The 72,089-nt window shown below is 37.7% G+C and overlaps 1 protein-coding gene across 1 annotated transcript; it reads left to right on the forward strand.

The window, feature by feature from the left end:
* The first annotated feature begins 13,213 nt into the window (after positions 1-13,213).
* On the forward strand, positions 13,214-52,506 carry nampt2 (nicotinamide phosphoribosyltransferase 2). The gene is made up of 11 exons (XM_088636218.1): positions 13,214-13,501; positions 26,138-26,273; positions 27,751-27,854; positions 28,211-28,339; positions 29,521-29,679; positions 40,085-40,215; positions 45,107-45,332; positions 46,732-46,851; positions 46,990-47,130; positions 48,421-48,546; positions 49,159-52,506. The coding sequence occupies exons 1-11, from the start codon at positions 13,454-13,456 to the stop codon at positions 49,330-49,332; spliced, it is 1,494 nt and encodes a 497-aa protein (XP_088492344.1). The 5' UTR covers positions 13,214-13,453; the 3' UTR covers positions 49,333-52,506.
* The last annotated feature ends 19,583 nt before the right edge of the window (positions 52,507-72,089 follow it).

The raw sequence follows: 72,089 nt of genomic DNA on the forward strand, positions 1-72,089 counted from the left end.
AGCCTTTAGTAAACCACAAACTTTGATACTGATTTATGCCATTTGCCTTCTTTATAATACCCTTCAACTGCTTTCTTATTGCAAAATCCTAATTCCGTAATCTTCAATATTTTTTACATCTAATGTCAGCACCTTTTTCATCATTGTTTTTATAATATTTAAGAGGGTGATGTACTGTATCTTAACAAAAGCTAACGGTTGATAAACAACATTTGATAAAAATCTGCATTACAGTAGTTAACTTTTTGTCATTATGAGTAGAGTATGAACAAGGTACCTTTCACACAGAGTCAATCTGTTAAATTGTTTTGGGTTGCACTCTATTATTTGATCCATCTTTCATTTGAGGGAGCAGTGACTTATGTAACCAAAACCATTATTTATATACAGTATATATCCATTCATTTTCCAACCACTTCTTCCAGTTCAGCGCTGTGAGCCGACGCCTATCCTGGCAAACAACGGGGACCACCCTGGGCAGGACGCCAGTCCTTCATGGGGCAGACACACAGACACAAGCACAGACACCTTGGGCCAACTAACCTAACAGTATTTTGGACTGAAGGAGGGAACCAGAGCACTTGGAGGAAACCCATGTGAAAACTGAGAGAACATGCAAACTCCACTCAGATTGCACCCTGCAGTAGGTCCATAATTGAGCAAGGCAGTAATGCTAAGCACTGCACCACCATCTAGGCCCTAAATCATACAAAATCATGCATCAATGTAAATGTTTTTGGTTTATGTTCCTTTGAAAGGCAGTCTCATAACTACAACAAAACCCTTGCTATTTTAATTTAATTTAAATATTATTGGAACATGTTGTTCAGAGACATAACTAAAGCTGAGAGAATCTCATTTACCGTATTACATCCATTATTCACACTGAGGTTCCCACAGATACTTTGATGGCATCTCCTTTAACTAGACAACATTCAGCAAAACCATGTTAACCTAATATTTTGATTGAAACAAAAACGTTTTGGGATCTCCTTTATTATGAAAAAGAAAATCTACAGAGATTAGTTCCTCAGTTTACAAACAGTACATTTCCAGGGAGCACAACTCTTCTAAATGTGTCATTAGCAACACCAAACATTTTAATAATAAAACAGAATGCTTTTCACAACTACTGGATTATGTCTGACCTGCAGATTTACTGAGAATAAATAATCATTTGTGAATAAATCCAAACATTTGTGCACATACTGTATAAATCAAATACATACTTATATCTCATGTCAGGTAGCTCCACATCTACCAAACATCATTGATTATATATAATATTATAAAAAAAACAATTACTTAAATGATTCCCTCTAAAAATAACATCTTTCAGTACACACAGAAACCTTCTAGACTCTTGTGACGTACTTTAATCTGAAAATCATCAGAAAATCTATGTTGTTGGTTATTAAACTGACTTTACATAGATAAAATAGCAAGGAATTACACTGAAACAGAATATTATTTCATGCTTATATGCTTATGCATATTACAGGAACAACATAGGTTATCAATCATACAAATTATTGTAATACAGGGGTAATGCATTTTAATAAGTGCTTTAAGACACAAACTCTTCTACGTACTTCTGCAATTTAGCTATATAACATGGTTTATATGCATATTAATGCCAGCATACCAATGCTGAGGATTTTATTAATTTATAAAGGAAACATTTTTAAATGCTGTTCCGGCGCTTTCAACTTTTTTGTTTCCATAATTGAATTAATATAGATAACACATGAAAGGGTTGTTCTTAAAAAAAATGACGATTACAAATCTCTATTCTTTTTATTGGTTGGAAGAGTGTTACAGATGTTTAGAGAAAAATATTAACTGAATTGAATTGCTGTTCAACCTTTAACTTTGTTGGAGTCTTTATTTGAAATTGGATATTCATGCTCCTCTCATCCGGAATGTGGATCCAGGATATCCATTCATTCATCCTTCCATTTTCTATCCACTTTATCCCGTACAGGGTCACAAGAGAGCTGGGGCCTTCCCAGGTACTGTAAGCAAGAGATGCAAGGCAGGATACATCCTAAATGAGATGCCAGTCCATCTCAGTGCACACACAGACTCAAACACACACACTCACACCTGGGCCAATTTTCCTATTGGACTGTGGGAGGAAAACAGAGCACACAGAGGAAACTCATGTTAACATGGAGTGAATATACATAATGCATACAGACACCACCCCAGGAATTGAATTCAGGCCCCAGGGCTGTGATGCAGCAATTCTAACCAATGTGCTACCGTGATACCAATCCAGGATATAATTGAATTTAAAGAATTTTAGTAGTGGTGCAGCACGTTTCTTCAAATAGAAGTATTTCTCCATATGGAAAAGTAATTTGATAATTTAAGAACCTTTTGTATTTTGCTTCTGTATCAGAAATAAAAAATACACATAAAATCAGTGTTTTGTTTGTGTTGTAATTTTGAAATCCATGGTCTTCAAGCAGGTACTGTACAGTAAATACAAAGAACTATATGAAGCTGAAACATGTAACCACCTGTATAGAATAACACATGGCTTAAAACAATGTACTGTATATCAGTAAATGAAAAGTATGAAACCGTATATAATACAGAGTACATACAGTACAGTAAAACATTCAGTGGATTCTATACATGTACTGTATACAGGCAGTCAAATATAAATAAAAATACCTTACAATACCGTACAAAAACTATCAGATTCAATTGTATATATTCTGTCAATACAATGATCTGAGGGGTCTGATCTATTTTTAACAATTAGACAGGAATTATGTGTAGATTCTAAATCACCTACAGTGGTCTAAACTTTTCCTTATATTTATACTGAATTAATGCAAGTCAGTTGATTTTAATGACTTGAAAGAAATCTAAGAATTTTGTTCTCAATTGTATTTTAGAGTAATTACAATAACCTTAAACTGAAAAGCAAGAAAAGTAAACATAGTTTTCCATTGAATGGTCGCTAACATTTGATTAATAAAACACACATATAAAACTCCTTAACATATAATGCATACTTATATTTAACCTTTTCAGTTAAAATACATATTTAAATTAGACCTGTATTGCAGTCCTATGCAACACTGCAGATATTTTCCTACAGTATCACAGTCACAAAGGTATGATATGATTACTTTCAAATGATAAAGTAATACTTAAAGTACAGATATTCTCTTACAGCTTTACAAGTTATAAAAATGTGAGGTAAAATATGAGAGTTTTGTATAGCTTTAGGTATTTCCTTTTATATACCTCGTGCAATTTGAACATAAAACAGTAAAATAATTAAAATTACAGGACCAATTTTGGACAGCCATGGACTAAATTATATCTAATCAAATATTTCCACTCTGGCCCCACTGACTTTCTTGTTGTATAGATTAAAATGTAACAAATAAGCAATAACTTTGCACCATAACAATAAGCACAAGGAATGTAATGTTAAAATTGTTCAATGCACTAGTAGACCTCATAAACTCAATTGTAATACCTTGTGGACAATTTGAAACACCAAGATACTAAAACAGATCTTGCTGCTTGTGATTCAGTCTAGAGAAGAGCAGATACTGCACATTCCAGGGATCAGTGGTATGTCCTATACTGACAGGCTAAAATTATTGAAAATATTTGGTCTTTAAAACAGAAGACCTGATTCAAGTACTCAAAAAGTTCTTAAAATCAACCCAATAAACATCTTAAGAATCAACAGTAAAAAATTAAGCAGGGAGCATAGTAAACTATGTGAAGTGCAATTAAAATTATAAAGAGAAAGCATTTTATAAAAAGGGTCATGGGGAAATCTGGAATCAGCTACCCAACAGCTACCCAAGAGCTAATAGTGGACTTTCGGAGACACAGGCCATACACTCACAGCCCACTCAGTATTGATGGAACGGAAGTGGAAACAGTCACCAGCTTTAGGTTTTTGGGAATTCACATCTCTAAAGATCTAACCTGGACTGTGAACACTGACTCTATCATGAAGAAGGCTCAGCAGCGCCTTAATTTCTTGAGGTGCCTCAAGCGATGGGGGATGCCAATACATGTGTTGGTGAACTTCTACCGCTGCACCATCGAGAGTGTCCTCACCAACGGGATCACCGTGTGGTATGGCAACACCTCTTCGCGAGAAAGAAAGGCACTGCAGAGAATGGTCAATATGGCCCAGAAGATCATTGGCTGTGGTCTCACCGAGATTAAACAGCTCTATGAGGACCGCTGCCGTGGTAGAATTCTGGCCATCACAGAGGACGGTCACCATCCCGGGCATGAGCTCTTCACCCCACTGCCCTCAGGCAAGAGATATAAGAGCATACGGTCACTTACCACTAGATTCTTCAATAGCTTCTATCCACAAGCAGAGAGACTGGCGAACATATTTAGCCATCCCCCTCGGACCACACCTACACCATCACCATCTACCTCTTTATGATTTCTTATCTATTACACATCTCCAGTCATTGTTTACACGTCTGTGTTGTTTACATTCAAACTGTCTACAGTACATGCTTACTTGCACATTGTCTATTGTTTGTTTGTACATTGTCTTGATGCACTGTTTGCACTTTGTCTTGTTTTTTACACTTGTTTTACAATCGAGAGACTTTCTGTAAGTAAGAATTCCATTGTACCAGTACCGGTTACATATGGCAATAAAGTTCAAGTTCAAGTTCAACAATGTTGATCATTGTGATTAATTAGCTATAGAAACACCAGATACGGGTCACATGTGACCATGCTTATGTGTCAAAGAGAACTGATACAAACACTTGCATTTAGAGGCTTACTGTGGTGTGTCACGGAGGATGTGACAGAGATGCTGATGGTGCAAGCTGTGTGCAGAGAATTCCGCTATGTTTAGATCACTTTGAATACGGCAAGACTCTTTACTTCCTACTTCCAGCCAGCAGCCATATCACTCTGCAACTCACAACTGGCAACCCACTGAAGCTAAGCAGGTGTGAGCCTGGTCAGTCCCAGTGATGGGGACACTATACTGTAAACAGGCGCCGTCATTCGGATGAAATGTAAAACCGAGGTCCTGACTCTCTGTGGTCATTAAAAATCCCAGGGTGTTTCTCGAAAAGAGTAGGGGTGTAACCCCGGCGTCCTGGCCAAATTTCCCATTGGCCCTTACCAATCATGGCCTCCTAATAATCCCCCTCTATGAATTGGCTTCGTTACTCTGCTCTCCTCCCCACTGATAGCTGTGTGGTGAGCGTTCTGGTGCACTATGGCTGCCGTCGCATCATCCATGTGGATGCTGCACATTGGTGGTGGTGGAGGGGAGTCCCCATTACCTGTAAAGCACTTTGAGTGGAGTGTCCAGAAAAGCGCTATTTAAGTGTAAGCAATTATTATTAATTATTATTACTTTAATAAAAATCCCAGTTATTGGGGAACTGAGACAAAATGTGTCCCATTGCATGCCTTGCAATGGTTTCAGGTTACACTCTGTAACTGAGAAAATAGAACAAAGTGTCCTGTGACACATTTCATTTTCTATGTTAGGTGGTGAAGCAATAAGGCAACCAGAACATTGGGAAATGTAATTAAAAGGGCAAAATTTAAATACAGGAATTCTTCCATTTTTTTCCTTTTTAATTCCAATACAGGATTGCAGGGATACCAGTCCCTATCCTACCAAGCTATGGGCACGAGTCAGGATACACCATGGACAATATTCCAGTCCATCACAGGGCACACACAGACACAAACACCCACACACACTCATACCAGGGCCATTTTTTCTAGAAGACAATTCACAGTATATCTTTGAACTGTGGGTGAACACAGTTAAAAACTCCACATTGATAGCACCCCAGGAATTGAACCCAGCAATGCTAACCACTGTGCCACCCTAAATCCAGAAATATTAAGATGAAATTAAACAATCCAGAAGTGGGCACTGATTTAGAAAATTGTGCATACTCTGCTCCCCAAATTAAATGTTTTTCTGCTCATTTCAAATCATTCATTTCAAAGAAGAATAACTACAGTAGATAGCCTTCTTCTGATATTAAAGTAAAGCTATTCTCTGACAGACTGAAATAATGTAATCTTTTTAGCCTTGAATAGAGAAAATTATGAAGGAACTGATTTAACAATTCAAAATCCTCAAACATGGGCAAAGTCAACCCATTGGACATAGGCGATAAATTCTGGAGAGCTGGAGAACAGTTCATTACTTCATTACTTTGAGTGGAGTGTCCAGAAAAGTGCTATATAAGTGTAAGCAATTATTATTATTATTCATATTGTTGTTGTGGGAGTTTTACAGGTAGTTGTTAGAATCACCTGCATGAGATACTCAGATCACTTGGCTACAAAAAAGCTAGATGGATCAAATGATTTCCTCTTATTTGTTACCTCTCTTAAATCCAATGTGGATATTTGAATTCTACTGCATCAACATACAGTCTTATACAGAGCATTGTCTCTTCAAGTTCAGTTGAGGAATACTATAGAGCGAAATCCATTAATGATCTTTAAAATGACTTTGGGTTAAAATGACTATGGTTAAAAAAAAATTGAAGCAAAAAAAACTACTTTCTTAAAAGATACATATAGATTTATAGAATACCTTAAAAGGTTGTAGGTTAACATAACATCTGAGAGTTCTTTTTAAATTACTAGTGGGAACAATGTATATGTCAGTGTATCACAGACTTCGAGACTTGACATCTCATTCCTATTTTATGACTAGTTTCAAGCTTACTCTTTTTAAAGCATGTTTTATTCTGTCTGTTGTAATTTGTTTTATAAATGTAAATGATGTTGATTTCAACTTTCATCTCAAATGCTAGGGAAAAACCAAAAGGAAAGACGGCTAGATACTGACATATGACACATCTAATGTCCACTTCCTTACTCATTATGTCATAGCACCTACAAGACAGAATGCCTATACTGATATAAACATTTTTTAATGAACATGCCTGTATAGTGAGGAAGTCAGAGGTGAGAAAACCATTAGAAAAGTGTGATCAACATAGGATGTACATATGAGGCCCATACATCTTTTAGAGCCACACCAGGACATCAGGCCACAGCTCATCCTGGTTTCTGTACTAGATGGACTAGAGAATACATACTGTAACTCCCCCGGGATGGGAAACCTCCATCGCAAGGAAAACCACCCAGCAATGCTCCCTCCCCTCCTGTATAGAGCCCAGTGGATTGAGAAACTGGAGTCAAGCGCCTTGCTCAAGATACAACACCAGTATCAGCAGTGGCGACTCAAACACTTGTTAGTTATGAGTCCAAGCCTTACCCACTAGATTCAAAATTTCTTTATTTGCCATATACAACAAGTGTATTGGAATGCTTACTCATTCAGCTGTACCCAGTAACATTAGAGAAAAAAAAGGGGCACAAATGCCAAACAGACATGGACAATAAATTTAGACAATAGACGTTATAATACAGCCAAGACAGGACATACTGTAGTACAAACAGTGCAGTACCATAAAGTGCAGGTGCTTATATGTGCAGTTGCTAATGTGAGCTGTTTAAGATGCGGAATGCTTGGGGGAAGAAATTGTTTTTGAATCTATTTGTCAGTGTTCTGATACTGCGATACCTCCTACCAGAATCCAGTGGTGAAAACAGATCGTGGCCAGGGTGAATTGGGTCCGAAGTATAGTTCGAGCCCGGTTGTAGCAGCAGTCAAGATATAGCTGGTCGATGGAGGGTAGCTTGGTCCTAATGATTTTCTTCATGGACCTCACAACCCTCTGTATGGCTTTTCTCTCCTGTACTGTGGCTCCACCATACCACATGTGGCTCCTAGTACCACCGGTCAGGACACTCTCAATCTTATTAAGGTAAAAATTAGTAAGTGTCGTCTTACTACACACTGTTATCCTTATTGTACATGTACTGCCATATTTATAATTGTGTGCAATTTATGAACCTAAATCATTTGATTCTGTAATTGTATGTCAACTGCCATCCGTCTCATCTATGTCTCATCTATGAGACTGTCTCGTCTATGTCAATCCATGCTTTGAAGTGTACAGTATTTTGAAATAATACAAGTAGAACCTTAAATTAAAGTTGTCAGTATCAGAACCTATTAAGAAATTAGACAAAACCTAATGGAAGTAGAAGGGGTTGGGATAGAGGTACAATCAGTAGAGAATGAAAGGAACCAGTTAATGAGATCCTGCGATAAACACACAATGGAAATATCCCAAGCTAAAGTAAATTATATAGAAAGCAGTGGCCCAAAAGGTTTAATAAATCAATTAGGAAAAATCTAAGGATAAAGGAAGTACTTTAAAATGATTATTTGAGAACAGGATATAATTAAAGAAAAGTAGTTCCATGAATTGCAAGCACAGGCAAAAAGTATAATGAAAAGACCTAGTGAGAGAAAGATTACGACAGCAACAGAATTGTGGAGGATGTAGTAAAATCTCTCCAGAATAATAATGGGAAACATCTACAGTTGATCAGTAGTTCTCAAAGTTCTATGGTCCACGGACCACTTACACCAAGTCACAGATCCGGTGAACCACCTACTGTATGCCTACACTACGTCCACTTTTTACCCGATAAAAGTCATCACCTATTAATGTACTAAAAATAACTAATATTTAACTACATTTTATGAAAAGTACTCATATTTTTACAAATAAAGCTGCATATTTTGCAAATGTTTGTATTACTTCAAAAGTTAATGTGAAGAATGGAGCTACATTTGTTGGGCAATCAGAGAAGTGATATCTGGATCCAAGCTGGACAACTTTAGTCTCATGTCCCAAAGTAGGCGAAGACATCACATCGAGCACACCTTCTACTTCCTTCCACATCACATTTATCATGCTGTTGGAATTAGAATTACAGCACTGTTGGTATGGTTCACAAATGACCTCACTCACATTTTCACTTCTATTCGGCATCTTACTCGCACTTGTTCTGTCACTATCCTCACTATATTTGCATTTCAGAGTCCCAGATCCATAAGAACTTTCAAACTCAAAGATATTATGATAAAAATTAATAATATGGCCAGCAGCCATATCACCCTGCAACTCACAACTGGCAACCCACTGAAGCTAAGCAGCTGTGAGCCTGGTCAGTACCTGGATAGGAGACCTCCTGGGAAAAAGTTGCTGCTAGAAGAGGTATTAGTGGGGCCAGCAGGGGGTGCTCACCCTGCAGTCCATGTGGGTCCTAATGCCCCAGTATAGTGATGGGGACACTATACTGTAAACAAGCGCCGTCCTTCGGATGAGATGTAAAACCGAGGTCCTGACTCTGTGGTCATTAAAAATCCCAGGGCGTTTCTTGAAAAGAGTAAGGGTGTAACCCTGGCGTCCTGGCCAAATCTCCCATTGGCCCTTATCAATCATGGCCTCCTAATAATCCCCCTCTATGAACTGGCTTCTCTGTTCTCCTCCCCACTAATAGCTGCTGTGGGATGAGTGTTCTGGTGCATTATGGCTGCTATCACATCATCCAGGTGGATGCTGCATATCGGTGGTGGTGGAGGGGAGTCCCCATTACCTGTAAAGCGCTATATAAGTGTAAGCAATTATTCTTATAAAAATTAATTACATTAATTACACTTATATGGCGCTTTTCCAGACACTCCACTCAAAGTGCTTTACAGGTAATGGGGGCTCCCTGCCACCAGCACCCAAGAGAAACTCAAGCCTTTTTAGAGATGAAAGTGCTCTTTATTGCCAGCATAGCAGCAAAGACACCACCAAACAAATACAGCCTCAGAAGGTTATAACACACTCACGTCACTTGGGGTACAGGTACATAGGTATAGGGTGGTTAAGTGGGTACAGGTATAAAAGGGTATAAACCGGGGGTAACTATTTACATGGCCCAACAGCCCACAACAATGTACAACGGCACTAGATGGTCAACCCGCGCTGACCAGTAGCTCTCAGTCCCCCGTATGGCTCCTCCTGCAATCCTGCCCTTCGGCACGCATCTCAGCTCTTTAGCCGCAACGTCAGGCGAGGGCGCCACAATATTCAAAAGTAAGAACAAAACGGAATGAACAATTATAAGTGCAACAGTCGAACCATACTCGCATATCAAAATGCCTGGTGCTCTCGCTATTCCTGGCTCAGGATTGGAAGATGGACACCCGGAAGCGCGCGTACCAGTGGGTCCAGGAGAGAACTGATGGATTAGGCTTCAGGACGGCGTCCTGACCGTTTGAGTCCGGGGCTCGGAGCACCTGGCCTCGTTATCCTGCTTTTAACTCCCTGTTCTGGACACAGTTCCGGATTTTAACTGTCTTGGATAGTTCTCCCGGCACCTGGACCCTGGACTGCACCCCGGATTTCCCCCTTGGACTGTTTGGACTTGTTTCCTTGTGCCATGCCCCCCGAGCACCGGATCACTGTCCTCATGCCCTCTTGTCTGTCATCCCGTCCTGATCCTCATCGTGTTTTCCCTGTTGTCCTTCTCCAGTTACTTCCGCATTTTACTATCTGCATAGGGTCCTAGCTATGCACATACTTGATGAGCACCTGAGTGAAATACTCATTTAAGAAATCAGCAGCATGCCTCAGGCTGAGTAAAATTTCATATTCAACAGAATTAGTACAAAAGATGCAGAACTGTTACACACAGAACAGTTCAGCATAGATACATATTTAAGGCCAGGTGGTATTCTACCAATTCTACCAATCCAGGAACAGGATACTATTTTAACTCTTCCAACAATCATTCAAGACAGGGTTAATTAGCAGTGACTGGAAAATTTGTAATTTTGAGTAATAAAATCAACAGACCTGGACCTAATAATTATAGACCAATGTCTTACTTCTATTACACGTACGTTTATAGAAACAATAATTACAACTGAACTGGACAGTCGTTAATGTGAAAGTATGCTGCAAGGGGATAGTCACTATAGATTTTGAAACGGAAGGACTTGCTTAATTAACGTCTCAGAGTTCAGAGTAATGTTTAACTGAAAAGGTGTTGTGGCATTTGAATTGAAAAGCAAAATAAACTAAACGTATTAAATTAATGTTCCGTCTTTAACACTGGAAATCTCCGTCATGACATCAGTCAAGACACCAGTTATACTTTAACGTCACTAAATTGTCATTTGTTTTTCTGCCACAAAGGTGAAAAAAAACAGGTTCTTCTTAAGAGATCAACACCAAAGAAAGTTATTAAAACGGACAGCTTGCTATTAAAATGTTCATATGAATGTTCAAACTGATTGAAAAACGCGAAACAAGGTGAATTTAGTACAGCCGCACTACTAGCAGTCATTTGACAGACAACAAATACTGTACATTACCTGTATAAACTATCCAGGCACTTAAGGGAAAGATAAATATGGATAAATAAGATAAAAGATGATATGGCCAGCAGCCATATCACCCTGCAACTCACAACTGGCAACCCACTGAAGCTAAGTGGGTGTGAGCCTGGTCAGTACCTGGATGGGAGACCTCCTGGGAAAAAGTTGCTGCTAGAAGAGGTATTAGTGGGGCCAGCAGGGGGTGCTCACCCTGCAGTCCATGTGGGTCTTAATGCCCCAGTATAGTGATGGGGACACTATACTGTAAACAAGCGCCGTCCTTCGGATGAGACGTAAAACCGAGGTCCTGAATCTCTGTGGTCATTAAAAATCCCAGGGCGTTTCTTGAAAAGAGTAGGGGTGTAACCCTGGTGTCCTGGACAAATTTCCCATTGGCCCTTACCAATCATGGGCTCCTAATACTCCCCCTCTATGAATTGGCTTCATTACTCTGCTCTCCTCCCCACTGATAGCTGATGTGTGGTGAGCGTTCTGGTGCACTATGGCTGCCGTCGCATCATCCAGGTGGATGCTGCACATTGGTGGTGGAGGGGAGTCCCCATTACCTGTAAAGTGCTTTGAGTGGAGTGTCCAGACAAGCGCTATATACGTGTAAGCAATTATTATTATAAATGCCCAATGTTTATTGTATTGTAAACGTAAGAATATATTGACAATACTCAAATACACATCCATACCAAACCCGACACTGTGGCTGTCTCTATTCTAATTGCATCTCTGACATAAAAATTTGGATGACTCAAAACTTCCTTCATCTTAACTATGACAAGACTGAAGTCGTGCTTATTGGTACCCCCCATCAACTTCGTAAAGCCACTCCTGTAACCCTGTCTGTAGATGGCTCTGTACTTGAGCTTCAATCAAAATTGAAAAACCTTGGGGTTATATTCGATTCTGGCTTAACATTCGACCCACATGTACAGCATACTGTCAAAACATCTTTTTTTCACCTTAGAAATATCGCAAGACTATGCTATCGTTAACTGTGGCTGAAAAGCTGATCAACATATTTGTATTCTCTCGAATTGACTACTGCAATGCTCTACTCCCTGGGGTATCTAAATCTACTCTGAACAAGCTGCAGTATGTCCAAAATTCAGCAGCCAGAATCCTGACCAGGTCTAGTGCAAGTGTTCACATTACTCCTATCCTGGAGTCCTTGCACTGGCTTCCGGTCACATTCCGCATAGACTTTAAAATCCTCATGCTCACCTATAAGGCTTTACATGGCTTGGCACCTCAATACCTGTCTGAACTTTTATCGCCCTACTCCCCACCTCGCAACCTCCGCTCTTCAAATTCTGCCCTCCTTACTGTCCCCCAAGCCCGTCTACATTGTATGGGCGACAGGGCCTTCTCCTGCTATGCCCCCAAGCTCTGGAACTCTTTGCCCAAGGATATTAGAGAGTCACCTTCTCTAAACTCCTTCAAATCCAGACTCAAAACCTTCTTCTTCAGAAAAGCCTTTACTTAACTGGTTCCATTCTTCACCCCTCTGCTCTTCTTAATACTACCTTCCACGGTCTCCTCTATTGTTATTGTTGTATTGTTGTAATTATAATTGTGCCCTGTCTTGTGAAATCTTCTTATTTATTGTTGTAGTCTTCTTATTTATTGTTATTGTCATCCTGTAAAGCGCTTTGAGACACCACCTTTAAAGGCGCTATATAAAATAAAGTTTATTATTATTATTATTATTAATAATATATGTAAATATAATTGTTCCCTGGATATATTGCTATTCTGGCAGACAATATGACAGAAACAGAAACTTAGTCTGATCTTAGTGCCAGGAAACTGAACCTCGTCACTCATCTGATTAGGAGAAATCGAAACTTTGTTTCAGGATCTCCTCCTCTCAAGCCGTGACGTCACTCCAGTAGGTAGTGTCTACGAGAAATCGGTCTCACGCAGCACGCAGTCAGGCTGGCTGAGGCTCCAGGCCCTCCCCTTCTGTACCCCGGACGCTGTAGTAACAGCATTGCATTGCCGCACTCAAACCTTGACATTCGGGAAGCAGCAGTAGGTAGGAGTTGTAAGCAGTATTTCTCCGTCTTAAAAGTCACGCTTTTACACGAAAGAAAGTAAGAGCCAGAAAGGCGGACATTCCTGCCTGACTTCAGTTCCCAAGAAATGGCTGCACAGGATTTTAACATCTTGCTGGCGACAGACTCGTACAAGGTACGTTACAGTATAATTTATTATATAATATACTCTATAAGTTTGTATTCAAGCTGTTCATATGTGTTTAAAATCCAGCAAAAATCCAAACGGTAGAAATTCTGCCCCTTTCACTGTGTTTTACAAATGTAAGAACAAAGTTTTATGTAAGAACAAAGTATAATTGTAGTCGGTGTTCAGAGGTCGCCACAGAATCAAGTGCTGGTGTGCAGCTGCCTCACAAGTCAGAGTTCTGAGTGGGAGGGACTTTGATAAATGTGATACTGAATGGATCGATTCTGTTACAGTTGCGAGCGGTGAACGGGTAGCCATGAATACTATACTGTAGTTCTAAACGTGCGTAACTGTTTTCGACACGATATTTATCGCTTAGCCTATCCATCGATTCACACAGCAAAAGTCACTTTTTTCTTTTAAAACCCGAATCAGCTAGACACGAGAGATAAAATGTTTGTAATTGCTGTCATCCTTTCAATGGTACTTTAACTTTATTTAAACGCACGTTGACACATCCTGTAAACATCGCATTTTCTTCAGTGTTACTCAGACCAAACGCGACAGAGCTGCGTGGATGTGATCCTATACTATGAACCGGTTAGTGTTGCGCGCAACATATTGCATAAAGTTCCTTAATTACAATCATCAGACGATTTTCAACCTAAAAATCATAATGTCACCCGTGACTTGGAAAAGAATCATCCGCAGGAGCAGGTGTGTGTAAAACATACTTGAATTTTATTTACTTTTCCTAAAAGTTTTAACTTACATTTTAAGTGGAAGCTTGTTACAGTATGTGAACTGCTTGTATACCAGTTCGTTTTGATTTTGCTTGTAATGAATAATTGTACGACGGACGTAGAATCAGTAGCAAACTGTCAGTTATCCTTGTTTTTTTTTTTGGTTTTGATTATTTTAAGTCATCCTACTGCATGTAACTGCTTGTGATCTGAATGGGATGAAGGGATCAAAACTAAAAATCGTTTTCTGTCTTCCAGAAAGGTCTCTCTAGGTCCGTTTTAACATTTTTTTTTAAATCTTGGTTATTGGAAGGTCCCCAGCAAAGAATAGGGATTTATTTTTAATTTAATGTTAAGTAAATTATAATCCTTTTATTTCAGGCAATTTGTTGTAATTTTTTAAAGATAAAACCCAGGGGTTATACTTCAGTAGAGAACACCACAGCTGTATTGCAAATGAAAATCATAGATTAATGAGGATTTGCCTTAGCAGGAAGGATCAGCAATGGTATTTCAGTATAACAGCTAAGAAAAGATGGGTCTGGTCAGTACTGGGGTTTGGAGGCCTCTAGGAAACTCTTATAGCAGCAACGTGTTTGTAGACTGGTAGGGGGCACTCTTACCTCTGAACCAGAATTTCCAAACCTTTGTCCCAGTACAGGGACGAAGGGACAATGTGCTGTAATAGATATTCAATTAAGGTCTTAATTACCTGGTCATCTAAGAGCACATCCTAGTTGTTCAAAAGTGTAGAGATATTAATCCAGGTGTACTGGCTGCAGAATTTCACTTTGGATTAGCACAAACTAGTCTCCCTGAATCTCTCCCTGAATTCGAATGGTGAGACAATCTGTCTTGTCTCCATCTGTTTTGCTGGGTCTTCTGATCCAGAATAGCTGCAATATTTTACCTGGGTGGTTGTTGCTTTTCAGTGGTACTGTAGATGACGTAGATTCCCTCCTATGTGTAAAGTGTGTTGGGATCCTTTGGAGTTAAAAGCATTTTAAATGTAAAAATTCGCATTTTTAAGTACTTTTTATAGATACAAATCTACAAACAGAATATTTATTGTTGTAGAAAATATCAGTGTGCATCTGTGTGCCTGACATTAATTTAGAAGATTTTATTACCCCAAAGTGCTTTCTGCAGTAAATTCAGTTAATGAACACAGTAGAGTAGATTACTTTCAAGCTGTAAATTTAGTAGCTACATTCAGCTATATTCTCCACAGAGTGATCTGGGTATGCATAATACAAAAGGTCAGTGTGGAAGAGCAGACTCATGGTTTTATAACATTTGTGCCAATGAGCAAATGGCCATCAATTTAGTTTATGAAGTTTATAATTTGTGATGTTTTAATCAAACTTTTCTTTATTGTAAAGTATATAAAAGTAACCCCTTCTCTTTTTGTAATAATGATACAATTGACTCTCAGTCTGGAAGTTTAGATCTAGAATAGAATGTAGGCTCCTTCGGAACACTGCACAGAGGTGACACCCAGTTTTAAGGCTTGGACACTGCTCTAAATTAGAGTGCACACCTTCATCTATCTTTCCGCCATTCTTCTCCTTGTTTCGCAAGGGTGACCCTCCACACCTTGACCACCTGGATTGAGGAGCCACAGGGCTTCTTGGAGGAGTCTCCACTGAAGTTTCACACCTCCATCTTCTTATTCTGACTTCCAGAGCTGTCACTTCTCATTCAGGTCTCTTCCTGATTGTATCTGTGGCAGTTCTGCTCAGCCAGCAGCTCCTCTGCATTTCTGCTTTCAGACCTGATTTACTTGGCTTCCAGATTTCCTGAGCATGGCCGCACAGAAGATGTTCTCTGAATCTCTATCAATGGACACTACACTTCCTTTTCATTAACGTCCGTCCTTTGGTTGGATCTTTTAAAGTGGCCTTGCCATTTCTTGGGATTTAGATTGGTTCTTCCGTTCCTCAACTCCTTCAGTATCTTCATTTTACATTGTATTAAGAATGTTTTCTTAAAGATTAACTAGCATTGTATTGATGGCTGTGTTAACAGTAAATTTGAATGGTTTTATTTTATGTTACTGCCACCCACATACAGTATCTAATGAATGTCTTGGCATGGTCCTGTGATCAGACGCATTATCTGCATACAGTAATTAATGTCTTTCAGGAGTCAGGTCCCATCTTTTTCCCTGCACTTCTGTGGTTCTACTTATCATTCATTACATCATCTTGTAAAGCAGGAAGCATGACAAGATGCGTCTCTTTTATCCTCATTTTAACTGCCAGTGAATATATTGCACCCTGCCATTTGCCAAAATTTCTTCTTCATGATTTCATCCATCCATCCATCCATTTTCTAACTGCATAATCCAATTCAGAGTCACAGGGGAGCTGGAGTCTATCCCGGCCAGCAGTCGGTGCAAGGTGGAGTATACTCTGCACGGTACACCAGTCCATTACCGGGCACACACAGACACAAATACATCATTTCGATAATATTAAAATAATCCAGTGTAGAAAGGATTCATGTAAAATCTTTCATAAAGTATCTGGCCATAAACTGTTTCTCAAAATGCATAAAATGTTGCATATTTAGTATATATTGTATATTTAGATGCATAACTCATTTAAAGCACCACTTCTTAATCCAACCTGCTTAAATTAGACAAGGGAAAACTGTATCAACAGCAATAGGGGATCACATTACTTCAACTCGTGTCTTCTTTCTGGATTTATGATGTGGTCTGTTTTCTATTTCTCTTTTTGATCTTCTACAGTATGTCATATTACTGCTATTATGTTGCTCATAAAGGAATCTTAAAGAGGATTGTTGATTATTTAAGCATCTCCAGAGGCCTTTGTTTCTCAAGGCATCATTTTCTTCTTTGACTTTGCTAGAACTTTTTTTTCAGTCTTCAGGATGTGTGGAATTGTTGAAGATGTGGGCTGGTTCAGAAGGTGATGGGATGAGATTTTGTATCGCACAAGTTTATTTATTTCTATTTGTTTAACTGCATGTTTTCTGGTCATCTTAATTTTTTATTGCTTATCTTGTCACCTTGCAGTCTCTTACCCTGTACAACATAACTCATTTTGTTCTTATTGGCTCATTTCCTTTTCTATAGAGATGTATTGTTTAGTAGCTGTTTTTTGATCTGCAAAATATACTTCCTTATTTGTCTCTTTGAGACCTTCTGAATCCTACAAATGAGTTTTACCTGTTCTGTGGCCTTGTTATTATCACATGCAAACTTGTCATATTGAAAAATTGTTAATGCGTTCCAGGTGGAAAAAATATGTACTTTTTGTGAGATATGCTGTGCTACAGCAATGAGTTCCTTAAAAAGTTGCTTCTTGTTTAATTTAAATGTATTGGTTTCTATTGGTGTTTTTAAGAAAGTGATGTTAAGTTTTCCTAATCCTTAAATAATGCAACAGAAAGATCCTTAAAGGTGTCTCTAAAGTGTCATTTTGAGTTTTTCTTATAATTATAAGAATAATTATAAATATAATTATAATCATTTTATAATGATTTATCATGCAGTGTAAACAGCACAATCTGGGCTCTTATTCTGGGGAATATTTATGATCCACTATTTAGAATAACATTACATTTAAAGCACATGATGAAGTTGAGGTGTAATGCACAGAAACTGTGAGTTACAGTGTAGAAATCAGAAATATGAATGTCCGTTTGTTCCTTGTTGAAAGTTATAGTTGCCCAATTCTGGAACTCTATGATTCCTTAGATGAATATTATATTGTGCAACTAATAAATAGCCTACTTCATCAGAGTCCTACAGAGCTTCTCCTTGATGTTCCCTTATTGATGTTTAAAAGTTGTAGGGTAATTTCTTTAGTTGTATCTAGCTCATAACAACCTTTAGTGTTTTGACAACATGAGAATACTTCTACTACCACAAATTAATGGGCTAGACTTTTGCATCATGCATTATTTTTTTATCTTATATTCTTTTACTATAAGTGTTATATTATATAATTTATATAATATTATATAAATATATTTAGTATGAAGAAATGCACATATTTTAATGGGATATAAATATAGTATGCAGTATTTTTTACTTTTTCAAATTTTCTTTACAAATGTTTTGCAAAAAATCCTATTGTAATATTTTCATTATTTTTTCCAAATTTAATTTGAACACATTCATGTTTCAAAGGTGCTGATTTTATTTTTTTCATATTATCTCTTTTACTGTACTTTTACGGTTTACGTTCAGGATTACTAGTGTACCTGCTTTTTTGTGTGATACATATGAATAATTTATTAACCTTAATTGAGATTTTCATATGCTATTGCTAAAATCTAGACTGCTGTAACAGTTCTATATTATTATACCCCGTAAATGCTGTGTCATAAGAGCTAATGGTGTTAACCCCTTTGTCCTAATAATCTCCACTGTGCGCTTGTATACAGACTCCCTAAAGTCCCATCTTAATTGAATTTGTGAGTTTGTCACTTCTCTGCCTGATCACCAATGCAGTGGGATTGTTGCTGCAAAATGGCTGAGTGTGTCACCCAGGTGGGGATGCACTTTTAGATAAAGTGAGCCTAAAGTGAGCCTAAAGTGAGCTTTGAGATACTTTAAGTGGGAAAAAAAAACCTCTCTCTGTACCTGCAATTAATTACGTTAAAGTGGGGAGCTGTGTCACAACTTGAAAAAGGCTGTATGGTTGAGACGTTGTTTCTCCTTTCTATCTTTCAATGTGAAATTAACCTTTACTTGTTCCTTTGTAATTATGCTTTTTTCGTATTGTTTGCAGTCCTGCTTTTGATCTCTTGGTCCCTGCATATATATCATGTACTGTAGCTTGTAAAGACACTTGGGTTTTGGTACTCAAGCCAAAAGCACATCACTGTATCTTCATGTCAGGATTAAAAAAAATGCACATAGTCACAGACATGGTTCTTGCTAAGGACATGCTTCTTGCATCAAGCTGTGAAATAGCTTGATTTCTTTGTGTTCGTATTGTATGTTAAGCTACATTCTCACATCTATTGCCCTCTTTAATCTTTAAATTAATCAATGTTTGTTTATGTCAGGGTGTGTGTTGATGTGAAATTCATTTTTACAGGCTTTGCCATGCAACGTAGGGATGTTAAACCCTGTTTCTGTATAATATTAACTTAAATAGTACTGTTTCTGGATAGTCTCCACTCTGGACTTATTATATGGCCTCTCAAGTTTCCTCTTTATTTATTTGATCAAACCATTTCTCACTTCTCCACCTGTTCTGTTGTGTTTTCGAACTGTTGTGTGTCAGATGTGGGCTGCAATGAAATGGTGGGTTATAATATTCTTTATATACTAACAGTATGCAGTATATATATTATACAGTATGTGTTATGACCTTATTAGTGTTGTGTACGTTACTATAAAGCAGTAGGGTTAGTAAGTTGCAGAGGTGGAACAGATGGCACTGAGATAACCTGACAAAATTAAAGAGTTTTGATAGCGATGCCTTCTGGTATGCTTGCAAATTGCAGAGTGTTTTGCAATTTGTACAGTACATGTAAAATTTGTGGGCAACACTGCATAGTGGATGAGCCTTTGGACTCATACAGTATGATGTAAGTGACAGGATGTGGGTTTGAGTCCCTGCTGCAGACCCAATGGCCCACTCAGGATCTGGTGTGGACTTTTTACCTTTTTTACTTTCAAAATACATCTAACCTTTTTGGAGAGAATACAGTTATTGACAGTAATGAAACAACAAGCTCAGTAATATGATTAAGGTATTTGGAACTCAATGTAAAAGAGACCTTTAAGTATGTTTTTAATGGTATTTTGTGTTAAATTATCTGTTTGTGCTGCAATGTCTTTACATTTTCAGTTAAATGTTACTGTGAAAATTATTTTTCTGAACTTTGTCGTTAGAGAATGTGTTTTTTTTGTCATAAAGTCTCTTTTATAATAATAATAATAATAATTGCTTACACTTATATAGCGCTTTTCTGGACACTCCACTCAAAGCGCTTTACAGGTAATGGGGTCTCCCCTCCACCACCACCAATGTGCAGCATCCACCTGGATGATGCGACGGCAGCCATAGTGCGCCAGAACGCTCACCACACATCAGCTATTAGTGGGGAGGAGAGCAGAGAGTAATGAAGCCAATTCATAGATGGGGATTATTAGGAGGCCATGATTGGTTAAGGCCAATGGGAAATTTGGCCAGGACGCCGGGGTTACACCCCTACTCTTTTCGAGAAACGCCCTGGGATTTTTAATGACCACAGAGAGTCAGGACCTCGGTTTTACGTCTCATCCGAAGGACGGCACCTGTTTACAGTATAGTGTCCCCATCACTATACTGGGGCATTAGGACCCACGTGGACCACAGGGTGAGCGCCCCCTGCTGGCCCCACTAACACCTCTTCCAGCAGCAACCTTAGTTTTTCCCAGGAGGTCTCCCATCCAGGTACTGACCAGGCTCACACCTGCTTAGCTTCAGTGGGTTGCCAGTTGTGAGTTGCAGGGTGATATGGCTGCTGGCTTTTCACAGTTTAATTATGCAAACTGTGTAATACAGGCTTTTCAAGTAACTGTGTATCCCAAATAGAAACTCAAAAGCTTATTTTATTAAGACTCTGCAATACAACTGCCTTTTTTTGGGGTCTTGACAAAATTGTTTATACTGTAAGTCTTTAGAAATAGCATTTGAAAAACAGTTGTTTTAATATGTCATGTTCACTGGAACTGCTATTACCGTATTCCCACAAATTGTGATAAGTAGCTGTGCCTGGGATAATTATAGCAGAAGTTCTAAATTTAAAGTGGTACCATTAAGCAACATAAGGCTTATTTTATGCATTAAATTACTTCACATTTTATCAGAGCCACAGTATAGAACTTTTTTTTTTTGTTATTCTGGCGTTATGTTAATAATATCAAACAGGTTTTACATCGTGTAACTTCATCACATCTCTGATTCTTGCAAACTGTTGTGGCTTTTGGTTTCATCAATGATCTTATAGAGGAAACATGCAGTCCAACTTGAAGCATACGTTTTATTCTTGTGTAAACGAAAGTAAAACCAGATCTGCCCATCTGGATTTTATAACGCAAAGAAGAAACAGATTTAGTTTCCATTTCCTTGACATTACATTATAATCTCGTGAGAGATTAAGATGATTTAAATTGTGTGGCACTTAGCCTGTTACTTCAGGTGTTTGTACAGTATATAGCTTTGAGTCCTACTATCTGGCACCTACATCTCTGCACACTACTTAACACAAATTCAAAGCTGCTCTTAAAACTGTATTAGTGTGTTATTTTGTAAGGTTAAGTTTGCTAAATTCAGTATTGTTTGTTGATTGCTTCTTTCACTCTGTGCAACAGTCATTTAATTTGGATTGTAATTGTTTGATTTATAAATATTTCATCAGGTACCCATGTTTCAGTGTTGCAGTGTGTTACTAACTGTGTAAAATCTCATTTGCCCTGCCTCACTCAGATCAAACAGTAATGCTGACCAAGATGTTCACTTAAGATGAATCAGTGGCATGAATAGTGTGATCAGTATTTACTGCACATAAAGAGAATCAGTTTAACAAAGGATGTATTACTTCATTTACATATCATTTTCTTTCTGTTTAAGCGTTACACCAAATAGCCTCTACGCAATCTTAAATTGCCCATGTGATTGTTGGGCCAGATAATCTCATTGTGCATGTGCTGCCTGTCGTGGAGTGTACATGGAATTTTTGATACAGAACAGGGAGAACATAACAAGCAGATAAGGTGGACTAGGCAAGGACTTATTTGTGGCCTATTTTTACAAGTTATGCTTTGATTTAGTAAAGCCTTCTGCAAAGAAACGTAATAGGGGGCATTTTGACGTGAACTGCATTAAGCTCTTAAGGCAGATTTTCATTTTATTACAGCTTTTTCCAGTGTTAAACTACTGAAGGGAACAGGTCAAGTCAGGGTCATGGTGCTGAGGGAATGCGTACTTTAGATTTCTCGAATCCGTTAATCAGATGTGAACTGATGTCAAACTGTGAAGCCATAAAATTCCTGTTCCATATGAGCTAATATATATCTGATTAATTTCTTATCTTGTACCTGTCAAATATATAATATAATAAAACCTATTCACCTGTCCCTTGATTAACTTACACCTGGTTCCCAGATTTTTGCTGTAACAAAATTGACATTTGCATTAGAGTGAAGGTACAGTATGTCTTTTGTAGCTAAGCAGAAGGCACCATTTTCATAGTGTCACCTCCCACATCATAGGTCCTAATTGCGTCTGTATTCTTAGAATATTTACTTTTTTATTTATCTTTTTTCCTTCTGGATTAGTCTATATAGGATAGTAAATTATTATATACAATAGTGTTTTTATGTTGATGATTCAATGCATTTGTAGGGTAAAAATGGTGATTCTAATTATTTTCTAAACTTCAGGAAAGAATCAGAATGTTTAACATGTAAAGTAATAGGAATATGGTTTTCAGTTTACAAATTGTTACCTTACCAGCAGTTTTGGAGGAAAGAATTATGTTTTTGTAAATTGAAAGATGGGTGTGTAATATTTCTTTTCCAATGGTTTGTCTTATGTGACATAATTGCCTATTTCTTTCTTTAAGTACCCTTCCACTAGGACTTACTGTAAGTCTTCAACTATTAGTTAGAACTGTCAGGTAAAGGACATTATGGCTTTTAATGCCGTCTTGGGCCCATTTGGATAGCAGCGGCTACGGTCCAGATTTCACCCACACTCCTGTTAGCTCAGTGCTCTGAATAGCATGCAGGGAGTTGTGCTTTCTTTTTTAACCCAAAACGACACCAACTGCTTGCCCTAAATAAAATAACAGTGTAGGATCTGTTTTTTCTGCTTTCCAGCCCTGGAGATAGTAATTTATGATGGGGCTTACCCTTCTGTAACACTGCATTGATCAGTCTTTGCAACCATATTACAGTAGGCCATAACATCAGAGTCCAGAGGATACAGGTGTAAACTACTGTACATGAAAGACTGTAATACAAATGTCTGCAAAGGATCCTACTAGCGACTCAAGAATCCAAATGGGCAGCTTTCCCTTCCAATATTAAATTTTAACAGGAAATGGAAGCAAATAATTATGAAATTCAAATTAAAGGTTGAGATTTGCATTTGCAGATTTGAAAAATATACAGGTTTCATCATTTGTGCTTGCTCTTCCAGGAAGCATGATTCCAGTGAAACATCTCTCTCCCAGAGTGGGGTTAAATCTAGGCTGACCAGATGACTTGCTGCTAATCAGGACTGTTGGAGACAGGACAGGGGTTTGAGGTTGATTTCTAAGTTCAGCATGACTTCTTTTTGCGGCGATTAATATAAACGAATGCTTCTGTGCAGTAAAGGTGTAATACTGATCAGCAGTTCACTATTCTTGCCAACACTCGAATCTTGTGAACAGCTGAACAATCTTACTGATGTGTTCAAAAGCATCATTTCAAATCTGGCTTTATGGGGAACAGATGATCAGTATTATGTGTTTCCAGCGCACAGGTGTTAAAACGCTGATTTTCAAAACAGCAGAGGCGTAGTGCTGAATTTACAAATTATCATCCTCCAATTTAAGGGCAATCTTAATCTTTAAGGGCCCAGACATAGCATCTCCAGGTGAACCTGGAGTAATATGCTTACCTTGCAAATCGCAGACATGTCTTACAGTAGGTGTAAGTGTGCTCAATAATTTCATTTTGTTCAGTGCATGACTGTCAATATGGGAGTATAGAACAAGATACCCAGCCATGTTGTTCAAGTTGATACCCTGGTGTCTTTCAAGAAATGTCTGGATGAGATCCAATGATTATTAACTCTTAGCTAGAAAACAAGCCAGATGAGCTACATTTTTTCTCATTTGAGTAGTTTTGGTTTTCATTACAGTCAATATAATGTTAAAGAAACTAACACCTGAAGCACAATTTGTCTCCATCAGGTTGTTGTATGACAGTGAAGAAAGGAATTATGTTGTGTCTTTTTAGACATACCCTGTACCTTCTGTTCTTCCTTTTTGTTGGCACATCAGCAGAAGAAACCTGGATATACATCGCAGAATATCCAAAACCTTGAGGGGACAGACTGTTTCCTCTCGTCGTGCATCTGTTTATGTAATTACAGCCTCGTGTTGTAACTGTGAGGTAGCGGGTGATGTGTTTTTGTCTAAGACAACATCACACTTTGTCCTATTTTTCTAGGACTAGGGTAGGGGATTAATATTTTTTTTCATGTTAGTTTAATTAGTTGACACCTTCATTCAAGCAGTCCTGCAGTGCAAAACTAACAGTGAACTGTGAAAATAAACCATGACAAAAGTGTAATTTTCTGTCATAATGTATTAAGGGCTGGCAAGGTGTCACAGTGGTTAGCATTTCTTCCTCTCAGTGCTGGGGCCCTGGGTTCAATTCCTGGGGTGCTATTTGTATGTTCCCCCTGTGTTCGTATGGGTTTCCTCCCACAGACCAAAGACATCCTGATAGGTTAATCGGCCTCTAGCAAAACTGACCCAGGTCTTAGTGTGTGATTGTTTGTGTCTGCATGTGTCCTGCAATGGACTGGCATCCCATCCACGATGTATCCTGCTCTGTGCCCGTTGCTTGCTGAGATAGACTCCAGCTTGTCGGCGACCCTGAATTGGATGAAGTGGCATGAAATAGGATGGATGCATTAAGCAAAACACCACTGCAGTTGCAGCAGATAGATAGATAGTTATGAGTTGTGGGGGTGCAGAAGTCCTGATGCCTCCAGGTATCTGGGGAGTGAGCAGAACAAGTGGCAGGAGAGTGACAACTGCTAAGTAACCAGCAGACATGAGCAAAGAGGACAAGAAGGAGATGAGGTATAAAAGCAGCAGCAAAACAAGATATATTCTAGGTGGCCTGGTGTTACAAGAGTATCCAGAATTGGAGGCAAGACCATCTTAATCTCTAATTTGGCAGGAAAGACAGAGAAGGCTCTAGTCATAGCCCTGATATAAACTGCCCAAAAAATCTTGTATGAACTATGAATTAGGTGCCTACAAAAGACAACTATTTATTGATGCAGTATGTGCTGATTCAGTGCTGAACCCAGGATGTGGAGGGAGGAGCGATGCTCTACAGAAACCGATTTGTGTACAGTTCGTTTCATGCAAAACCTATTAGTGTCTGTTTTTAAGAAAAAAGGTCCATACTGTATTAAATTTACTATAATTGTATCTTTGGGACAATAAAGAAACTTTTATGTTACTGCCTTCTGCAACTGGCATTTTATGATGTTCCCAGTGGAACATATTTGGAGGTTTATTGAATTTAGCATGAGAACTCACACAAGAGCTGTGTAGTGTGGTGATTTGGACTATTTTCCCTCACATTTAGTAGTGCTGTTACTTTTTTCTGCCTGAATCATTATATGAACAACACCAAAGTTATTGAACATTTTCACAACAAGAAAAAATAATTGTGGGCTACTTTACTGGGACCCGAACAAATAAATACAGTAATTAAATACAGTGTAATATTTAATATATATTTAAATAAATATAAACACATTATTATATAAATTTATATACAGTATAAAGTAATTTAATTAAATAAATACAGTGTTCAATGTGTAAATCAATAAATCCATTTGCAACTGATCAAATGTAAATCAGGGCAGGAACATAAATATACAGTTATTTCAGCTACTAGCAACTAGGGTGATTTCAAAGGTGTTTGAGAGACCGTTAACAATCAAAATCACCTTATTGAAATAAAAAAAAACTACTCAGCAGTGTTCTGTGAAGATGAAGAAACTGCCCAGAGTAGTACAGGTAAAAAGGTCAAATGTTGCCTTATGAGTAATTTGTCTGTCAAAGTGTACAACACTACTGATTTTCGCTACGACAACTCAGATTGTCACCACTGCTTGTGTGCTTTCAGATTACCCATTACAAGCAGTACCCTCCAGACGTCGACAAGGTGTATTCCTACTTTGAGTGCCGTCGAAAAAAAGGAGACCGCTTTAACGAGGTTGTGTTCTTTGGCCTGCAGTATCTGTTGAAGAAGTATCTTTCAGGTATTTGATTGCTGTTTACACTGTCCTTATGAAATAAATCTGTTACAGTGCCTTTATGAGTATGTCAGTATGCCACTTTGTGGGATGGTAGTTCACTATCCATTTCCTAAACTGCTTTATCCAATACAGAGTTACAAGGGACACCAGAGCCTAACTCGGCACACACCGGGCGCAAGGCAAGATACACCCTGGATATCCATTACAGGACACAAACACTCGCACCAGGGCCAGTTAACCCACCAATATGTCCACATAACTGCGGAAGAAAACTGGAGCAAGTTCACTGTTTATGCATTCCAAAAAGTGGGGTTTTTGACTTGTAATTTAAAAAAAAATGCATGGCACTAGAGGGAGTCAAATGGGATGTTTATCCATATAGGAAAAACTTTTTTCCTTTTTATGATTTCCACTAGCACAATGGTACTATAGATTGTGGAACAATGGCAACTGCAGAAAAGGCAGTTTTTCGAAGCCTCAATGCCTGCACCCTTCCACCACATTTGAAATTGTTCCTCCCTCAGGAAGCAGTTGACCTTTGCCCTTGTTGTAGGGATGTGGGGCTGCTGTTGGGTCTCCATTCCTTCTGAAGCTCATAATTGTCTCCATCTATTTTGGCATCTGCATTTTAGATGAACGGAAATTACTATAACATAGCACTGTTTACTCTAGGATCTGGAACATTTTCCTCACCTGACTACTTAACAAATTTCAAATTTGTTTTCTACCTGCTTAAACCTAATATTGAAAAACATTCTCAAGGGATAAAGACTCCAGCAGATATTTGTAGTTTTAATAATCAAGAATATCCATTTGAATTATACAATTGACCACATCAGAAAAACTGTAAAAGTGCTTCTCTTTCTAAATTTGACAAAGTAAAAGCTGGTTTATGTTAATTCCAGTGCTGCATTTTATATGTCCTTTTTTATATGCACGTTTTATAGAAATATAATTATTAGGTTATCATGTCACAGATGAGGTCCTTGCACAAGCTTCAAACACTTTAGACAGCCTGACTATGCACTAATCAAATGTCACGGTCAGGTTAAACAAAAAGATTAACACTTTTTGAAAAGCTTAGTGTTTTATAATAATGGATTTTCCAGTCCATAAAAGACATCAGGTCAAAACTGAGCAAGCCTGCGTAAAGTATAAACCACAAGGTTAATCTGTGTTATATAAAAGAAGAAAGAGGTTTTTTATAAATGCATTTTCCTGCTTTTGTGTATTGTGTTGCAGTTTAGAGAAGATGCCTATATGCCTATATATTTCCGCCTGCATTGCCCTTCTTCTGTTCAGATTACCTTTGCCTCTGACGGGGGCTTATTCTTGTGTCTATTCCCAGATGTCCTTTCCCTTGTACCTGTGCATAGTTACTCATCGTTGCACTGCAGCCCAGAATCATTGCTCCCCCCGAATAACCAGTGATTTTTATTATTTCTGTCATCCCCCCCCCCCCCAACCCCTCCATTTTCAGGTCCTGTGGTAACTGAAGAAAAAATTCAGCAGGCAAAACAGATGTACCAGCAGCATTTTAAACAATCTGTGTTTGATGAGGAAGGCTGGAGAAAGATGTTAGAGGTAATTTGGTTGCTTTTTTTAAACTCGTACACCTTGCAAGAGAAAACAGACTTTGAGTATTTCATGACTAAAAATGAAAAATCTGTTCTGTAAATGGTAGTTTTCCTGAATTGAATTATGCATTTCCATTGTTAATACTCCACAGAGGGTTATTAATGGCTTTGTGAACGGCCATTACTTAACCTTTTAATGTTGTATATTGTAAATAAATTAAAAAAAATACTTTAAGAACAGAAACCAACATTCTTGTGTCCTTAGTCTGTCTAATAAAGTGAGCATGGGTATTACAAGAAGGTTATTTTAATATGTTTGAAGTATTCTGGAACTGCATAACTGAACCATTTCTTGTGCGTCAGAAATACGATGGTCGCCTTCCCATCCGTATCAAAGCTGTCCCTGAAGGAAAGATTATACCTCGTGGCAATGTGCTCTTTACAGTGGAGAACACGGACTCGGACTTCTACTGGCTCACCAACTACATTGAGGTTCCTCATTTTGTATTGATATGCCCTGAACCACATTTATATAATGGACTTGACTTTCAACCTTACAAATTATTAAGTTTTAACTTGAAATATGCCCTTTGCTCAACATGGCTTAATCCACATGCAAAAAAGTTACTACTTAAGGTATTTTTAAGGGAAATAATTTAAGTATAAAATTGATGTTTCTACTAAGAAGTTTTGTGTGATCACTTTATGTAATTTGAAAGTGGCATGCATAGAATAAAAGTGTTTTGTGTGATGTAAAAAAACTTGTCTCATGTATGTTATAGATAGAATGATTATCATAATTATTAGTAAAATGTCTGCTTTATTTATATTGTAAAGATCATGACAGTTTTTTTCTACTAAAGTTGCATCAATTTGCAGGCCATGGTGCAGTAACAGATGAGATTATAATAATTATTATAATAATTGCTTACACTTATATAGCGCTTTTCTGGACACTCCACTCAAAGCACTTTACAGGTAATGAGGACTCTCCACCACCACCAATGTGCAGCATCCACCTGGATGATGCGACAGCAGCCATAGTGCGCCAGAACGCTCACCACACATCAGCTTTCAGTGGGGAGGAGAGCAGAGTAATGAACCAATTCATAGATGGGAATTATCAAGAGGCCATGATTGGTAAAGGCCAATGGGAAATTTGGCCAGGATGCCGGGGTTACACCCCTACTCTTTTCAAGAAACGCCCTGGGATTTTTAATGACCACAGAAAATCAGGACCTCGGTTTTACGTCTCATCCGAAGGACGGCGCCTGTTTATAGCATAGTGTCCCTGTCACTATACTGGGGCATTAGGCCCCACACAGACCGCAGGGTGAGTGTCCCCTTCTGACCCCAGTAACACCTCTTCCAGCAGCAACCTTAGTTTTTCCCAGGTGGTCTCCCACCCTAGTACTGACAAGGCTCACACCTGGTTAGCATCAGTGGGTTGCCAGTTGTGAGTTGCAGAGTGATATGGCTGCATAGATGGAAAATTGCTTAAATTAGAAAGAGTATCTATCATAGCAAAGCTACAAAGTGTCATAGATTTTCAGTATTTTAGGCGTTCAATTCATTTTTAAATATTAAGGGCAAAAGTTAGTTTTCTAAGTGCTGGAATGTATCAGTGTTAACACCAGTAGTTTAGGATGTCTCATTTTTCTCTTCTTCCATAGACCATGCTGGTTCAGATGTGGTACCCTATCACTGTGGCCACAATGTCCCGTGAGTTTAAGAAGATCTTGGCAAAGTATCTCAAAGCCACATCTGGAAGTCTTGAAGGGCTGGAATTTAAACTGCATGATTTTGGTTACAGAGGAGTGTCTTCCCAAGAGGTATGAATGGTCTTTGATTCTCTTTAGCTTCAAAAAGTACCTTTTTAAGAACATAAGAGTCTACAAACAAAACATAGCTCTAAGAATCTAATCCAGTAAAGAAGCCAGGGTATGAGGTTCAAGATCATGGCCAGGTAGCTTATTCCACACTCCCACAACACTTTGTGTAAAGAAGTGCCTCCTGTTCTCAGTTCTCTTCCTTTCTAATTGAGGAAGTTATATTTCATGCATTTACAGTAATAAAGTGACTTTGGGATGTTTAGGACTTTTGATATATGTTAAACAGCAGTGGGTATTTAAGAAGATCTTAAAGTAATCAATTAAAGTATATTTCTTTATAATGTAGAAAACTATTTTTGACATTTAGTAAACCATGCTTGTGTAAAACAAATAATTCATTTTTTGCATGACTGGATTTAATAAGATGAAGTATTGATTACTTTCTAATAATAGACAAAGCTAAAGGTTAATCAATATTTTAGTTTTTGTGCAAATTGGCCATAAATGAAATGGATAGTGGTTTAAGGTTCTTAGTTAACTTTGTGTGTGCTCGATGGTCCTAGTCCCTGGCTTTTTTCTTTTTCAAATGTTTTAAATTTAATATGCATTTGTTAAGACTACTGTACTTGCGATAGTTGAGTAGACATCAATATACTGTATGTGATTGTGTAGCAGCCTTCTCCAGATATGTATTTTTGAAATTGTAATTTGATCTTCCTTCCATAAGGAACAGCCTTGCAATTAACACCTTCCTCTAGTACAGCTGGTTATTTTTAATAAGTATTAACATTTTCATTATAGGAAGAATTATTTTAAAACCAAAGACCAACTGCAGCAGTATTTTAAACCAGAATCACTTACATTAGCAGTGTTTTAAATATGTTTTAATAGTCTGTGATGGAAAACTCTTGTTTGTTTGTGACTTTAACAGGCTCTCTACAGTCATTGAAATTAAAGTGTTTTCAGTTTTCAAACATCATATGAAGCACCCTGGGAGAAATAAGGCCACATTATCAAGCCATGCTGTGCTTACTGCTTACTCTGGAAGTCAGCCAAGTGTGTCTTAGAGTGCAGTTTTGTCATTCTCCAGTGTAGTACCTTAGTTTGCAACTGTAACTAAACATATGGCTTCATTAGCACTGAAGTATCCTTGCTTTTGACCTCTAGAGTCATGTGCTGTGCTTTAAATTCTGTTGATGGTTTTGATTGTAACCTTGTTCCTGATTTAGAAAGTGTTTTTGAAGGAGTATTTAAGAGGGGTTTTTAAATCTACTTTTTTCTACAATGGCTGGTGAATTAAGGACTGGTGGGGGAGGGATAGCCCTGAATTAGTATGAGATCTCAGCTGTTCTTTTGCTGCCCCACTTTATGGATTGACAACCTATTAATATGAGGCAATATTAGTACCTTTTTTAAAAGCATATAAATATCCTTGCATTTCATCAGTACCGTAATTCTGGTCATTTTAATTAGCTGCAGGTTGATGTGAGCAAATTCTGTACATACCATGTTTCAGATGAGCTGAAGAAGTCACCCGGTTTCATCTCTCAGTCATAGCTGCTGCTCTATTAGGGCTTTAATCTGCTAGTTTTCACACGTTTTGTGTTACACGAAATACCTCGTCAAACCTCATGAGTGAATTTGTTCTTTCAGACTGATGTTGTTGTTATTTTCTCATGTAAATATATGGCTTGAGAAAGTTTTTTACTTTAAAATGGGTGTAAATTTGAATTCCAGACAAGACTGGGTGTCATGTGGGCATTTATATTGCTGCTGCTCCACAGGTCTTGGGTCCTGGGTTTGATTCCAGACATGTGCATGTTCTCCCTGTTTTCATAGGTTTGTTTGGGTTCTGTAGTTTCCACTCGCTTTTAACTGGCTGGGTCATTTAGTGTCTCTAATTTCCTTGTGTTTTTGTGTACGCTGCTGTGGTGTGGTGTCCTGTCTGGTCTTTTGTTCTGCCCTGCTCCCTGTACTTTCTGACAATGGATAGCTGAATGGTTAGACAAAACTGCGAAACAGAACTTTAAAATGGAACTGTAAGCACCATTTAAGAACATCAGAATGTAAGAGAGGGGAATATAGCAAGGCCTGATCTCCCTGGGTGAGATTGCTGGGGGATCATGCTCTCCTGTCCAACAGCTGCAGCTTCCTCTTTCAGGTGGGTGTCTTTTTCAGCCTTGTCCCCACTGTACTTGAACATACCATCCGCCCTATCATCTGATTCTGGATAACACAACGCATACAATCTCCCAGTCTGGAGTATACTCACCACTGCCAGGTTTCTTCTCTTTCCCTGTAGTGGAGCCAGGCCAGGCACCACTCACTGCCAGAGTGCCAGCAGCCAGACAGGCACGCTCTGGCACATTTATGGGTAAAATAGTAAAATGAAAACAGTAACCTGTAAAGCCTCCAATTTACATCACGTAGTAGAATACATGTCTAGTTATGTGCAGAGCTATATTCTGTGATTCAGAACAAGACAACCAAATGACTGGTGATGGAAGTGGCCCGATTTTACATTGTAAACAAACGGGCTCGTCATTACATCTCTTTTAACCCAGTAGAAATATTGCATTTGACTTGGAGATGGTTTTGCCGACAAATACAAATTCCTTGGTAACTCTGCATGGAGATCACGTTGGAACATTTCTGTGGTGAAATGTCTGCTGCACAGCCCGTACTTATTAGCTCATAGATTACATTAGTCATTACAGTGACTAGTGAACAGGAAGGGCTGCTTCACGTCGCAGTTCGTGGGAACTCTCACTTTCACATGTGGCAAGATCAGGGGTCTGTGGGGTTTGTATAGCTTGGCACATATACAGTACTTTCACAAACTTTGTTTTTGTGCTGAATTTGGAATGTGTAAAATTTTGTGATATATTTCAATTAATTTATATTGTAACTGAGATTTAATAACCAGTCTGAGAAACTGGGGCTCCCTTTTAAAGGTATCAGCTTCAACAGCATGGCTTGTTAGTACCTCTAGCTATGATAGAAGTACCTCCTATTCTCAGTTCTAAATACACTTCCACTTAGAGTCCTCTTGTGGCTCATGTTTCATTGTTGATTCTGAAGAAGTCTAGTGGTTTGACATTGTCAGTGTCCTTGAGGATTTTAAATACTTTTTCCCCACAAATACAGGCTGCCTTTTCAGTCCAAGACTTAAGAACATTTGTTTCTTTCACATAGAACCTCTTTTGTTCATTTCATTGATAGATATATCTGAAAGTTTAGGTAGCATCATAAATCCTAATTTTCTTAAAACCTTAAGTTTCACTGAAATTTTGGAGATCGATTGTGAAACTGCAGTTCATGCAGCATATTGATAAACAGTGTAGCTGTTATGGACAGATTTCCTCATTTGATTTGACCATCACCTCAAAAGAAAAGACTTAAGAGAATTTTTGTAGCCATTTTAGTCACGTCAAGCATGTAGTGAAACAATATCAGGTTGTGCTTGTTGCCTCAGTATTATGAATAGAGCAATGTGCTACTACAGTTGACTCTTCAGAAAACAGTTTTCCTTTGTAACGTTTTACCTGTAGATCTGAAATGTCTTGCACTTTCAAAAGAAGAAATGTAATTTTATTTTTTGTCATGTTTTATACTTTACTGTACCAGTATTGTCTTAGAGAAAAACAGTCTTTACTCATTATCAGGGTTCATGGCACAATCAGTTATCAAATTGTATTCCCATTCCCCTACTGCACCCCCACCCCCATCAAGAGAGACAGAGAAATTTGATCATGATTTATTAAACATTGTGTCTGATATAATGTAAGTCAGTTGTGTAATGAAAGCTGTCAAGAGTTTCAAAGGCTTTGTCAGGATTTAAAGAACCTACTTTAGGGTTTTGACTGCCAGCGACACCAGATTGTACTTGTGGCAGCATCCTTGTTATTTATTCAGTAATGTCAGCATAGCCATGTACGTACATGTCTTCAAAGGTCAGTTTTTTTTTTCTGTTGTGGTCATGGCACTGCTGAGCTAACAGTATTTTAAAGCCTTTTTTAGCTTTGACTAGAACGGCAAATGGCTGCACTGACAATCTCTAACTGTGCAAACGCAATTCATAACAACCAGCTTGCAGACCATGACAAGCTGTGACACTCCTGTCCTGAGCAGGTTTTACATTAAATCCACAGATTTAATGTAATGTCATACTGCTAGCTCAAAATTTACTGACTTGGCTGTTAAGTGCTTTTTAGAAGGCAGTCTAATTTCTGTTTTATTGCAGTTTCTTTGGTGTTCATTTGTTAATTGTGTAATCCAACATGTAACTGATTTTTTTATATATGTTATACCTAATAGTGCACCTTCTACTGTATGTGTTCTCTCGAAGACATCCATGCTAGATTTGATTGGGTATTCTAAAGTGTCCAATAGTCAGTGGTCCTGTAATTAACTGGTGCCCTACTCCGCATGAAAGAAGTCATGATCTCGGACTGTAATTGACTGGTGTCTTACCCCAGGTGAGAGCAGTTACCTTCCAGGACAGGTCACAACCCTTTCTTGCACAAGCGTCTTTCTTGCAATGGTTGGATGATCTAAATGCCTGATAACTATAGTTATTTCATAATGAATGAAGTGTACCTCCTAAACTTTAAATTTAACTAATTAAAAAACTGTCTCTGTCAAAAAGTGTTAATGTATCTTTCTGATGTTTTTCTGAACAATGTAAATGTTTGTGAACAGGACACCCATTTAAGAATACTTGCTTATTATTGAAAATGTAATAAATAATGAGAAAAATGTCTAAGATTTGACAGCATCAACTGAGTGTCACAAGAGTGCAGCCTTGTGATGCAGTAATAATTAGTGGTTTTCCCCAAAGGCTGTGTGTACATCTGCAGTAATTAAGGGAGAGTGGCAGCCCATATTAAATAGAAACCAAGACTGGATGTGATCAGCCTGTGCATCAAGCATCATGATCAAGAACATATGTAAAACGCTTTGCTGTGTTGGTCTGAGTAGTACTGGAAATGGTAAGCATTCTGTGAGCTGTAAATTATATCATGAACTGTAAGTGATGTGAAAAAGATCTGAAAAAGAAGCATTTTGCATGTCAGTTGACCTATTTAGTAACTGGATCTTAGTAGGAGATGCTTTAGCATGGGTAGAACAGAAGAAATTTTGCCACTCATTTAGTGATTTATAGGTAGAAGAGAAATCAATGAAAAGCAACAATTAGGGATAAAATCAAATGGATGAAGGACATTGATATGTATTTTTAGCAGACTACTGTTATTAAACATGATGTGTATTAAATATATTTAATTTTAGAGTTGTTAAAAATATTAATGTACCAAAATTGTAAAGTTTAGCTACTTTTCGAGTAATAGTATTGTGTATTTAATATTTTTTTAACAGCAATGTAGTAAATTTACCCTGTTACACACTAAAGCCATTTTGAGCCTTAATTTTGTATTATGAGAAAGATACACCATATATGGTGTTGGGTTGCAGTTTATAGCATCTGATTGTGTTTGAACACAGTTCATCCACTTTTGATACTTTCTGTTCCTCACTTTAGTTTTTTTCAATGTGCGTAGAAGAATTCTGGAAAAACATTGATTTATCAACAAGGAATGCTTTAAATGCCCAGATGAAAAACAATCCTATTTCTACCACTGCACATGAGGAGGCTGCAAAAGACTGTACACACCTGCTTGAGCCTTTTGTAGTCTAAGTAATTGATTTCTGCAGAGTCCTTGGTGACGCGGGGGGAGTTTCTGTCTGCCGCAGTCATTGGTTGCTGTTTATGTGACGTCTGATGTCCTTCCTTTGATCAATGGGTTTAGATACAACATGCAGCAGACTGGGGCACAGATGACCTTTCTTTCCATCAATGACTCGCTGAAAAGCTCAGCTATAGTACCTTTGTGTCGCACAATGCAGAGCTCAGTCTGAAGTTTGTGAAGGAGAGGCAACAGTAGTGCTGATCCAGGGATTTGGTTCATTTGGCATCTTTTAATTATTTTTTCAGTTTTGATACTTGCAATCTGTGGATATTTTTTTTTTCTTTCGTGTAAGATTACTTTGCAATTTGTTTTTATATGTAATTGTAATTTCCTGTTTGTAATTATCTAAGGTTATTACAAAATAAACCAAATTATTTTGCTATTAAATAGAAATAATTTAAAATATTAAATAGCTGGTCTGAGTGAAATAAAGTTTAAACCAGTCTTTTGAATTTTATACTGTAAGTCACTAATATCTAAAGTCTTTTATCTGATGTGCAGTTAGTCAGGCAACTCATTATATTAATTTCAAGATCATTTGGTATATATATCTGCCTTGAGCCTTCAATTACAAACTTTCTCTTAAGTAAACAATTTTATTAATTAATTGATAATTTAATTCACCAATAATGTAGAGGTGTTCCCAGGCTTTTGCAACAGATGACCTATAATAAGAGACTGAATGGACTGGTGCTCACTGGGACTGAGGCATCATCAATTTACTACAAATTGAGGTCATTCTGCATTTTTAAAAGGCATCCATTTGTATTCAGTAGGTTAAAGTTACCACTAGGATTAGTATGAACACTGTTGTCCATCTATACCTACTTTGTTTTAAATCGCAAATATCCAGGACTAGTAAGCATTAATGTTTTCCTAGAAAGACCACAGAGAATCTCTGTTTGCAGATCTGCAGTGTGATTTACCTGTGATTTGTTAAATGGTCCTGGGTACCATTTAACTAGTCACAGGTGGTTACAAATATCCTATGGAGCTTGTTAGATCCCCTGTACTTGAATGGCTGTATATTCAGCATGCCATCATAATTTAAAATGCATTTGAGAAAGATCTATTTTCTTTCTGATCCCACTTCAATTAACTACATTATAAATGTCATTGCCTCTTTAAAAAATGAAGGAGATTAATGTAGAAAGAGTATACTGAGGTAAAAATGTAAAAGGAAAAAACAAGCAGGAATGTAGCTGAACACCAAGGATTCTGCATATCCTGGGTCTTTTGAATTAATCCAATCTGTAAATAAGATGTGGAGTTTTGTAGTCTAAGGCAATATGGCTTTTCAAAGGAAAGCTGGAAGCTGGCATTTTTGAAGAACATATGACTGAAACCTAATAGTAATCTAATTGGTCCCTGTACTGGCTGGGATTAATCAAAATATCTTGCTGTCAGCTGCAGTACTGTGGGCACTTTGAGAAACTGAACACCATGCCAAGTTCTATCATAAAGATGATGACATTGAAGCTGACAGCGAGTCAGAGCTGCCCAGTCCACCAGATGTTCCTCTTCCTCTTTGCCCAGCAAATTCTCAGCAGGTAGTACTGCTTTCTGGAGCTCTATAGGCAATATTCCTCCAAGTGTATGTTTAACCCTCTTGGCACTGGATCATTTTGAAGTACTTCTGCTAGTGGGAAAAGAGGTTGTCTTTGATTAATAATTTACCTATACTTCCTATGGTGCACATATAATATGATCAGCTTAGTTCTATAGCCCAGCAAGGAAACAGCAGAGCAAAACTGGACCCAATGTAAAAAAAAAATTATCTGCAACCATGATCGTTTTGTATTGCCTGTGTATGAACTGTAAACATGGTTTCATAATCCTGAAGTAGAACTACAGTATACAGGGAATTTCAGTTAATAAATGTATCAATTGGAAAATTTGAGTATGAAAGACATAAAAGCCTTTGAACTGAAACTGGTGTGAAAGGATAAAAATACATATAATTTCTTAAGTAGAAATTGCCTTTATCACACAATAGATGATGGTTAAAAATGATGTTTTATAGGAAAAACTGTCTTCAGTAGAATAGAATCTGTAGTTCCTATGTGATTTTACTCATTAACACACAGCCCAACCAGGATATTTTATATCTGCCGTAAGGAGCATACCTGTCGTCTGATTAAACAATGTCTGCTAACTTCTGTAGATCCCATGACACTCATCAGTGTCTGTGTCTGGTTACATTTAGAGATGATTGGAACAGAAGATTATATTAACGAGGGGTATACGGTAATATGCAAAAAGGTTTTTTTGTAATAATTCTTGTGCATGGAATGGAGATTGTATTGTATGTTGAGAGGTGGAAACTTAAGGGGGCTTTATACATTTACATGTGCTTTATACACTTCACGTTGATTGCGAAAGTGTTTTCCTTTAAAGACGCAGGTAACTAACACTGAATGGGCAATGTTATTTATAAAACCAAATCCATGTCTTTTTTTAATTGAAAGATATCCTAGAATCCTAAATCATATCACTGGAAGTTCAAACTTTCTGTTCTTCAATGCAAATTAACATCTTCAGTCCAGAGTTGGTTCAAGGTGTCTGTTGCATCAGTAATGGAATGTTAGAAAAAAAAAATTAAATTACTAAACTAATCTTGAGAAGAAAGATCATTTAAGAGTATTTGTGGCACTTTATGAATGTCAGAAGCATTCCAAAATTAATATACTTCAATTGTAATTTTATTTTAGTTTTTTAATTAAAATGTACACCTTTCTCAAAGCAACTTGAAAGTTTTCTGCATGGCAGTTTGAGCCTGTAAAGTGTTGAGTACAGCACTGTACAGTCAGCGGGTGAGGTAATAACTCTTGTTCAGCTTCCAGAAAATAAGGGTAATTAGCCACTTCAGTATTCTTCTGAAACTGAGTTCCATTTACAGTCAGGTGCTGTTATGTGATGTTTTATATTTTATGCTGTACTAAAATACATCACTTGAAGCTTGCTGGCTAAATGGTTTTAACAAGATGGTTAGTGTGAACGTGATATTTTATGTCTTAGTCATAGATTTCTAAGGCTTCTTTATGTTGTGAAAGAATGAACTATGTTTCTAGTCAAGGCCATTTCCTTTTACTTTTTTCTTGACTCAAAATGTCAAAGCTATGTAAAGCAAGGGGTCTGTCTTTTATTCAAGGAGAAGGGTGCAATGGATCCGTTTCGGTACACGTTTTATACTCACTATTAAGAAGAAATAGATTTGAACTTGAAATAGATTTCAAGTTCATACGGTTGAGAGATTTGTCCTTTGCTGACTGAAACAGATTTTCAGTTTATAAAACTGGTAATGCATTTTTCTCATAGTTTTGCAAAATTATGGCTAGCAGGTTTCTAGGGATTTGTGTCTTTAATTTAACTTCATGTTCATGTCCATCATAACTGCATACCTTTTGCTTACTGAGACTGTAAGTGACTTCTAATTTTTAAAGATATCTTACACACAAAATCTCATTTTGATTTAAAGCCATTCCCAAGTAGGTTAAAGGCTTGGAAAGGTATAGCACAAATCATCTCTGTTTTCCAGCTGAAAAGACTGCACAGTCTTGTGGTTTTCTGTAACATAAAATAACTTCTTAAAAAATAGTCTAAGCAGTACTGAACAATACGCAGTGAGTATGCAAATACTGTAGATCAGCTGCTTTTTCATTGTATGGCAAAAGTTGAGACCTTCTAGAACTAGAACCTTCTCTATATGTCTAATTATGTATGAAACTGAAAAACCTATATTCTGTTTCAAATGTATTATTAAGATGATGAAACTGAGTCAAGCTTTAATTTAACTCAGCAGGCACTCTTGTATATTGACTGTAACAATAGAACATACTGTACATTGATAATGCAAAAAAAATGTGAATGCACATTCCAGCACTTTGCATTTCGCCATGGGGAAAGTCCATTTGTCTGATATGGCTACATGTTGTTTTCTGTTTTTATAAAGTTAATGTGTGTCTAGCATTCACGTTTTCAGGATTCAAAGTGGCAGGTAGCCAATAAAGGAGACATGTTTACACACCTCAAAGACTTTGAGCTTTGAGAGCTGCTTGACAGTCACTGGTAAACACTCAGAGATGGGTCTTGTGTAGACCCACCACTTCACCTTGCCCATTTTGCCGTTTATGTAATACTAATGTACATACAGTAATTAATATATTAATGTAGATATGTGTGGTAATGTAGCATTGCTTTTACCAGATATAACCAAGAGTTGTTAGAAAGCATTTTTTAAAAGTCTGGACTGATAGAACCTTGTTTTTATTTAAGCAAAAGTGAACACTACACAAATGGCTGAGAATACCATTTTGTAATGTCTATTCTTTGCAATTCTTGTTGAGTTGAGTCTTAATCCTTGGTGCTCTAAACCTTGCAGCAGTTTATGTGGGATGCAATTAGATGCTTCTTTATGAACTATGTGACATGTCTAGTGCATAGAAGCTGTTCTCCTATTTTGGGAATTTTCCAAAGATGGAAGGCCTTGCTGATCTTGATTTTTGGAGTGTTTCTGACTGCAGCACCTCTTTTCAATCATTCATTTTAATATTGAAGCTCTCGGGAAAGAGTTGCTCTGCAAGTACTCGTTGTCAAGTCACCCCCCCCCCCCTCCGCCGTGTGCTCTAGGCTAAGGCAGGTCTCTCTCTCTCTTCCAGTCAGCTGCCCTGGGGGGTGCCGCCCACCTCGTCAATTTCTGCAGCACCGACACAGTCCCTGGGATTCTCCTGACTCAGGAGTACTACAGCTGCCCCATGGCAGGGTTCTCCATCCCAGCTGCAGAGCACAGGTGAGGTCCTGACCTTCGCTGCTGTCTCTTTTAAATCCTGTTCTACTCAAGAGAATACATGCTGGGAAATGGATCAAGTGTCCTTTGATAGTAGCATAAGTACACTTTATCTTATTATATGGGCATATCTTTTTAAGAATGTGGTAGCCAGTGGGATTAGATGAATTGAATCAATTGGTTTAAGATTTTTAGAAAAAATTACTAAATATGTGCTTTTAAAAATATTTATATTCATATTTATAAAATGTCAAAACACAAATTTTTAGAGTCAGTTTTCTCATTTCAGCTGGTCTTTAGCCTTAGTCCTTCCTGCCTGTGCCTGTAGGACAGTATTTACCATATTGTCCATTGTTCTCCACAGTCTTCATGTCTTTCCACTCTATTTGAAACATTCCTAATCAGTAATTTTTTTACTTGCCTCCTTTATTGTCCCAGATAGTAAATTTGCTTTGGCAGGCAGGTAAAACACTTTAAACAATATATTTAACACAACATGAACCCAATAAAAATAACAAACCTGCATGCATAAGATGAGAAAAGGCTAGCACTTTCAGAATGTAGAAAAAAAAACATAAAAAGGGTAATCGGATTGTGAGATAGATACATAAGACATATGCATTATGAAAAAATAAAATAAAATTGTATTGAAAGGTTAATAGCCGTGGGGGGGAGGGCAAATTAGTTTTCTTGCACTTAAACCTGGGTAGCCTTAATCAAGGGGTGGTTGTGATATCAGTGATTATACCGGCCTTCTGCACTATTTGTTTAGCATACTGTAGATGTCTGCTGGCCGCTGCTATTGTACATCGATAATGTTGCTGGTTACCTTCATCATCCCGTTTAGTTTGTTTTTATTGCATGTATTTAGGTTACCAAACCAGGCTACAATACTAAATGTTAGAGCAGATTCAATAGGAGGTCCATTCACACTGCCTACCTCAAGCCCTGGTGTCTTCTCTTCCAGGTTCATTATACTGTAGATGTGTATTTTGTTCTGTCTTTTCTACCTTCATTGTTAGTCTCTCTATCCTTATAAGTGATTTCCAATGTTGATCTAAGGGATTTATGGTGAAAGACATCTTGTTTCTGAGCATTTGTTTTCCTACTGTGCCGTTTTTACATTGCCCTCTGTAGCTATGGCAACGCTGATTGCCTTGTTAACATAACACTTTCAACTTAAGGGAGGTGTTTTTCCGTCTCCAAATATTTTTAGGCTTTCAAAAACCAGCTTTTGCCTTTCCAGTTATTCTTACCTCACTGGAACCATCTTAGCTGATTGTACTGCCAAGTTATGTAAATATCTCTGTCCTCTGATCATCAGTATCAAGATCTCCTTCTCTGACTGCCATGATCTTACATTGAGTCTTAAACTTTCTTCTTGACCATTACTTCCTCTGTCTTATCTGTGCACACTCTATTAAAAGTATCATTAGTGAAATCAAGGTCAGTTTGTCTAGATTCATTCTGATTTCAGGCAGTATGTTGTGTTTTTACACCAAATTCTTGAGCTCATAACTGATGACTGCCCCTATCACACACCTGTCTTAATTTCAAATGGTTTGAGCAAATTCATTATTCATTTTGGGTAATGTGGCATCCTGTGTTGCTGTAAAAAGCTTTCAAGATGTTGATTGGCTTAGTTGGGATTCCATATTGTTTGACAGCGTCCCACATTTCCTCTCGATTCACACTTTTCTAGTAGGGCAGAGCGGTGGCTCTGTGGCTAAGGATCTGCGCCTGTGACTGGAAGGTTGCCGGTTCAAATCCTGCGGCCGGCAGAGGAATCCTACTCCGTTGGGCCCCTGAGCAAGGCCCTTAACCCTAACTGCTCCAGGGGCGCCGTAAAATGGCAGACCCTGCGCTCTGACCCCAAGCTTCTCCCTGTCTGTGTGTCTGTGTCTCCATGGAGAAAAGCTGGGGTACGCGAAAAGACGAATTCCTAATGCAAGAAATTGTATAGGGCTAATAAAGAAACATTATAAAAATTATAAACATTATAGTACCATTTAAAAGTAACTAAGCTTTGTTGCTTGGCTTTCTTGAAAATGGATTGTACACATTTGTCTCAATAGGAAAATCGCATCTGTGTGTGACCTCACCCGATTGTTGTACATGAAACATGCGGTCCTCATTTCATTTGAACAAAGGCTACTAATATTTCACTGGTAACAGAAATGTTAGAACAGATAGAACCCCTCTTCAGTTTGAGCAGTTGCTTGCATTTCTTTTCTTACGCTATTTGAGAATGTCACTGAGGTCCATTCTTCAGGTATTCTGCCTTTTGCCAAAATCTTTCTGCATAGCCAGACGAGCATTGCTACTATATCTTTACCACCATCCTGAAAGACTTCTGGATAAGTGTCATCTAAGCCTTGCGCCTTGTGAATTGTATGCTTTCACAGTGCTTCAGTGACATCTAATTCAGACACATCTGTATTCAAATCTAGTATTTTATTGTTGGTGATTTCAGGTGCGGGCAGCACAGTGGTGCAGCAGTTAACATTGTTGCCTAGCAGCACTGGGGAACTGGGGTGCTGTCTGTGTGGAGTTTGTATGTTCACCTCGTGTTCGCATGGGTTTCTTCTGGGCGGGAAAATTGTCCCGGCTGTGAGTGCTGTGTGTCCGTGTGTGCCCTGCAGTGGACTGCAGTCTCCTCCAAGGTGTATCCTGCCTTGATCCTGTCCTGTATAATGCAGGTGTATCCTGCTTGCTGGGACTTGCTCTACCCTGTTCTTGTATTGGGTAAAATGGTTAGAAAAAAGATGGATTTCAAGTGTTGATATTGGATATAGTTTAAGTGTTTTTGAACTCTTACATTAATGTTTTTTTTGTCCTTCCTGAGTTTTCAGAATCTCTACTTTTTTCTTTCACTGGCATTCTGCTGGACTTTACCATTAAAGTTTAAAGCATTTCTCCCTTTTATCCTTTCACATTATGCAGATTTTTAGTTTATGCAAGTTTGCTTGTCTCTTTTGCATTGTATACTGTATTTACTTCTTTGTTAAGGTTTCTGTGAGTTTGTTTGGATTGTTCTCTTCCATTCTGCAGCATTAGTGCGTCTTTTCCTTTTTTGTCAATAACCTTGTTTGTTTCTTTTCTGATCCCCTGCTCTTTCATACTGCCAGTTGTTTTTTTTCTGCTGTTTTAATTACAGCCGTTTTGTGGTTTTCCCAGTTATTCTCCGGTTCATTTTCTTAAAGGTTTTTCCAGAAGCTTAAAGCTAATGATAAGTTGTATCTATTGGTTGTTTTGTATCTTGGCTTCATGGAAATTTCTGATGTCAAAAGGTTTGATCCTGTCATCTCCCTTTTCTGGCTTTCTGAATTTTATTTTTATACTTGACAGTGATTACTCCACTCATATGCTTCTCCAAACACTGTCTACCGCTGATGTTTTCCATCACTTCCTAATAAAATTTAATCAATTTCATTTTGTTCCCTCCCATCTGCAGACTCTTCTTGTGAATGCTTCTGTGCTGGAAGAAAGAGTTGCAAATGCTGAAATTGTTGTCGGCACATAATTCAATGCATCTCGTGCTATTCTCAGTTAATTTTTATTTTGTATGTGGGCAATACCGTTTTTCCCATTCCCTGCTGTCTTTTCCAATCTGAGTGTTGAAGTCCCTCATGACCAAGACAAAATGGTGGTTTGATATTTCTTTGGTGATGGTTTCCTTCTTGAAAGAAATTGTCATTTTGCCAACATCAATTTCTTTGTGTAATGCACACTATGTGCGTCGAGGCTGGAATCTGGGTACAAGTATTCTGTCTGAAACTGGTTAGCAATCAGTCATTGACATCTTGGCGGTTTTGCTCATAATGATCCCTATGCCTCAAATATCATCTGTCTCCACCTCAATATTGTATATATAATATGTAATAGTTTTTTCAAATGATGTTATGATTTTTATTCTTTCCATATAATATCATACTCTTATGATGTTTAATTCAAAATTGTCTGTTTCACTGATTACCTGGGATGATTTTCCTGTGTTGCTCAGAGTGCATACATTCCAGTTGGTGATGGATGTATAGTTTTTAGCCGTAGGAGGTTGGAACATCAGCTGAATGACTTCCATATGACTTTTGTTAGTGAACATCATAATTGCCTTTACGTGTTCTCTATCTTTTGCAAGTCATGGCATTTGGTTTATGTGAGCGATTCAGTAGTTAAGGGCTTTTTTTGAGAAGGGTGAGAAGTTACGCTTCTGACCAGCCCTCCTCCTATAAATCTAGGCTTGGGGCTAGATATTACACTTTTTTATATATCCTCCTACACATTTTGCTGTATGGTCTTTGAAAATGAATATACCAGTGTGACAGACCCCAGCCTTAAACAAGGTGGCTCCAGGGATGTGAACAAAAAAATATCCACGCTGGCAATACTGAACTGAGCGTGTATATCCAGAAGACACCAAATCAGCCTCCCCCCACTGCTATCTAACAACCAACCCCCATTAACACTGGGAATATACTTTATATACCTAGACGATCCACTCATCACACCCTAGTGAGAGTGTGCACAATGCACAGTCCCCAATCCTCAACCTGTCATCCAATAATCTAATCCATCAAATAATTCCCACTTGCTGTGTCTATTTACAAATAATAAAGGCCTTTAACAGTCTCTAGTGGCAGGTCGATTGCTATTGCCATCTCTTACAAGACGAGCCTGCCACAACCAGAAGGGATTTGTTATGGTAAAGTGTACTGTATCTACGAAAAGAGAGATTCATTAAAAAGTTCTCTGTTTAAGTTTTCCCTTATTTGATTGACAAATACAGGTTTTAGTTTTCCTTCACATAGTTTGTTTTCCTCCTGAGAGAAATTATTAACTCAGTGGGACTTGATGCTCAGAACAGCGTTTATGATCCATCTGTTGGTTGCTACAGTACCATCATCTCATGGGGGAGAAACCGGGAGGAGGAGGCGTTCGAGAACCTGCTCGACCAGTTCCCCTCAGGGCCCATCTCTGTGGTCAGCGACAGCTATGACATATTCAAGGCCTGCAGGCACATCTGGGGGGAGAAGCTGAAAGATCGAGTCATAGAGCGCGGCGAGGGCTCTACACTGGTGATCCGACCAGACTCAGGGGACCCAACAGAGACCGTTATCGAAGTATGTAATGCAAAAAATATATTTTTTACTTTTCCCTTCATGGCTGCTGCAGGGGGGAGCTGTCTCTAAGCAGAACAGTAAGAGATGATGCAGATGTGCATGCGATCCCTTACTGTGAGTCTGTCTGATGTCAGTCCTTCATGTGAAAGGATTTATTATCTTGTCTTGTTTTTTTGCTGAAACAGTATTTTCCTTCCAAGCGAAGCAAACTTCTAATTGATCTTGTCTGAAAAAGAGTTGAGCTTTTTGCAGTAGTGAGAAGAATAGACTTGACTATTATATCAGCACTTTCTCTTCCTTAACTGTTCCTCAGCATCCTGCATGTTTAAAACAATTTGTTAATTACACAATAAATCTCTTTAGATCAGTACTGCTGAACTTGTGTTTCTCCATCCAGCTCTGAAATTATTTGATTAACAACTACTAAGGTTCTGTCTTGTAATAGATAGGAATGGAAGTGCCATGTGTTGAGTAGCCCTACATTAGTTTGATCAATAATAATTGAAAAGTTGCCTTGTGTCCAATAATTTAAATAATTGTGCCCTAGAAACTGCTACTTCACTGTTTTTGGTCCTGTGTTCACATTTGGCCTAGAGAACCATCTGTGTGGAGTGTGCATGTTCTTTCATGTTTAAGTAGGTTTTCTCTAGGTTGTGTGGATTCTTACCACCTTTCAAAAACATGCTGGTCAGGTTGATTGGCATCTCTTGCCCCTTAGTCCTTCTTTGTGTCTGCCTGCTGGATAGATCCTGGAATGCCATAGCCTTTATCAGGAATAAGTGGTTTTCTGATCTTTCTGGTGGATGGATTTCTGAGCTACTTTTTGTTAACAAAATTAACTAGATATTGTACATAACTGTTTGTGACTTCATGTCACGGTCTTTTTTCTAGTGAGGGGTTCATAGGGGTTCATTTGGGGGTGGAGCGGTGGCTCTGTGGCTAAGGATCTGCGCCTGTGGCTGGAAGGTTGCCGGTTCAAATCCCGCAGTCGGCAGAGGAATCCTACTTCGTGGTGCCCCTGAGCAAGGCCCTTAACCCCAACTGTACAATGGCTGACCCAGTGCTCTGACCCCAGGCTCTCTCCCTGTCTGTGTGTCTCATGGAGAGCAAGCTGGGGTATGCGAAAAGACAAATTCCTAATGCAAGAAATTGTAAAGGGTTAATAAAGTGATGTTATTATTATAATTGAAGTTAAACGTGCTTCCCTGTAATTACGAATTCTGAGCTGAATCATACAGAACAAAATCTGAAGGTTGCAATGTTGCATTTTAAAGTTATGTGCACATCATTATGTGACTTTACTGTATGTGTACCCATCTGTGAAAACTGATTGGGTTTTGCAGAGCTCAGTTTCTGTCTGTGTGTCTACTGTCACATGATGAAAATATTTCCCTCTAAGGTTCTGAAGATTTTGGAAGATTGTTTTGGAAGCACTTTGAATTCAGTGGGATACAAACTGCTTCCACCCTACATCCGGATCATCCAGGGAGATGGAATCGATATCAACTCCATTGAAGAGGTAGGCCATGCCTTTCAGGGCTTTTGGAGGAAATTAGCTGTGGTTAGTAGCTTTCATCAGGATTGAGGAATGACTGTCACATTGTGAGTACCTTCACCCATGAAAAGGTTTAGTAGTAAAAGCCATTTGTCTCTGCAGATTCTGAAAAAGCTGGATGATGAAGGATGGAGTGCAGAAAATGTTTTCTTTGGCTGTGGCAGTTCTCTTCTACAGAAGATCAACCGAGACACGTTAAACTGTGCCTTTAAATGCAGTTACGTTGAAACAGATGGAAAAGGGGTAATTTTTTATTGTCATTTAATTTTTTCATATGTTGCCAATCTTCTATAGCAGTTGCCGAATTCCTTATTCTACAATATACAAAACACTTTATAAAGAATTATTTTTGATCTTTTGACTAAGAGTTCTGTAGATCTTTTTTTCTCCGTTTTGTTTTTTTCAGGGGGTATGTTATAGGACTTAGAATCAGATCCCTTCTATGTTTAACTTCCTTTAGAGTGGTAGTACCCATATGATATGTATTTTGTGTGTTCCTAATACCGGTTGGATCACTTTGCACCTAAAATATTTACTTTTATCTGGAAAATGTCACCCTTATCCATGATTTTGTCTTTTTCCTGTTTGCCACTCCCCCAATTACTACTGTCAGCAATTTTGAGTACTTTTCTAACTTTACCAGAATCCAGATCATTGCTCTAAATCAGGAAGGGCAATGAGCCTGTAGCACCATGTGCGTTCATTACCTTGTATTGATTTGGCTTTTAATTTGAGAATGAATCTTTTAAGCATTTGAGGAGTTCTGATAAGCTTTATGGAAATTTAAATTTGTCATATTCTTTTGTTTTATCGGGTTGTGAGAATGCAGAGCAAGTTAGACAAGATCTGCCCTTTCTAAACCCATGTTGGCTTTCTCTTAAAATGTCCATGTTTATCTCTAACTATCATGTCCATAACTTTACCAGTAGCTAAAGTTAAACTGATAAGTTTATAGGATCCTGGTTCAGTTCTATCCTGTCGATTACCTCTTCAACACTATAAATAGTCAGACATTCCTCCCCTGTAATTGCTACCCAGCAGCCTCCCACCCTCTACCACCATTCTAGCAGCTCCTTAGTTCAGCTCATGTTCAGGTTAAACACATTCTAGTCACATTTGCGTAGCACAGGACTTATCTGGCTTCTGAAATAACTACAGTATTAAAAAGAGAAAAGTAGATGTAATAATGCAAGAGTTTGCTGGTTTATGTGAACCAGTTACCAGTATCTACATTTTGTTTTCATGCCTGCCTTAATGTGGAAGGATGAGAAAACAAATACATGTAACCCTGGACTAATGGTGCTCTCCATCGGGTATGACCGAATTTAGTAATCTACTGTAAAGCCTGGAAGATCCTCACTTGCTTTTGATCAACTGGCTGCATCTAAACGGAATTGTTTGTTTGTTTGTTTGTTTGTTTGTTTGTTTGTTTGTTTGTTTGTTTGTTTGTTTGTTTGTTTGTTTGTTTGTTTGTTTGTTTGTTTGTTTGTTTGTTTGTTTGTTTGTTTGTTTGTTTGTTTGTTTGTTCCTCAGATGGATGTGTATAAACAGCCAGTAACAGACCCATCCAAAGGGTCAAAGAGAGGTCGACTGTCTTTAAGAAGGAACTCTGATGGATTGGTAGAGACCATAGAAGAAGGGAATGGGAAGCCTGAGGAGGTAATCTCTCTAAATATCACAATTTCAGTATGATTCTTTGAGAAGGGTCAGTGTCCCTGATAGGTGTTTCATGATGCTTTGTACCTGACTTGACTAAGATGCTCAGCAGAACAATTCTAATTAACATTCATGAAATTGGACCTTTTAAAAAAAAGAATGAATTATTTCGATCACCTCATCAAGTGATATGGTGTCATGGCTGTGAGCTCTTCTTACTCGCAGCTCTTACGTCTTGGGTTTGATTCTGGACTGGGATTTCTTCTGTGTGGAGTTTGCATGTTCTTTCTGCAATCGTGTGTCTGGATTTCTCATAGCTTCCAAAGACATGATGGCTAGGTTAACTGGAATCTGTAAATTGTCCCTTTTTCATCTGTGTGTGTATATATACTCTAGGATAAACTGTCACATTCTAGACGACAAAGCTAGAGCTGCATTCCTGTCTTTCAAAGTATGTACAGTATTCAGTATTTCTGAAAAGCACACTCCCATTCTTTCTTCTCTGATTGCTTACAATGAAACACAAAGCAGTTCACCACTGAGAAAACAAAACATTTATCTTTTATGAAAATATTACATGTTCTTACAAAAGCCATTTTTTCCCTTTCAATTAAGGACATGCTAGTCACTGTTTTTGAGAATGGGACCATTGTGAAAGAGTACACGTTGGAAGAGATCAGAAAACACGCCCAGCTGTGGGAGGAAAACCTAGACATATTGCAGCATAATGACGACGCCTTGCAAGAAACTGAACAGAATCAGAAAAATGTCATGAATGGAGTACATTAAACAACTTGTGCTGCAGCTGCCACAGCTCCTTATCATGGACCAATGGATCTGCCTTTTTATAGCATACACTTTAGGTGCATTTAATTGTTTTCTTTAAATGTTATTTTTTTTAATTTAATGTTGAAGCTAGACACTTTACATGTAACCAATGTATTCTAATTCTTAGAAAAAGGTTTGTGATTTTTCTAAAAAGAAGAAATATTTTCCAAGCAATTTTCAGATTGAAGAGTTTATCCATGAGAAAAATCGAACATTTCTTCCTGCTTTTCCCTGTTAGGTTTGAAGTTGTTTATTCTCAAAGCACTGAGTTTTTCTAAAGGTCTGTGGTGTATCCACAGCCTGTCCTGTTTCAGAAAAAAGTAAATTCATTCTTATAAATACACCATTAGCTTGTCAGCTGCACTTCATTATCATTGAAGTAACTCTTTTAGCATCATTTGCTAACATTTTATATTGAATTTACCTTTTTGGTTTCAAGGCAACGTGTAATTTCATGACATTTTATAAAGATCTGGTTTATTATGAATGTTTTTATTTAATCTTCTGTATTTAACTGTTGGTGACTGCTACATTTAAAAATCAAAAATCAGTTTGAAGAACTGCTGTATATTCATGTTATTTCATAATTTGTTTAAATGAATGTTTTTAACTTAGATATTCTGTTGTTACATTACAGTGAGAAGGGTGTTTTAATTGGTTCTCTCAACTATTTTTAAATGGTTTTCTAATTTTATTTCATGAATTTATTTGGCACCGGTTTCATAATAAGTTAATAACTGCATTCCTTTAGCACTTTCCTTCCTGAATGAGTGGACCTACTGTACTTCAACAGCTACTGAAGTGCAGTACCTTGTGTAACATGTGACAACCATAATACCCTCACAGACCTACTATACAGCTGATGAGATTGAGAAGTAACAAACTGTATGAGGAAGCATCTTTTATAAGACCAGACTCCTGAGAGTGAAATCTAAACGGGATAAAGTAGCTAGCGCCAGTGCTTTTACAAACAGCCATTGGATCTTTAATGACCAAGTAGTCAGAATCCTGGTTTAAGTCCACATCTAAGGGATGGCACAGTCAACAGTACAGTTACTCCAATCACCACATTGGGGCAGTGTTTGGTCTGGTCTAGGGGGAAAAGCACCATCTGCTCTTACAGCAGAAAACCAGGCTTTTCTTAGAGGTCTTCCAGCTTCTCCCCAGACTTGCTTGGCTTGGCTTCCTAGATCTGATGAGATCATGCTAAAAGTGGTGACTTTGCTATTGGTTACAAAGTCGCAGAGAGCGATTTTGATATGATGTTTTCAGTGTTCATATTTTTGTACATTTGAAAAAGTTGCAAATTGAATGCAGAATTTAATCTATTATGATCCTCACCTAAATTACAGGGGTGTAGTTGTACAGCACTATGCTATAAATGTACAGCATACCCTGAAATCTGAGCAACAGGTACAGGGTTTGTGCTGTACTGTGTGTGAGAACTGCTAGAAAAAATGTTAGTCAAAACTTTACTCTTCTGAATTAAGTTTCTAAAATAATTGTTGTAGGTAAGTTTTTTTTTTTAATCTGGAGGCAAGGGGTTGATGTCAGGTGATGGAAATGGGAAAATGTGGAAAAATCTTATATTGAAGTAGTTCAAGTAGGTGGCTGTTAGCATGTGTAGGCTGCAAAGGAACAAGTAAAGATTTATTTCATGCTGAAAAGAGAAGAAAAGAAAAACAACATTTCGGGTGTGACACCAGAAGAAGGTCCCACAGCCGAAACATTTTCTTTTCTTCTTTTTCAGCATGGAATAAACCTAAAATCTTATATTGTCCTTTTGAAAATAATGCCCTACAGCATAGTCTCCACAGTCTCTACAGTATGATGTTTCACGAGGGGGTTAGAACACTTTGGTTATATTAAAAAAATAAAACATCTTATATAAACAACTATAAATATAAAAGTGCATTAAGGAAGGCATTTTAAAACAAAACTAAAATGGTCTTGCCCCATACAAAAAGTCTTCTGGGGTGTGGGTTGCAAGATTGGTTTTAAATTCATCAGAGCTTTAAAATCTTTGAGATTTGACCTTTGGAAAATCTCCTACTGCAAAATGTAATTACAGGGGTGTGGAGAAGATGGCACAATAGTAATCCAGGAGAATAATCTGAGCAAATTTGATTAGTGGAGTACTTCCCTTCAGTCATTCCAAATAGCAAATCATCCAGGCCCATACAGTATATTATTTTCTCTATTCAGTTTATGGCAATCAACTCACGATTTGGTAGGTTTTGATAAAATAAGACCTTTTAGTAAATCCCTTGTCCACCTCTACTTTGTTTAAAATTGACAGACAATTGAAATTAAAGGCAGAGGACCAGGTTGGCCTAGCCACTGAACATTCACTTTGTGAGTCTGTTCATCTTTCACTCAGATTGCATAAGACTCCAGACAGCTGTAATACCAGTGATGTGTTTTTCCCATATTAATTACTTATGAATACCATAACATGCTGCTTTAGTAAAAACACCCTGACCTAGAGAAAACAGAGGACTGAACACGTTTAATTGCACAAGGGATGAAGATGTTCTTTTTTCAGCTGTAGTTGTGAATTTTTTTTTATGCTTTAGTCTTGGGCACGAGTGATTGATTCAAATTGTAGGAGTGACTGTGAGAAGCCTTTCTGTGGCAGGTATCACTATTATAAGAACGATACATCTCTCGTTTCTGTTTTGGGCCTTCAGTTTTCACTTATTGTATTCTCTTAAATGTAAATCAGCCTTTTCTTTCTTCTGAATAGAACGACTGAGTCTTGATCATTTGTTTTACAATTAAATGGTATTTGACTGCAGGACTGAGTCAATGGGGACAGTTGTCCTCAGTTAAATTAATCTATGCCAATAAAAGTTTTTTTTCCATCTTATTTCAATTCATTTTGACATAGAAAATGAGAACAGCTATATTACAAGAATGTGGTCGTCCCTACCTCTTTTTGTACTTTATAATCATTTATGCAGATTTAACATATAAACATTATTGTACTAAAATGTCTAGTATTCTACCGTGTAAATATTTCTTTATAACTATAGCATGATTATATTTTAGCCTGCCATTGTTGAAGGCAGTATTTTTGTGTATTGGAAAAAATAGAAAATTTATGTCAATAAAGTTGAATTCTTATTTCTTTAACTTTATTACTCTTGATGAAATGTCTGCATAGCAGAATTTTGTTTTTAAAGGATGTATCACAGAACCTTACTTGTATCATTGTAAAGGTAAAATTGTAAGTTCTGCTTAAAGGTCGAATGTATTTATATCTCACACATGAAATGCATATCTCCACCAGAAAAACTATTTTCAGATAAGATGTTTAAATTATTATATTGAAAGCTTTAGAATGGTATTTGTTTTGCTTACTTTTTAAATTATAACAAGCCACATATATAAAATATATCCTGAAATAATGCAGTTTAACACAAAGCTATTGCTGTTGCTGGAGGTGGGAACAAGTTGAAAAGGTAAGAACATAAGGAAGTTTAACCTTTTTTAACAAAATTTAAATTTCTCATAAGTATGAGTTTTATAACAAAAGCAAACTTTATTTGAGATAGTAATTTGTGTATCTAAAATGTGCATACTTTCAAAGGTCAGAGGGCAAATGGGTCCAAGAAAAAGAGAGATAAAACAGACCCATAATTGGTTGAATAAGTACCTCCTGGAAGTTCAACTGCAGTGTCATTTTTACTCCTTTTCTGTTTTTTGTGCAGTGTCTGGGCTATGATCTATCTGCATGTATTGTACAGTATGTAGTAGCTGTAACAGCACCTAACCAATAGATTTTATTTTACTAAGAGTGACATGTTAGACGTACACAGAACGGCCATGAAATCAGACCTAATGCACTGCGCTAAATCAAAAGCTTTTAATTTAGTCCTGAAGATCCATGTGCAAATGAATATAAATAAATCATTTCACATGGCTGGAAATAAACCTGAGGTGTAGCCTCAGGCCTTAAATTGGTATAAATAGCAAATTGCCCTTTGGGCTGTTTCAAGTGTAGATAACTGTCATAGCTGTGAGCAGGTGTTCTTTCAGCTGGGCAGCAAGCTGGTTTAGTCACACTTGAAGGTTCTGCTTCAATTCTTGAAACCTGAGATTTAAAATGTGCTTTTTGATAGAATGCCTTGTTTCCAAGAGAGATTTGCCTGGGGCAAAGTTTTTACTTTTTTAAATTATTTTTTAAATGAGCATTTAAAACACATTCTCTTATTTTTCGTTGTACTGTATATCTGGACACAAAAAAATAATTGGACACATTGATTGGAAGGCTGTAGACCTTTTAATAAAGAGGAAGAAATAATCAAATTCTGGAAAGGATTAAAGACGTGCGTCTAATGTGATGCAATTTAATAGTGGTAATAATTTAATAGTCCACAGTGGACTTTTAAGTTATCTGGAAAACTGTACCTCTGTAAAAGTTAACAAAAATTCAGATTGCTAATCTGTCTCTGTAGAAATCTCTATAGTCTGTCTTATTTCCACAAGAAATCTATTCTAAATTTAAATATTTTCTATTTCTCTATCTTAACCATCTTAACTTAATTTTACCTTGTAATAGGAGAGAACAAAAAGTATTTTATTTTTAGTGTTTTCCTTTTGAAAACAATGTGTTTTGCTATGTTCCCTACACTTGGGAGGTTGAGGGATCACAATTCAGTGAAGAATACTGTAAATGCAGCAAATGTTTTCTGCTGTTCTGCGATGTTTGTGTCAGTTGGTCAGAGAAGTGCATTAAGGGGGTCATGCTTTCCATCGCAGGTCCTCTTTGTTAACCCTTTATTCTGCTGTTCTTGCCTGAAGCACATACCCTGAAGAAGTATGCACTTCTTTTCTTTTTTTTTCACGATCATAAGGAACCACAAAACATTAAAAGCTCTGCAAAAATAAAACAATGCCTAGAGCTATACTGTATGATTTGTACAGTATCTTTAAACGTGTGTGTAGTCTGGAATGTGTGGGGGAGAAATGTATTGTATGGCATATCTTTGTCATAGAGATTACATTAGGTCGTGTCCTCTTCTACTTTATACAGTACACCTCTCCGAATAATATATAATGCATTTACTTGGTTATCGCAATTCCCAAGTAATTGAATACCATTCGATCACTTAGCGAAACATATGATTCTGATGGGCAATTTTATGCAATTTAGAAACGTAATCTCGAGCCCGTCAATTCTGAGGCAAATTACTCTTGTTCATCCTGAAAGACGAAACTGGGTCATAGAATGTCGTCTTGACTTGATCGTCCATTGAGTGGGCCGTCTAGTTCTACTGTATATGTACAAAGCACAACTCGACTCTCACTTTCTCATCCAGACAGTTTATTTGCTTTAATGGCTGTGTAATTAGTTGTATTTGCGATTGAAGTCACAAGGTTATGTTCTGCACTTTTTTTTCCCAGGAAGTGTATTCTCCTTTGTATCGCCTGGTTTCGTTTACGTTTATAAAATAGTGCAGGGAGACTTTTTGATGTACTGCACAGCCGCTTTCTTGAAAGTAAGGAAACACTCGCGATCCCCAGTCCAATAATTTTACTGACAGGAAGGAAAAATCGTTATCCCAAACGCAATCGCTTTTGTGAAGGGGATGAAAAACAGCATCACATGTGCAGTTATTATAAACAAAGCCTGATGATCAAAGAATGTGTATGTATTTTATATTTTAATAATCACATGCAGGGTTTAAAAATCAAAAAAGACTTAATTTTGCTTACAGTGCATGATTGATATTACTTAAACACATTTATTGTCCAAAAGTGAAGCATAAATATATGAGAAGAAAATATTTCACTGAAATAAGATATAAGTGCCGGTAACATTTTACTTCATTTTTTGCAGACATTTTTTAATAAAGCTGTCCTTAGTGACTTTGCCTTCGGACAGTGTTAGCCATGTATGACTTTACTGTTAATTTAATTACATAATTTCCGAAGACTCCCGACTAGCATTATTTGGTTGTTAAGCACACTGACTCAGTTATTTTACTTTTTGCATTGTGCGGCCTTTGCGGTAATCCTGTCTGCCTTATTTCGTTAACCTTAGCTGTGCGTTTCATTGTAATGAATTGTAATGAAAGAATTCTCATTCATTCTCAACTGGGGGATTATCTAAACACTGCGCTTATACAGTACATGTGATGCGCTGCCTCTCCAAAACAGATGTAAAAATCTTTACTGTCAATCATTGAATTACATCTGCTGAGAAAATACCTTTTCGATCACTTTGTATCATAAAATGTTAGAGCACACTGATAAATCAAATTATTGCATTCATCTGGACCAAAACTGAATAAACTCGTGTTTAAAAAAGGCAGTCCTGTTACACTTTCGTGATGGGAGGCCTTACAGTATGTTCTATGCATCACACGTCTCGGCTAATACAGGGAATGAACACCAGTCACCGACCCCTGTTACTGAGTAACAATGCTGCGGAAGGTCACTGTGTAATGTTGTGACGGAGAGCCCCCATATGTTCTTCAGAGCGCATTGCATTCTCTGGCACAAATTCCGGAATTAATTTTGAAAATAATTCAGGAAATGCATTTCAGCTTGATGGTTGTTTTAACATTTACTTAAAGCACAAGGAAGCAAAGGCAATGAGATTTTTTTTACTGCTTTTATATTTAATTTATATGGAGTATCACCCCATATAAATTTTAAATATTATTATTATTTTATTATTATTATTATTATTATTATTATTATTATTATTATTTCCCCATTTTTGCCAAGTTTATGGTCGTCTGCAGTCTTCTTTGTAAACTGGGGTAGTATTCAGATTCCACATTGAAATGAACTTTTCAAGGTTCCTGGCAAAGCTTGTGTGTAAGACATCTGCTGAGACAGATAGCAGAGGGAAACCAGTGATTAGATCTGTGGGGAAAAAAAAAAACATTTTTTCTCAAGATTGAACACCAATGTTCAGAGTTTACTTGTCAAATTCTTACAGCCTAATAAAATTCAGGCAGCTCAACTTTAATCTCATTCTCTTGAATGGTAGGTCGTGCCCCGTTCCATTTTTAAGTCATTCCCATATACCAGGTGCTTTTCTTCATGTTGGTGTAAAATTATTGCATCCCAGCACAGAGAGCACTGCTTGCAAAGGTGAGTATGGTTATGAAGGGCTGCTAGATCCTCAGAATACAGGGTCTATATGAAGTTTGCTTTTAGTGCAAAGTGCTAACCATTGCACACGCTGGAGAACTAAACTACATTTTTAAAAAGTTAAGTTGGCACTCTCTGGTAATATTTGGTCAAGTCGATAGTGGTACTTATCAGATCTTTTCCATTTCAATCTTTTGTTTGCATTGCCCACAGCCCTCTGTTGTGGTTATTTACTTAGGATATTTTATAGCAAAGCATAGAAAGCAGGTCCTACAAGGGTAACTGCATTCTGACATGCACACACAAATACATATTTTTAAAGCAGTTACATACAACTGCTTCTTTTCAACAAAGATAGTTTAAGAACCCTATTAAAGGTTGCTCTAGAAACACAGCATCCCCTATTTGTGAATGGAATTCCTCAAATTAGCAGCACAGCAAGTGAAACCTATGAGCAAACTTCCTAAGACAGTGTCGACCTTTCACCCTATCTACAAGCCCTGGGATGTGAGGACAGGATTAGTGCTCCCTGTTTAATCCTCTTAAAACCTCCATTCATTTTACTTTCAATTTTGCCAGCACTGTCTTCCATTCATTATCAAACTATGACCTCTATCAAAAAACTGATTACCTGTCAAGGCATTAATGATCATGCTGCCTGTTCCTTTTTTAAAGTTTGATTGGTACAGTTACAGGTTTCAATAATGATTGCTCTTTCTTTTTTAAAAAAAAAAGTGTTTTTGAAGAATAGGGCTTTTAATCCCTACCTCCTTTGTAGGAATGCTTTCACAGAGAGTGCTTTAATAGTGATTTAATAGAGAATCAGGATTCTGAAGCGGAGTGAAGGTGGCAGTTTAAGAACGAAATGATACAGTAGAGGGCACTCCAGTGTCGTTTTTCTGAGAAGTGCCTTTGCACACTATCTCAGGGGCATAAGGCTTATGCCTTCAAGACTATCAAAAAAATATATTTTGGCCTCTTTGAGGCATTGCCTGTAATATTACTGTTTTTAGGTAATATTAAATATTAATATTATTATTATAATAACTTAATATTATTAAGATATGATTGCTCTTAAAGGCACTATATGAAATGAAGATTATTGCTATTTCAATGTTCCCATTGTGTTTTGCTTCATTTCCACAGTAACTGGGGAGGTAAACTCCATTGAATTATTGGTGTAGTGTTGACTAGGACATAAGTAAACAGTCATAAGTAAATCTTTTGATACGCATAAGGTTACTGTGAGGAATCCACCTGAGACATGATTCAGGGGAGGTCACAAAAGTCCTAAAAACAGATAAAAAGCAAATTGTTCAAAACCTATTTACTAAAAGTGCTCTGTGTAGAAAAAAAACATTTACAAAAGGAGAAAAACTTTCAAAAACAATAAATTGTAGTCTTTCAAGAAAGTTCCTACTTGGAGTTTCAAGTACAGTAGTAGTAGCAAACACTAGGATGTAGTTACAACATAATCACTCAAAGGCCAGAGTAGATAAAGACTAACTGGCTAAGTGAAACGTTAATACTGTAAGCTCTGCCCCCCAGCTCCTCCTGATGTACTCCTCCAGACATACTCTGTAACCCTGATACAACATGGTGAAACTAACAGATAAGGACAAGATTGTCAAACCACAACAGGTAAGGCAGATAAAAACAACCATTACATTCATGAACTTATTGCAACCATTTACACCATGAAAAGGTACAATAAAAGTGACTTTTACCAAAGATAAGGACAACAGGTGAGCAAGTGAAAAAAAAGTTTATGATAGACCACAAAGGTTACGTGACTTCATCACAATCCTTTCTCTTTAAATATCAGAACATGCCATTTTTATATTTTATTGCCCATCTGTTGAGCATTCTGTCAGACTCCTGCCTCTATATTGGACAAGTTAAACCAGCAATAAAGCCCTTCATCAGTTATCTTTTATCAGCTGCTTCAAGATAAACCTGTAGAACACATGCACTGTATGCATATACTGTACTGTAATGTAGATGTTGAATTGTTATAATTAATTACAAAAAGAAGGAAAATGGTTAAGACAGCTTTATCTTCCTGAGGTCTGGGGTTTTGAGTGCAGGTTGATGTTTCCAGTCAACCTTACTAATTAATTATGTAATTGAATTAATAATGAACAGATTAAACTATTAAAAGAGCTTGTTTTACCACCTTGGATTTAGGAGAAAATACTGCAAATATTAAATGATAACAGATTGCACAGCCCTTGCACTTATCAGTTTCAAAATGTCCTTCCACTTGATTACCTATGTTGTTTTGTGATATTGTACTCCTCATGCTGAAAGATAATATTAAGTGAAAAACAGAATTATGTCAAAAATGTAATGCCTAAATAAGCATAACAATCACTAACCCAAAACATCATTCATTGTATTGGTTTTCTAGTTTCACCTAATTAATAGTGTTGTCACGACATATTGGCATATTGATTTCTTATACCTCTGGGCTTAATTGATCTGGCTGCACCTTAATGATCTCCAAATCAGTATATTGACCTATAGCATATTCCTGTTTGACTTTCTGACAGTTTCTTTTTTACATAACCAAGGGTGATCAGATATGACGATCTAGAAGTCAAATGGTACTGTATATTTTTGTTTGGCTCTCACTGTGAGATGTCAGAGCACAAGTCTCTTAGTGACCTCTCCACTAATCTAAAAGGGTTTTGCCCATCAGTGAGGCAATTCATTATAGGATGATTTGTCCTTCAGAGCATCTTAGGAAAGTCTTGGCCAATGAGTCCTTGATAGGGACCTGCAGATGGACTTCTTCAGCTATGTAAATTTCACTTACTAACAAGATCTCCTGTAATGTGTTGTTTGATTTCATTAAACACTAAATTCACTGAAACATTATATACACAAAGAGGAGACCTACAGTATCGAAAGTAGCTGAACACAAAACAAACAGGTGTGATCTACTGTATGTCTCCATTATGGCAGTGAGATTTAGCAGTATCTTATTCTTTGACCAGATCTCGTGGAGTTTTTCTTCCATATACATTTTAGAATTCAATTATGTGTGAAACTGACTACCATTTTGTAAATGGTAGAAAAAATGAAGAAGAATCCCCCTTTTTTGGTAGGACTGAAGATTCATTGCTTATGAACGAGTCAAATCTAGTCAGTGATTATGACTGCTTCTGTTTTGAAGTAAAAAGTTAAGGTATTTGTTTGTTAAACTTATTTTTTTGTTGATGTCCTGTTTTAAGACATTCTGGGGGAGAGCCATGGCAAGTATGTCCTAACTGTAATGATAAAATCTCTTCCTGTGTGGGGATATTGTTTATCACAAAGTGACGTTGTGTGACTTACCCTCTCTTTCCATCGTCTATCACCCAAGGAAGCACAAAGGCATCCTTGTGCACTTCCTGCTACACTTCCATTCATACAAAGCAGGCTGGCATCTTTATATAGTTGTAAGTTTTTTTTATGTGACAACATTATAGTTCACATTTGTAAACATAAGTAAACATTTTTTTCTTACAAATGTATTCCAGAAAAAAAATAAGTGACTGTTAATGGCCCACATTTTCACAGCACAGTAGCCAGGTCTCTGTGGATAGGATTTGTATCCTAGCAACCCACAGGCTAATCTAGTTGTCATGGAGTCATTTTTTGATGCCTTTAAAAATGAACTGCTGACTGTTGAAAACAAGGTGAAGGTTTGTGTGCCGTAAGGTTTAACACAGAAATTAAATCATTTTAAAAGAATTGCATGTGAACTTGAGAGTTTGAAAATTTGCTGGTGCGCAGATGTTTCATACTATATTTTTTTTACTAAAGTTAACAGGTACATCAACCCCTCATTAACAGGGATCAGTGGATACTCAGCCTTACAATTAACATCTGTTTCTTGTAGTTCATGTGTAAAGTTTTGTGTTGACACTTTTTTTCTAATGTGCTTCATACTTGCTCTTACTTGAGGCAAATGAGCCTCAACAAATAACACTGTGGCAAATACTGTATCATAACTTTAATCCTGATTTTTTTTTCAGGGAAGTAATGCACAGCTTAAAACACTTCTCAGGCATTTTTTTCAAAATGCAGCTCTTTAGCATTTTTAAATATATTTGTTATGTTAATGTATTTGTAGTTAATTGTCTGCACAAGGTCCTGGTGATTCCTTTCCTAAGAAACAGTGAGATGAAGACCTGCACATGTCTGATATTATCAGAGCTGCTGTTAGTTTCTGTGCTTTATGTGGTCATGACATTTTACTGTGAAAATGAAATCATTTCATGCAGTACTTGTCAAAAGCAGTGCTTACTCACCATTCGTAAGAGAAAAACTTGGAAATATAGTACAGCTTCATGTGTCAAACATTCACTTCAGTGAAATATACACATTCAGAAGAATACATATTCCATGGTACAGAACTGTACAGTACATTATCTATGAGCATCATGACCTAAGAAAAGTTTGATCAATGTTTGCAGCTAAGAAACTTATAACTACTTGCACTTTAAAAAAAATTGTCTGGGGAAAACCAGTGATTTTTATGGGCAGAAAAGGATCTGTAAACATTATTCTTACATTTTAAAGCCTAGGATCTCTTCTTTATTAATCCATCTAGTCTTATAGGATGAAAACTTAATTACTGTGCCAGTATTTAGTATCAAAGCTTTTTACATCAATATTTTTTTTTGTAAAAAAAGTAGCACTTTAGAAGAATAAGTGCAATAAAGATGTCAGCAGCCATATCACTCTGCAAATCACACTGAAGCTAAGCAGGTGTAACCCTGGTTAGAACCTGGACTGCTCACCCTGTGGTCTATGTGGGTCCTAGTGCCCCAGCATTAGGGGGCACTATACTGTAAAAAGGCGCTGTCCTTTAGATGAGATGTAAAACTGAGGTCCTGACTCTCTGTGGTCATTAAAAATTCCAGGGTGTTTCATGAAAAGAGCTGGGGTGTGACCCTGGTGTCCTGGCCAAATTTCCCGTTGGTCTTTACCAGTCATGGCCTCCTAATAATCCTAATTTATGTATTCACTCTGTTCTCCTCCCCACTGATAGCTGGTGTCTGGTGAGCATTCTGGTGCACTATGGCTGCCGTCACATCATCCAAGTGGATGCTGCACATTGGTAGTGGTGGAGGGGAGTCACCATTACTGTACCTAAAAAGCTCTTTAATTGAGTTTCCTGAAAAGCGCTACAGTATATAAATGTAAGGAATTATTGTTATGGGTTTTGTGGGGTCAACAAGAAAAACAAGAATTTCACCAAACAAGACCTGTTTCCTTGTCTTAACTTCAAGAAAACATTTATGTTTTTTGTACGTAATGTTTAAATGTTAGTACCTGTCCAGAAACATAAGAAATATACATTTAGATTTAATGTGTAAAAGCTTCAGATTTGATGAAGCATTTGATCCTGTATATAACCATTGCAGTCTTACTCCACTCTTCGTACTAATTTGGCAAGGGGGACTGCTTTACCACTTAAAACAGAGTCTCGTGGAACATGGGTTATACGGTAATGACAAATGTATTGCAGTCACTGAACTACTTTTAAGGGAGTGGGTTCTTCTGAATTAGTTTTTCCTTTATCATTTTTCTAATTATTTTGTATATATATATAAGAGAACACAGCATTTATCTTGATTCACAGTATTCTGCAGGGGGTTGTGAGACTTCAGGATCAGAAACAGACTTTTGAATGCAAATTCCAGCCCTTGAATGACAGAGTTCCATTACTGAGGTGGTCTTAGTGGACATGTGATAATTGATCAGTCTGGTGCCTTTGTCACTTCAAGCACCAAAAGCCTTAGGGAAGGCTCATGCTGAAAGATGTGAAGCATAACATTTCCCTTATCTTTTTAATTGGTTTGCTTTTAACTTAAAAAGAAAATGTGATCATAATTCTCCCCTGTGATCTTCTTCAAAGTGAATCTTCAGACCTCTGACACATTGGCTCAGGAAGAACTGAAAGAGGGCTGCTAAGGGCTGCAGTGGCCATGGAGATTATGAAAACCATGTTTTTAGCAAATTATAAAGAGGTACAGTGGTAGAGGATTTGCACATGATTCACTTCATTCATTGATTTCCTAAACGCTTTATCCAATACAGGGTCACAGGGGAGCTGGAATCTATCCTGGCAAGCAACAGATGCAAGGCAGGATACACCCTGTATTGGACAGCAGTCCGTCACTGGGTGTTTGGTAAGGATGAACTTAGTAGGACTAAGTCTCAGTAGGAAGAGTGTTTTTTTGGCAAGGCTCTCTGTTAAGTGTTTTAGACCATCATCTTATGTAACTTTCACTCTGCAGAGTGAAGAGTGAGAATACCACTGTACAAACAGCAAGAAACTTGTTTGAAGTGTTATATACAAGCCCTGTGTCTGTGGAGAGTGTCATGAGGGGATGTAAGCAGGCAGGGTGCTTCTTTTATATTCATGAGACCAAACAAGTATATTAAGGAGGATAGTTCAGGTGGGTAGCTGTGTCAGCATGTGTAGGCTGCAAAGAAATAACTAATAGGTTTATTCAGTGCTGAAAAGAGAAGAAAGAAAACACGTTTCAGCCTATAAACTATGTTGTTTTATTAATGTTTCACTTATTATGGCTATATTTTGTTGTTGTTTCTCCCCTGTTCATGGGCAGCACGCGACCTGCAGTTGCCCTGGGAGACTGGAACATTCCCATGTGGAATCACAATGATCATCTTATGACTCTAAGGACTCGGTCAGGTCACTTTTCAGGTGGCCCTTCCCCCTACTATTCAGGCACCCAGTCACTCAATCAATTCATCTCCTATTTTATCCTGAAGCACCATTGAATGGGCGTGTAAGCCATTGAGCTAACTGAGCTACCAGTGACAGTACCACTATTAGCACAATCCCCACTAGACATGCTAGAATATTCCTCAAGTATCACAGATCTCAGGACCAGTCTACACCCCAGACAATAAGCACTTGTCCAGTGCCATCTTTCCCAGTCAGCCTCTAGCCATTGCTGCAACTGCACTAGCTTCAACCACAGTTGGCAGCCAACCCTCTGGAGTGACTGCTTCAGCCACTGCCTCAGTTGGTGGTCTGCTTCAGGTGCTACAGCTATGGTCAGTGTGGTCCATCTCGACCAGGTAGCCAGTTCCCACACTAGCTTTGGCCTGCTTCAGCTTTTACATCTTCACTGGTCTGCTAGGAGTTGGCAAGTCTGCTGCGACTTCTATTGTCACCCCAGCCCAGCCAGTTCTCGTGTTACCCACAGTGGTTTCTACAGTTCAATCAATTAGAAACAATCTCTGCTGTGATGTCTACTAGCACTCCAGCCCGTCACCACTGCAGCCACGTGCTATGCAACACACCAGCAGCCAGTCTCCACATCAGCCCTGCGGAGACTTCTTCAGTTCCGCCAAGTCAGCATCTCTGCTATGGCTGCTTTAGCTCAGCCGGTTTGAGGTCACTGCTTGTCCACTGCCAGCCTCTGTGGCAGCTTCTTCAACCACTCCACCAGACACCCTCAGCTGTCTCGGGCGGGCTCCAACCCCTCAGAATCCGAGTATCTCCAGATAACTCTGACCCCTCAGCATCCAAGTATCTCCAGCTAGCTCTGACCCCTCAGCCTCCGAGTGTCTCCAGCGAGCTCTGATCCTTCAGCCTCCGAGTATCTCCAGCGAGCTCTGACCCCTCAGCCTTCCATCACCAGCAAGCTCTGACCCCTCAGCCTTCCATCACCAGCGAGCTCTGACACTTCAGCCCCTGGGTATCTCCAGCGAGCTCTGACCCCTCAGCCCCCGAGTATCTCCAGCGAGCTCTGGCCCCTCGGCCCCCAAGTATCTCCAGTGAGCTCTGACCCATCGGCCTCCAGGTATCTCCAGAGAGCTCTGACCCTCAGCCTTCGGGCAGCTCCAGTGAACTTATTACTCTCCACATTGGAACGACTCTGGAAGCCTCTAATACTACCTGCACCCTAGTGTTTGGAAACGGACCTGAGCACCACCACACTTGTCTTCTGTGTACAGCCGCAGTGTAACAGTTGTTTTTTGATGGTGTGGTAAACAAGAGAAAACAATCTATCTGTAGGACAGGGGACAAGATCATGTGTCAGGTTTAAACTTTGAACAAATATTGATTTGGACACATCTGTAAAGAGTTGTAAAAATTTAATTTTAAAGATGAAACAGACAAAATTACAAAATATATGCATTACCAGATGTGGAGAATTATGATCTTCTGGCTCATGTGATTTGCATATAAACACATTAAAGCATTAGTTCTTATCTTCAACAGGTTTAATCAGCAACACAGTGCTGGGTTAACCAGTGGTGGCTGGAAGCTATAGCATTTCCTATAATCGTATTAATGCTCAGAGTCTCTGGCCAACATTCAAGGCTTAAAAATATAAAAACACAAACACAAAAACAATCATATTTTCTTATTTTGCACACACAAACAGCCACCTTTCCGAAGTATGTTTCCTCTCAAAAGGAATGCAGTGGTTGCGTATTTACAGCTTCTGTTATACTGGACAATAGTCTGGGAAATAAGCAATACATTTCAATATGTTTTTCTGCAATTCTGACTAAATGCAAAAGCTTATAACTGTATTTGTTCTACATATGTTATTATAGTATAGTGGAAATGTATACAATGAGACTATTTTTATTCTCAATTGTTTTCCAAATTATCAATCAGTGACATTGATCTGGAGAGAAAATTGTTTTCAAATCATTCAAGTCGAGGACTTAATGCATAGACGTGCAGTTTTACATCAGAGATAACATACATTGGAAGGCCATGTTATTGACATGCGTTTAACCCAGAAATGCTCACTGACACAGTGTTGTACTTCATGTATACAAAAGACAGTGCACCTGCTCATTTAGATTATTATTGTTTCTAAAAAGAGAGGTATGGCGATATCCTTTTGTTGTTAAAGTCAATGCAACTTTGCATTGGACAATATTATTTCATATGTAATGTAAGATATTAATATACTAGGCAATATTGTTCACAAATTAACTATTGCATTTATATACAATACTATCTCATATAAATGCAATAATTTTTTTCCTCTGTGGCTATACTGTATATGGCAATCCCTTGAGACCAAGAATCTGCTTTTCTTTGACGTATTTTTAAGTACAGTATATAGCATATTTCTTGTGGTAAGGAGACAAAACTAAACAATATTTTAAATGTGTTTACCAGTGCTTTGATTTTCTCTAGTCAGTTTGGTAGAGGTCTGTTTTGGTTGTTAAAACCTGTCACATGTAGAGAATATCTGTCACATGTACTGTAGAGAGCTGATACTATGATGATCACTTCTTGTGTTGAATTTGTTTTTGGGGTGGGAAAAACAATACAAAACAATGTAACAAAAAAGTACTACAGTATCTCACCTTCTCCATTGGAACCCTACTGTGCGCACGTTGATTTCATGTATGTAGTCCTTGTACATAAAAAGCATAGATATACTGTAACAACAAGCGAAATAACTTGGACGAAAAGTACTGAAAAGTACGAAGAAATCCGCCGACATGTCCCGTTATCAAAAAGGTATGGAAACACTGCCTTACAACAGGGCTCCACCTTGTGGCTGAGATGACAAACACCTGTTGAAGTGTTTTTTTAATCAGAAAAGGTGTACTACTGTACATCACTGTATTTCTTATTTATCCTGTAAGCCAGACATTTCAAGTACAACTGGTTTTTAACCAGTGTGTACAAGCATATAGTAGAAGAATTGACACAGAATGTTCCTAATATGTAACCAGACATCTGCACCTTTTATGAATCACTTTGCATGACAGTGCAATTATTATTGTTCAGGTGGGTAGCTGCGTCAGCATACATAGGCTGCAAAGGAACAAGTAATAGGTTTATTCATTGCTGAAAAAAAGAAGAGAGAAAACACAACGTTTCGGCCGTGGAGCCTTCTTCTATTGTGTTTTCTCTCTTCTTTTTTCAGCATGGAATAAACCTATTACTTGTTCAATTATTATTGTTATTGTCTCATTCTTTTTTATAATAAAATTGCTGTAACAGGAAGAACACAAGTCTTATATAACACTCTTAAGGTTAGCTGTGGAAAAAACGTCAGAGCACTGCCATCAGCTGTTATTAAAAATGCTGCTTATCCAAAATGTTCAGGCTGCACAGCCAGACTGTTTTATCTTTTGATAATAACAGAGTCTGTGCATAGTTTAAAAATACACAGCAGAAACTGGAGTGCGATTTGTATCATTAAATGATTTTTTACAAAATGTTATGTTTACCTAGCCTTTTGCAGAATGCATTTTTCTGCAAATGACCAATTTGATAGAATTGTTCATGGTAGTAATGTTGGCATGTTGTTCTATGCTAGTTCTTTAAAATGGAAAGATGGTGAGGCTTTAACAAAATTAGAAGGTTTAAGCATCATTACTGGTAAACAGCTGACAAACAAAATGTAGATTTAGATTCTTCTAGTATGTTAGTCACTGTTTATCAGATATTATTCTTTATGTGACCTGACATTCTTAATGTCAGCAGTGAATTTGCAAGCACAAAGTCTTTACAACATCTGTACTCTTTGCTTTGCTCCTAAAATTAAGGATAGCTCAAAGAACATTGAATGGTTTGACAAAAATCAAGTAGGCAGGCCAGTGGAAAATATTTCCAAATGGAAATTTTGGAAAAGGTTAACAAACAGAAGATAATCTGTTTAAAGTCTGGATGGTATGTTTTGATAACAGGACATTGAAAGTGGAAATGAGGTATTTGTCAACAGTTATCCTGTTCCTTTTTTTCCCAAAACTATATTTATAGTGTACGGACTGTTTCAGTGCAGAACATCTCTTATTTGCCCTAGCAGATTAGCTAATTCAATCAGGAAATGCAGTTACTATGGTAACAAAAGCCTAAAGTACCATGTAACGAAATTACCCCAAGATTATTTGTGCCGTCTAAGACTGAAATTGCTGTTTTTATGAGTTTTACACTGAAATAAATATGAAGTCACTTAGTTTAGCCTTCCTCTTTGATAACTACCTGCTTATTGTATCAACTGGAAAAAATACACAATATATTCCGAAGTTATGTACATTTCATATACAAAAGAGCATCTGTTCATTGAAAAATAACATGGCTCAACTGTTAAAGGTGCTCACCAGAATGCAGGTTGAGCTCTATGGTCATGGGTTTGAGCCCAGGCCATGTTGATAGCTGTGTGTGACCAGGATTCCCTAAGGAGTAGCACACACTTATCTGAGCTTCATCCACACTACAGCAGGGCTAGTTGACTAGGGATCTCATGGCTCCCAGCGACCCCTATGGTGCATGATTTCATGGTTTCAGTGAGGGACAGTAACAATCACCACTGGGCCTCCAGTCACTGTGGTGCCTGACCAGCTCATGGGATCGATGTGGGTGGGCTGGAAGAGCCTACTCACACTTCTTTATTCACCTCTGAGTGCAGGGTTTGTACAGTACCCAAGAGCTAAGATGTGAAGAAACAACTTTATTATTCCAATTTGGGTGGGACAAAAAATAACTGGTGGGTCTGAATTTGAGGAAACAAAAGAATATTACTAAAATAATACAACATATGGTCTTTGCTCAGTTAAATCATAGGTATTCCTTTTTAAATGTATGCATTTATTTCATATTATCTGGTTATAATATTACTTTGCTGTACATGTGATTTAAACTATGAAGGTAATTCTAATTTCGTAGCACTGAATCCTGAATTTAAGGTAATAGATTCATTTTTCTTATATAACAAATTTGTTGCTCTTTCAAAACAGGGTTAGGTTGACCCAGAAAAACTGCTGACAAGAAATGGAAATGCCTCAATAGCATTTGTGACATGGTGTGATACCAAGCTGTTCATTTGTGAGACACATTCATGAATTACCTGAAGACTAGATGTTGGATTCAATCTTTGGCTTATTTGTCAGGAAGGTTAGGTACAATGTAACAGGGTTTTTTTTTTCTTAAAATGGAAGCTGCTAGATTTTCTCCACAAAATAAAATTACAAGGAATGGAAGGAATAAATCAATAATCATTATTCTTTTAAAACTCCCCACCAAATGAGAGAAATCCACAAGGAAAACTCATGTGTGCATGGCAGATTACATAATTACTGCACTCATGGTTGAATACACTCACTGCATCACTCATTGTGTGAGATGTAGGTGGTGTGACTCTAGCTGTGAAGTAGGTTATCTACAACAGTGATACTAAAGATACTACAGAGCAGGAAAGCTAACAAATTCCTTCTCCAAGGCATTTCTATTCTATGCCATTGGGCAGGGAAATTCAATTTTGAGCATAATTAGTTAATTTTTTTTCAAATGGATTATTGTTCATTTGTATTCTTTATATTGGTGTAATTAACCCTTATTTGCGTAGCTGACATTCATCCTGCTCAAATCCCAATAGGATGGATGGGAAAATGTTTACTATACCACAGTTTCCTTCACGTGTGGTGTTGCTGCTATTGTGACACCTCATTATTAATAGATTTTAGTACATGTTAGTACATTCACTGTAATGTAGAATATTATAGATACAATTAACACATACTGTATACACCACCAATTACCACATATACAAATGCCATAGTCGCGCATTGGTTAGTATTGCTGGCTTGTAGTGCTAGGGCTCCGGGTTCAGTTTCTGGGGTGCTATCAGTGCGAAGTTTGTATGTTCTTCCTTTGTTTGTGTGCATATCCTCTAGGTGCTCCAGGTTCCTCCCACAGTCCAAAAACATACTGGTACTGTAGGTTAACTGGCTTCTGGGAAAACTGGCCCTGGTGTTAGTTTGTGCTTGTTTGTGTTTGTGTCTGTCTGCCCTGCGATGGACTGGTGTCCCATCCAGAAAATACCCTGCCTTGCACCATTTCTTGCTCCCCTGCATCCCTGAATTGGACGAAGTAGTTAGAAAATGGATGGATATTCTTTGATAATACTGATCCTATAATACTGTAACGCATACGGCCGCCATTGCAGGTTGGTCGAGCCGGCTTACCAGCGCAGTGACGTCACCGCCCTTCCCTGTGAATAGCAGGGACCACAGCCAGTGGGCTGACAGGAGATTTCCCTTTAGCTCAACTGGCTGGGTCCCTGTTGAGTGATGCTAGAGGCCCAGGTTCGAGTCCCCACCGGTGGGGGGACCGACCTGAGGCGGCAGCGGCGAGGTGAATACCCACGTGAACCCGAGAACATTGCAATATTATCTGTTTTCACTAAATACGTTTTGGGGCTTTATGAACAACAGCTCAAAAAGGATGTGGAACAGCCAGAACATATCTAATTATTTTAGCACCATGGCTTTCAAGTGAGACAGCAGAAGTTATAAAAGGCCTGTGGGCATGAACAGCACATTATACTGGTTCCACCAGGTTTCAGATGTTTGTCTCTTGCCCCTTAAGCCAATCAATTATTGCCTGTCCTTTCATGTGATTGAGGGCTCCTAATATTTTGGCCAGGGAGTATATAATATTTTTAGCAAATCATGATAACAAACAGTCTGTACATATTTATCAAGAAACAAGATTGTTGTTTTTTAAATAGAATGAGAATCAGGTGAGATAGTTTCTCTATACAGCAATGTAGTTGGAGAGTTCTTAGTTAATTATTATTTAAATATATGAATAATGAGCAATTACAACCCCATTCACCTGTCTTCCTGTATATTATTTCCCAGTGGAGCAGAGGGGAGCGCACCTCTCTTCATTTACTGCTAGTGTAAATCACCCTTTTTTTAATTTCAACTCCTTCTGTTGAGCACAGGTGCGTTTTTAGTTTGCCTTACTATCTGCACATCTGAAATTTCTCACAATGATCTATTTGGACACCTGCCACTAGACATGACAGATATAGTATGCCAATACCCAGTAGCACTTTCTGAAATGGAAGGAGGAAACCACTGGCCTCAGCAAACCTTGACTCCTGACTGAAAAATTCTGGGACCCTGATGTCTGCAACGCTTGCTAATCACTGGATTATTCACAGTCACTAGAAAAGCTACACTGCTAGAAATTTGTCTTTACAAAATAGTCACCGACAAAGAGATTGGGAAGGAAAAGAAAGAAAATGACATGTTTAGAGATGACGTATATTATGAATAAGAAACAAATATCACAAAACAGAACACAATTCACGCTGACATTTAGTTACCAGTGATTTACTATCTCTCTGGTAACCTAGAACAATCTGTATGCTGCTTAAAGATTTCCTTTAACAAATAATGCCAAGTCTTTATAGTTCCCGTTGATTTTAGAAAATTAGAATGTATTGTATATTCTTTAATATGGCTTTAAGGTTCTTTAAATGCTGAAGTGCATTTTCTACAGGGTGATACAAAGTTGCCAAAGTGATTGTGCCAGCTGGAGAGACCTTTTCTAATGCTATGAAATTATGACCTCCTCTCAAATGTCATAGTTCAAAGATTATGTTTAGTCCTCTTTTTTAACGTTCTTTAACATATTTTTAAAGTGTCACTGTACAATTTGTACAAAATACTACACATCTATGTCAGAGGTTATTCTCAGACCTATGGTTTTATGTTAATTTATTGTCCTTAAGCATTAAAATTTTGTATTGTCCATATTTACTGCATTGGTCAGCAAATTAGAGACAAAGCTTTATATGAATTTTGTGTATGTTGTACCACCAAAAATACTGAAATATATTTATTATGGGAAGATGCACAAGTATTAACAATCCTAGAAGAACAACTTCTTAATACCCTACATAAATGTCTAGAAAGCTGACTTTAACACAAATATGCAATTGCACGTATTTTGACAAAATCCCTTAAGAATTGAATATTAAACTAAAAAATGATCTCATTCTAGTCACTCACCCCAGGAACTGTTTAAGGAGTGAGATAGTTATGTGGTTATTAGAAAATTGGTGATAATTCAAGTGAAAAGCTTAGTTCTGCAGTGACCTCAGAAAGATACTGACAGTGGAGGAAAACCTGTCAGTAAGATAATCAACACTGGGGATCTCCTGAAAAGAAATTACTGCATTTTAGATGGAACAACCATCTCCTGGGGGCATTGAATGGTAGTGATTTTAATTCAGACCCCCCTCAGTTAAGAAGAAACATACTGTATATATACACACATATGCAGAATGATGGAGATTCAGTGTCAGGTCTGTGGGCTAGACAGATGCCTCAGTCCTTACTGTTTCTGCTCAGTCAAATATGAAAGGTCAATGCTTTAATTCTTTCACTTCTAACAAGAAATGAATTCTGAATCTGCATTTCTTTTTGTTAAAATGAGTTGTGTTTTCAATAATATTAATTCATGGGAGGTATACTAAAAAGGTTCTGGGATATATGGATTATATGGGGACAAGTCAGTGAGATCTGGAAGAACATGCTATGCTATAGTAAAAGCTTTCAATGATCTCTCAATCACCAAAGTGACTGTTTAATTATGTTGTTCACTCCAAGATTCTGAAGGTTATCCCATGGTGGTGTCCCATTAGCAGGTTTGTTTTCAGGACTTTTTTCTGTAAAGGTAAATTTGGAAAGTTTAGTTCTACCTATCAACAAACACAGAATGTGTCACTCAGATTTTCAGCTTATAAAAATAATAACAACATTATTAACAACTTTATTAACCCTTTACAATTTCTTGCATT

Source organism: Lepisosteus platostomus, chromosome 6 (genome assembly GCF_059453375.1).
Source record: "Lepisosteus platostomus isolate fLepPlt1 chromosome 6, fLepPlt1.hap1, whole genome shotgun sequence".
Lineage (NCBI taxonomy): Eukaryota > Metazoa > Chordata > Actinopteri > Semionotiformes > Lepisosteidae > Lepisosteus > Lepisosteus platostomus.

Coding starts and splice junctions, on each gene's coding strand:
- nampt2 (XM_088636218.1), top strand. CDS start 13,454: ATGGCTGCACAGGATTTTAACATCTTGCTGGCGACAGACTCGTACAAG. Junction 29,680..40,084: donor GAGGAGTGTCTTCCCAAGAG/GTATGAATGGTC, acceptor TCTCTCTTCCAG/TCAGCTGCCCTGGGGGGTGC. Junction 48,547..49,158: donor GGAATGGGAAGCCTGAGGAG/GTAATCTCTCTA, acceptor CTTTCAATTAAG/GACATGCTAGTCACTGTTTT.